The following is a 72,089-nucleotide window of genomic DNA, read 5'->3' on the forward strand; positions in this document are numbered from 1 at the left end:
CTGTAAACGTGTTTTGAAATCCAACACTACTAGAAAAGGACTATTGATACTCAGAATCAAGAGTTGAACATAATTCTTTGATAAGTTTTGAGTTTAACTTATTCGAGTCCCCAGTAAACTCGCGTAGAGTGTTTTAATGCCTAAAAATTGAATCTTTGAATGATAATATTATAATAAAGGTATTCATTATGTCACTAGAACTTTTTAATGTATAAATATTGAATCTTTGAAAGAAAATGAAAGTTTTGAGATAAACTTATTCGAATTTTCTTCGACGTCTTGAAGAGTGTTTTAATGAGTAAAGATTGAATCTTTGAATGAAAATACCTCTATCAAGGTACCTATTATGTCAATAGACCGTTTTAATGTATAAAGGTTAAATATTTGAAAGAAAAGAGAGTTTTGAGTTAAATTTATTCGAGTTCCCTTTGACGTCACGAAGAGTGTTTTAATGAATAAAAATTGAATCTTTGAATGAAATTACCTCAATCAAGGTACTTATTATGTCACTAGAAATTTCTAATATATAAAGATCGAATATTTGAAAGAAAATAAGAGTTTTGAGTTTAACTTATTCGAGTTCCCTAAGAAGCCGCGAAGAGTGCTTTAATGACTAAAGATTGAATCATTGAGTGAAAATACCTTAATCGAGGTACCTATTATGTCAGTAGACATTTTTAATGTATAAACATTGAATCTTTGAAAGAAAATGAGAGTTTTGAGTTAAACTTATTCGAATTCCCTTTAACGTCACGAACAGTGTTTTAATACGTAAAGATTAAATATTTGAATGAAATTATATCAATCAAGGCACCTATTACGTCACTAGACCTTTTTAATGTATAAAGATTAAATCTTTGAAAGAAAATAAGAGTTTTGAGTTTAACATATTCGAGTTCCTTATGAAGTCGTTAAGAGTGTTTTAATGACTAAAGATTGAATCTTTGAATGAAAATACCTCAATCAATGTACCTATTATGTCACTAGAATTTTTTAATATATAAAGAATGAATCTTTAAAAGAAAGTGAGGGTTTTGAGTTAAACTTATTCGAGTTCCCTTTGACATCTGAAGAGTGTTTTAATGAGTAAAAATTGAATCTTTGAATCAAAATATCTCAATCAATGTACTTATTATGTCACTAGACCATTTTAATGTATAGAGATTAAATCTTTGAAAGAAAATTAGAGTTTTAAGTTAAACTTATTCGAGTGTCCTATGACGTCACGATGAATGTTTTCTATAAGTAAAGATTGAATCTTTGATTGAAATTATCTCAATCAAGGTACCTATTATGTCACTGGACCTTTTTAATGTATAAAGATTGAATCTTTGAAAGAAAATGAGAGTTTTGAGTTTAACTTACTCGAGTTCCCTATGAAGTCACGAAGAGTGTTTTAATGACTAAAGATTGAATCTTTGAATGAAAATAACTCAATCAATGTACCTATTATATCACTAGACCTTTTTAATGTATAAAGATTGAATCTTTGAAAGAAAATGAGTGTTTTGAGTTAAACTTATTTAAGTTACATTTGACGTCACGAAGAGTGTTTTAATGAGTAAAGATTGAATCTTTGAATCAAAATACCTCAATCAATGTACTTATTATATCACTAGACCATTTTAATGTATAAAGATTAAATTTTTGAAAAAAAAAAAATGAGAGTTTTAAGTTAAACTTATTCGAGTTCACTTTGACGTCACGAAGAGTGTTTTAATGAGTAAAGTATAAAGTACAGGGTTCCACTTACTTATATTTTGCATACGTTGAAATATACTCTACAACTAGACTTGAAAATCATTTTTCTTAAAAAAAAAATGCATAAAAAAGAATGTCTCCACAATGGGTATTTAATTGATTGGGAGTATTTAATTGGGTTAATTTAATAAATAAATAAATAAAGCTTTAATTACTAGGTTGTAAATACTCAAAAATAGCCCCACCAAAAATCAATTTAAGTAAAAGTAATTACAAATATGTCAATTTTTACTATTTATTAATAGATGAAGACCAAATTATCACTAAGTACATTTTGAAATTTACTAAATAACCTGTACTTCTCTTTCCATCTCATATTTTTACTAGCCAATCTAAGAACCGTTATTATGGTTGTTTCACGCCGACAGCAAAGACCAAATCGGTGAAGCTACAGAGACTAGTAGTGACCTTCACGCTAGCGAAAACAAACCCAATAATGAGCTCCACTAATTCCGATGAGCTCCAACTAGCGAAGCTCCATTGATTTCGATGAGCTGTGAGCAAACAACAACCAAATTTTAGTGACCAAACCAAATGGTTTCAGCATCCTGAGTCGTGGAGTTACAACAAACAAACCGACAAAGACATACAATCATCCAACCAAATAAATGTTTTACATTACTGCAGTTATCGTTTTACTTTGTTTAAGTACAAGTTTTACATTATTCGGCAAAAATAGACCCAACAATGAGTTACATTAATACTAGTGAGCGACTGACAAAGAAGAGGAAAGAAAAAAAGGGTTATTTAGTAAATTATAGAAGGTACTTAGGGGTTATTTTGTCTTCATGTATTCTCTATGTATTCATAAACAATAAAAATTGACATATACGTAATTTCTTTTGTCTAAATTATTTTTTAATGAGTTATTTTTGAGTGCTTATATAATTAAGGATTCTTAATGTAATTTTTTTTTTATTAAATCAACCCTATTTAATAACTGTTGTGTATCCAAAGCATTTTGAAAATCATGAGTCCACGAGAGTGATAAAGTTTGTTTCCTTTACAAAATTCACCAAATGTTAGAAGCATGGAATCCCAGGAAAATATAATCATACATATCTGGAATTCTTTCATGATTGATAAGCAACTGAGATTGTCCACATCTAATCAACAGAAAGAGAGAATCTTTAATGAAGCTCCATGTGGGAAAAAAACAATAATATAATTGATTTATTGGAAAAGATAATGGAAAGTAATAATGGTTTATTAGATTAATTATTGAGGGACACGGTTTTCGTACAGACAAAGGTCCCCCACCATATCATGGTTTCCACCAAACAAGATTTTCTTTATACCAAACCTAACTCAGAAAAAAATAAAAAATATAAAAAATAAATAAAAAAAAATTAGAAAATCGGTACAAATTAAAAAATACTTTTGTCCAAAGCTAGGCTGCTTTTTTTTGGGAATGACTTTTTAAACACATAAAATGCGCGCGCGCGCGCACACACACGTGTGCAAGTTAGTTGAGTAGGATGGGCCCACCAAATTTTACATGGCTAACTCTTTGGCTATGTTTGGTGTGAATGGATGCAATCAAATAAAGGTGGAATGGAATGTTTTTGTTTTCATTCTCTTGTTTGGTGTATCATATTAAAAGTGGAATGGCCATTCCTTAGGAAATGCCCATTCCATCAAAAAGGTGGAATGCCCATTCCACCATTCCATTCTCACTAAGAATTAATAATTTAAAAAAATAATTTAAAAAAATAATTCACGTATACACACACTATATATATATATAATATGTTCTATCTCGTTTATTTTTCTCTCTATTTTCTCTTTCCCTTTTATTTTTACAAATTAATTTTTTTAGTTAATTTTTTTTACTAATAATAAAATGTAATTTAAAGAAACAATATAAATTCATTATATTCTAACTTTCTTACCAAACATAGGAATGAGAATGAGATTCCATTTTTACACATTCCATATTTACAACCAAACGGTGGAATGAGAATCATTATTTTCATTCCATTCCATTCTCATTCAATTTCCACCTCCATTCTCTTTCCATTCCAATTCATTCCACCACACCAAACATGCCCTTAAGAGAATGAATAGTTTAATGGCAAATATGAGAATTTTGAAATTTTCTTTAAGCTTCGCTTGGAAACACATGAGAGAAAAGAAAGGAAAGGATTATGAGAGAAAAGAAAATAAAAGAAAAAAAATGATAACTATAATTTATATTCATATTTAGATTGATAGAAGAGAAAATAAAGAAATTGATAATATTGTTATTTGAACAACATAAAAAAAAATAATAATAAAAAAAGGGAAAAGATAATAATGACATTACCATCTTACCCTTTTTGGTGGGGTTAATAGGGCAAAATCATTTCAGCCTTTCCAATCACCTCCATCTCTCTCTATTCTCGTTCTCACATATCTGAACTTGCCCCCTGTCTCTCTCTCTCCAACTGCAAACTACAAAATCTACAAGAATCAGAAGATCAAAACCCATATATCAAAACCCATCTGTCTGCAAGAATCAAAACATATTGCCTATATCAAAAACCATATCGGCATATCATTTCAGATTGTTCCAAAAATCAAAACCCATATCTTTCAAGCTTGCTCCTCTCTTTCTCTGCAACTGCTAACTTGTATGTATGGGTTTTATTTTAAATTTTTTTTCTAAATCAACTAATCAAGGTCTGTAATTCTTGTTTTGCAACTAATCAAGAGCAAATCATTTTAGCCTCCCCAATAGTCTCCATATCGTTCTCAGCCTCCCTCTCTCTCTCTCTCTCTACAACTGCAAACTATATATATATATATACCCCTTCCATTTTATGTATTCATCTCTCTCTCTCTCTCTCTCTCTATATATATATATATATATTCTATTTTTCAAAACCCATATACAAGAATCAGAAGTTCAAAACAAGAATCAGAAGTTCAAAACCCATATGTAATCCCTTCTCTCTTTCTCCCTTTGCAACTGCAAACTACAAAATCTACAAGAATCAGTTTGTTAAAAAAATCAATACCCATATCGGCATATCATTTCAGATTGTTAAAAAAAAAAATCAAAAAAATCAAAAAAATCACAAATCAAAAATCAAAACCCATATCTATCAATTTTCATCACCCGCTGTTCCAGCTCAGTCGCCGTTTGCCGTTCGCAAAGCTTCAGCCGACCCAATGTCGCTTAACTCTCAAGCTAGCTTGCCCCTTCTGTAATTTGCTCCATTTCTCTCCAAATCCCTCCAAATCTTATCAATTTTGGAATGATTCCAAATGAGAGATTTGGAGGGATAGCTATCCCTCCAAATCCCTCCCAATCCTTTCTTTTCTCTTTTATTTTTTCCATCCAAACATCCTAATCACTATCCTTTCCTTTCTTTTTTCTCCAAATCCCTCAATCCAAACGAAGCCTTAGAGTCACCTTTTCATAATTTTTTCAGTAATTGTCTAGTGCTTGTAAATTTGGAGGACTGCATGTGTTTATTGGTCAATTATGGAGTATTTTAAAACTTCTGTTGGAGGAAAAGAAAATGAGAGAAAATAATATAAAATAAAGAATGATAGTAATAACTTGTAAATTAAACATGAAAATAACTCTTTTTGTTTTATTTTCATTTCCTTTCCAATTCCATCAATCCAAATAAAATTTAAGAGGCCCGACACCACCTTTTAAAATTAGAAAAATAATAAGCACACTCTTACTATTTTTTCTTAAATTAAATGACGTAATTACCCCTTTTGCTTAATTCTCATTAACTTAAAGATTAATTGCACTAACCCCCCTAAAGTTTTGGTCAATTCCACTCAATGACTGGTCAACGTAATTTTGGACATTCACACCCCCTGAGCTTTCAAATGACATAAACACCCTTGAATTATTAATTGAATTTCATTCACAAAATATCAACAAAGGGAATTGATGAAAATAACACATCTGCAATTGACCTTCCCTCAGTAGCAAAAAAGATGATGGAGGAGAGAGAGCTCATCTCTTTAGACAAAGGTGTAGCCCCTACCAACCACCATTGTCCACCATAGTCCGCCCCCCTCTCTCTCTCTCACTCTCTCTCTTTCTCTCTCTCCTTACTACCCCTGCCACCACCCACCACGAGAAACCCCGAAATCAAACCCAATTGGTATGCCCTAATTTGAAACCTCGTACATACATATATATATATATATGTATGTATATGTACCCCAAATTTGTGTAATCCAACTGTAAACCCCACTGCACTTGCACTATTGGAATTCATTTGCTCAATTGTTCCCTCTCTTTTTCTATTATTCAATCCCAAACCCCACAACCATAGCCAACCAAGACACCACCACAGGTCCACAACCACTAGAAAAAGAAAAAAAAGTAAAAGAATTAGCCGTTGAGAACTTAAAACTAAAGGTGGCAATTCGTGTTCGTGGGTCACAATTGTATCATGTCAATGTAAGGGTATTATAGTAAATAGGTAAACCAAAACCCGACCCATTTAATAATCGTGTCAAGAACTCTCAACACACTAACCAAACCTATTTATTAAACGGATAAACTTGTTAACCCGTTTAATGACCTATTTATCAAAATGAGACATTTACTATTTAATCAAATAATAAATAATAATAATAATTGTCACAATTAACTCAAATATTCAAAATAAGAAGAAAAATCATAGCGTAGATAAGGTTTATGTTAAAATGACTTAACTATCTATAATAATTGGGTTTAAACAATTAATATATTAAATAGGTCATATTCATGATTATAACATGTTAAGTTAAACGGGTCATAAACGGATTACACGTGTTGAACCCCTCAACCCTAACCCGACACGGTTAATTAAATGGATTAATCGTGTCAACCCATTTATGACCCGAACCTCGTTTGAGATCAACTCAAACCCACTTATCGTGTGTCGTGTTCGAAGTCGTGTCGTAATTTGTCATCCCTACTTAAAACACCACCACAACAAATATATATATATATATATATATATATATATATATATATATATATGAATAAATTGAAGACCATCGCTTTGAGAACCAAATTAAACCCAATGTCGTCACCTTCATCGGTCGATAACATAGATTAAGCTCATAAGCGCCTGAAGGAGAAAGAGAGCTCAGCGTTGCCACCACTAACCACCATTGCCCCCACCTTCGCCACTTCCACCACCAACCGCCCCTTTCTCCATCCAATCACCACTGCGAAATCAAACCCACAACCAGCACAACCGCAATATTAACCCCACAACCACCACCATCACCCCTACTAACCACCAACAACCCCTTTCTCTCTCCAATCACCACCGCGATATCAACCCCACAACACCAACCACCATCGCCCCCACCAACTACCATCGCCACCTCTACCACCTGCCACCCTTTTTTCTTTCTAATTACCATTGCAACATCAACCCCACACGTCGTTGCTCTCAAACCCCACCGATTGTTGGGTAACTTGCTCATCTCTCTCCTCTATCAGTCGCCACTCACTCGAGTCCAAATCCAGTGAGACTCGAAGTTAAGACTTGTGGCGGTGGAAGGCAAGGTTATACTGATGATGGATGATGGCATGAAGTGGTAAATAATGGGTCAATTTGGTCCATTAAAATTAGTTAGAAAAGGGCATTTAGGTCATTTCATTATCAAAAGTAATTATTGACTAGGCAAAGGGCATTTAGGTCTTTTTATAGGCATGAAAAGGGTGTGGACGCAAGGTTTTAAAACCCCATAGGATGTCATTGTCAAAAAAAAAAAAAGTTAACTTGCATCTGAGTGGAATTGATCAAAATATCAAGAAGTGTCAATGAAAGTAACCCTTAATTTAATTAAGAAGGATAATATCGTCACTCCTTATGCTTGATTCTGGTTAATTGAATTAAAAATAATACAGTCATTTCACATTAAAATGGATTGCCTTATCATTTTACAAAAATGAAATACTATAGGATTTATTATGTATGATAGAAAATAACTAAATAGAAAAAAAAATAATAATAAAAAAGAAAAAAAAAAAAGAATTTATGTCCATATAGTCCAAGGAATGATGATGGTGATACATATGTGGTGCATACATATTTGTCCTCTAGACAGGCTTTACATAAGCAAAGCCATGACTTTTGCTTAGTTCGTCCAGTTAATTAATCGATACGATGTGAAACACAATGAATAATATAGAATATATGTGAGTGTGAGAGAATGTTTAATTTGCACATAGTGTTAATTAATGTACATGTATTCTTCTTAGTCCAAGATCACCAACAATGCCCACTAATTATTTGTTTAATTTTTGAACAAGATCAAGATTGTCATCATATTTCGTATTATATGCAAGTGGTGTTTGTGCATTTGCTTCTCACTTGTAGTTCCAAGTAATCTATGGCTTAAAATCAAATCGAATCTGTCATCCAGGGGTTATATAGTGAGGTGACCTTTATATATGTATATATATTATTATATTAGATATTTATTATTATTAATTTTAGTACCTGTGCATAATTATAGTCAACTTCATCTTAAGGCCATTAAGGAAAAAAATAGTCAATACCCATTGTGTATCACACACCAGGCTAATTTGAGTGATGTATATGTGTCAGCACAATTTAGATTAGCCTGATGCACGATGCATCAGGCACACACCGAATATAAAATCAAGGAAGCGATCCTCTAAATAAGAATTTTAATATATTTATATATATAGATATATATATATAAAGTCTTAACTTTTTTGCTTTAGACCTCAATTTATACATTTAAATTTGACAAATGTGTAGTAGTGCATTGCATATATAAAAAAAAATTGAGACGTATGAGGACTGAAATTTTGAGACGTACCAAACAAAGTCCTAAAATTCCATAAAAAGAAAGAATAAAAAAGAGGAACATGTGAAGTGGGATGAGAACAAACTTAATTAACAACTCAAAACCCAACACAACTTGCTAGCTCTACCTCTAATTCGGTACTTTGAAATGATCAAATTCAATTTAAATTTTAAATTAATTTTTTCTAATTACGTTATAGGTCCAGGTGATTTAACCTCTCTTCCCCAAAGAAGAGATAAGGATTGCAGTCCCCAAAATAAATTTTTGTGGAAGTGTAAAAATGTACTAGAGTACTTACCTAATCAAATATATATGTTTATATACATATAATACTTGAAAATACAAAATTTTACTAATGAGACCATCCACGTCCTTGAAAATAATTTTGATGATTGTGACCTTTAGTGTTAATGACATGGTGATACTGTCAAGTTCCTCTAGCAGTGGACATGGCGGCTACTGAAGTGGACAGCCCAAAGATATATATCCAAAGGATAGAGACCATCTCCATCAAAGACCTCAAAATCCAACCAATTTACCATTTTGGACAATGGTCAAACTATTTAACTTTAACCTTTATTTTAATATTTAAAAAAATATTTAACCTTTAATCTTCTCCATATTAATCATACTAAATCATGAAGTTCTTACTTACATTGCCATGATTAAGAAGGGAAATGAATTGAACTAGTTATGATGTTTTTACGTCAAATCAAATCGAGTTGAGTTTTAATAATATTTTTGGCACAAATTATTTATCATTTTTCTTGCCTATTTATTGAAAAAAAATGTTATATATATGTATAACTTATGGAATATATATAATAATAATAAAATAAAAAATTAATAGAATATAATAAAAATAATATATTTTTGTGCCATTCTAAAAGTGTTTTCCCTTTTTCATTCGTCCACCATGTCCTCTGCGATCTGTGAGTTTCACTCATGTTTTGCTCCTCCTATATTTAACTCTAGACATCTAATACAATTTTTTAATTATCTACCACTAAGCCTGCTTTATTTTTTAAATTATCTTGATGACTCTAATATAAAAAGCTGTATCCTTCTCCAATCTCTCTAACCTTCTCCTTTTCATTTTCTTTCTTGAATTTTAATTATATATATATATATTTTTTAATTAATACTCACACACACTTGTCTCTTATGAGACCCTTCTTTCCTCCTTTTCAATAAAATCCGTAAAATCAGTTACTACGTGCAATAGAAAATCAAATTAATACTAATTAACAATTTATTTAATCTAAAACAATCAAATTAATACTAATTAACAATTTATTTAATCTAAAACAGCCCGTAAACTATTTATTTTTATTTTTTTTTAACAAGGTACATTAGTTAACTAGCAAAAAGAAACTAGGAAATAAAAAGTAAATGTCAAGTCTATCTAAGCATATTATAACATATGATAAATGCTGGACATAACCAACTTAGGACACATTGCAAGAAAATTTGCAATAACTACAAGGCTTTATATATATATATATAAAGCATCTGAGATTCCAAAGTGATTGATTCTTCATTACCCAAATATATACACACACATATATGGGGACATTATGTGTAACAACCCCATAGTTTGAAATAAAACCTCAAAAAGACACCCTATCAAAAGAGAAGTGATAGGTCTTCTGACCTTAATTGGCGACTCATTCACCGAATACAACGTGATTGGGAATGAGTCGAAAAGAAAGAGATGTTTACAGAATTTTGTTTTAAGAATTCTAATGTAATCCAACCACGTTATATTCGATGAGTCGGCAATTAAAATCAGAAGACATTTTTCCATATCAAAAACTATGCAAGAGGTTGACACAGCCGAAGGGGAATGAATCCTCACATCTATCCAGAAGCTGAAATGCAATTATTGTGCATAACTAAAACTAAAATCACATCTATCTTTTTTTTCATAATTGGTACTCACACACACTTATCTCTTCTGAGACTTAAACTCCTGACCTCCTTTAAAAAGTAAGAGGCTGATACTGACCCACTGTTAAAATCATATCAATCTTTCCCATGCATACACCACTCAATTCTCTAAAGATGATAGTATGTTTCGGGATGATGATTGACTTCATCAGGCAGCCTGCAGGCTTAATTCAGACTCCGTTCAAACTTTAAATGATAAAAATATTGGATCGACATTTCTAAGAAAATTTAGCTAAACCCAACAACGCTAAATAATAATTAAATTAACTTCTCCAGAAAACCATCAAAACAAAGGAGAAATTATTGAATTATATAATTGTCATCACTGAATAAAACCATAACACAATTCTTAATACTTCACAAACGGAGCTGCAGGATCAAGAAAGGAACTTATCTCTTTCAATATCATTGGAGATGAAAATCCATACAATATTGTATTATATAAATTGTCATTCCAGTATCAAATGGCAGAAACCTGTAAGAGCAAAAGTATATAACGTCATTTGAAAATTGAAAATGATAGGACGCCGTCTTCAGACTGCTTTTTGGCACGAAACCTCTCAATACCTGCACAAAGTACATTTCGAAATTTTAGTACAGTATCGTCAACAAATAGGAAACAAAACGGCTGGTGAGAAAATGAAGAAACAACGGGAAACTGTAAGTACCCTACTTGGCATATGCGGCCAAAAGAAGGGCACATTTACATCTCTGAATGAAAGACCCTGCAGAAAAACAAGAAGAGGGAAGAAGAGCTGACCCGTGGCCCATAATAAAATTAGCCACCAACTCATATCTTTGTGTTCTTTTATATAAGACGATTCCTTAATTTTTCCTAACAGATATATGACTGGCTTCGTGGGGGCACAAAAAGTTGACATTATGATCCCAAAATGAAAGCATGTATTTCAGCCCAACTAGAAACCGTGTAAAGAACGCCTGATAGGCCCTTCCAACTAAAACTTCCTTCAGTATGTTCTTTCTGCTTCTGAACCACACCAGGGAACAACGGAACAAAAGAAACACCAAAATGACTCCCCAGTCTTCTTAGGCTTGAACTTGACCCAAGCACAATGCCTACATCTGCCTCGAGTAGACAAAGTAAGTCACCCACAGAGTCTCCGATGTAAACTGTTAGGTTCTTTCTGTCATTGCCACATTTTTGTAGGATATCACTAAAAGCTTGAACCTTGTCAATGGGGGACTCGACCTTTTTACTAATTTCTCCGGTCGATATAGATTCTTCATACGTAAATTCATTTGCATGTACATCCAAAACATGTAAACCCCCTACTCAACATAAAACAAGTAAAGAACTTGTCATTATCAGAACAATAAATACTACTACAAAAATTGCAAAGTTCATTTGAAAAAATGCAATAGTATGAAACAGTAGAAATTCTTTCAATGAACAACTCTCTTCTTTCAATAAGAGACCAAAGAAACAAGAACAGACCATTGAACATTAAGGGTTACAAGGAACAAATAAAATAGCTGGATTGCAGCTGAGATTATCCAACGATTGTCAGGCACATATACACAATCAGCTGCTTGAGAAACATCATGTCCCAGGGTTACAAGGAACCAATAAAATAAACCAACCCAATCACGAAGAAAAATAGAAAACATAGAAGGAAATATAAATTAAAGAAGAAGAAAACCGCCCACCAGCTAAAAACTCAGAACATCAGATAGAACAATTTGCTTATATACTGCAGAAATCATTATGATTGAGCAATGGCCCAAAGTAAAGTTTCTAATAATTTAATTCACTATTGGAAAACAGTTGACAGAAAATTAGTTCACTTCTCATCAGGTTTTCGATATCTTTTGACTTTTTCCTTTCATCTTGTCTTTGATCCATGTAACGTAGGAGTCTTGTGCTATGAGTCTTCAACAAGACCCATGAGCTGATATTGCCAAAAATTAATGGATTTGTTCTTTTGTTTCTCTTTTGATGGTCACAGCAACAAAAACAGAAACAAAAGTAGGAAGGGAATAAAGAAAAACAGAAAATAAGCACCATGGGAAAGAATTGTTCTCTCTTCTAGAAGGGCAAAAGAATCTAAGGACCATTGAACGGAGTTGATGGAAATGAACATTGAGCAAAAATGCAACAAGAGGCAAAATTAGACCATAACACCCCAGAAAAAAGAGTAGGAATCAAATACGACTGGCAGAACCTACCTAGCAGCCTCTCAAAACACAGATAATATGATAATAATAATCTGATAATGAGTTGCAAGATTTCAGGGATCTTGTCAACTAAAGCTGCATGTGCAACAAAATAAGCTTTTACACCCTCTCCTGACTCCAGTTCCCTCTATAAACAAATCAAACAACACAATACTAAAGTGTGAAGAAAACCCCATTACAGTACCAAACAACATTCAAAGCCCAATAACTTGAACCGCTTCCACCAATGCCACCACATCAACCAGCTCTAGAACCATATAATAATTATGACTACTCCTAAAAAGTTGAATACAACAATCTGCATCCACACAAATTACCAACTGTGGACATCAGTGCTTCCTTTTGCAGTCACTCCAAACAGCGACAGGAACTACCACCACACCACAAAGCATACAAGATTCTCAAACGAAATTATTCCCTAGCAAGATGAGAAACAACACCTCCTACACTCCTCACAAATGCAATGATGGCCATAAAAATGATATGTACCATATAGCATATAATAAAACATCAATTGATGGTCCTGGAGCTTATTAAACCATTATCAGATATCCATTGTAGAACCACGAAGCACAACAATATTAAGGGAAAAAAAGAGAGAATTTATTCCCCATTGTTCAACTTGTACCGTTCCACCTCTACTCTCTTCCAAGCCTTCCAAACTCATATTGGAGGTTAGATCTACTTATTTGGACACTATAACAACAAGGTCTATAATCTATCAACTGAGTTTATGACTATTTTCATGCTATTGTCCTTTTACTTAATACAACATGAATATTTACAAATATATAAAATTATAGTATAATCAAGAAATTGCACACCATTCTTTTTTATGGTGAAGTGAGAAAACATAAATCAATGAGATATAAATAGCTTGTTTAATTCGGTTTTGGAAACAGTTTTCAAAGAACTGCAGAAGACAGTTAATTTTTTACTCAATTTTAGAAAGCTGACAAATAAAAAATTTTGGAACCGCTTTTTAGTTCTTTGAAAAAGTAACAATAAATAAAAACTATTACAAGAAAACTGAACAAACATGTCCAAATATTTGACTATTCTTTCTTTATTGTTTTACTGTTTGACTAGCAGTTGCATTTTTAGTTTATATATATATATATATATATATATATATATATATCACGGTTGCCGTACCGGCCGATACACGACATATCGGCCGGTTCATAACCTTTTTCAAGGGTCCAATACCGCTGAACACCCCCATGAACTGGCCAATTCGGCCAGTTTACACCTGAGAGCGTGCCCGAATACAACTATACAAAATGCGAAAAGGAAAAAACATATTGTGAAGAATATCTAGGTGGCATAACAAAGAAAAAAATAAATAAACAAAAATAAAAATTTAAAACAAAAAAATTTGACAGATTGGGTTCAAAACATATATCATTGTTTTTTAGTGGTTTCTTCATAATTAAAATTTTTCACGGTTCTTCGTTCCTTTTATGTTTCCAATACTCTTAATACACATTAAAAAGCAACTGAAACACTTACGTAACCCAATACTATGATCTAAATCGTGTAGAGGACATCATATTTCCAACAATCATATATTGCCACAATCATTCACTCGATGAAGGGTCTAAGAAAAGTGTAGAATCGGCTTAGGATCAAGCAATCAGCAGATAACCCTAGAAAAATCCACCTTGAGTTCTGCAGGCTTCCCAAAGCAGAAAATGCATCACAATCGCACTCTTGAATCCTCAGAATGTCACCAAAACTACATGTTCAAAAGGGCCTGAAAACCCCATTTAGAAAGGGGGCTTCATGCCAATACCCTCTATAGGGTCAACAATAAATCATTCAAGTTTACACAGAAGAGCTATTCAAAAAATTGTCCAGTTATGAGGTTTAACTAAACATAATTCCTCATATAAAAATGGCATACTGCATGCTATTAATAAAAGGTAATTTTATATGATGATTGAAAGTGAATGACGATGGCCGACCCCATTCATATGGGACAAAGGCAAAGATGATGATGATGTGATTGAAAGCGAATGGCACATACAAGCACTAATGTAATCAAACAAATTTACAAGTCATCAAATATTGTTCTTGAAAGAAGATAATAAATTTATGTGACCCATTCAACTTGATATTAAGTATTAACAACAAAGAAATCAATATAACAAGTTGCCAACAGATTCTATTCACACGAAGAAAAGAAAGTGGTTCAACAACTACCAGTTATTTGAGCAGGTGTAAAGCAAGTAATTAAAGCCTAACATAAAGGGAAACTGCATAAACCGAACTTCCATATTTCATGGTTCTAGTAAATAAGGAATATACCTGATGAAAAGGCTGACCTAATGAGGTCACCACACCAACAATAAGAAAGCACATGGATGTTTGCATTCAGCTTTTCATTCTTTATGATGCTCTGGAAGAAACTAGTACAACCGTCTTGAAGAATTAGACGTTCTCCAGCCCGTTTTATGTCTTCAAGATTCAGACCCTTGAGCACCCCCGATTCAATCACTCTTAAGTTTGCTCTTTTCTCAAAATCTGAAAGTTGCTCAAGTGCTCTATGGAGACTTTCATAGTTGAATTTCTCAGCTGCCAAAAAAAAAAAAATCAATTTATAAATTTTTAAGCATTTAATTCATCTCGGAAACCTTAAATATTTGCTTGTTAGAACATCTTTACACTTTAAGTAGAATTAAAGTTAAGCTATCATACAAGATATGCACTCAAGTATTATACCTTTCTCATTGACCATAATGCTCTCAATGCATTGTTCATACTCTTCTGTGTATTGTCTGGAAAGAACTCCCCATGTGTTCCTCAGATCAGCTGATGACATTTTAACAAGTTGAGTTTCGGGCTGATTCTGATCAGATTTTGGTGCTGTTATTATCGCGATCTCCGCCAAAATGGCAGATGAATCAACAACAGTGCACGTCAAATCAAAATCAGAGAATATCGCAAGACGACATTCTTCAGGATTATGCACTCTTGACAGAGGAATAACAGTTTGCTGAACTAGTGGCTGCGCACAGAAGAACTCTATTTCAAGTTTCATTGCTTGATGGTACAGTTTTTCAATGATGTCAAGCTCCTCGCCTGTCAAAGAGACACTTAATTTATCCAGCAAGTCCTCGGTTTGTAGAGCTGATGCCTAAATTCAAACAATAAGATAATTGGAGTAATGTTTTCCTCCGAAACTGTTACCAGTAAAGTGTGTCAGTTTGACCACTAAAAAGAAATTGTAATGCTCAGTGCCCATACAACTGACCTGGAAACTTTCAGATGAATAACTATCAATCCACTTCTTGTAGAGGTGACTACTTCCATCAGGATCTAGAATTGCTTGGAGCTCCTTGCCAAGAAAGGCATAAAGCCTCATGCAAGGAGTCATAGCACCAAGAGTATAAGCTGCAACTTTTGTTTTCTCAAAAGGAGTTGCAAGTTTACCAGGAGCTTTTACTCCTTCAACCTTTCCCGAGGCTGTTGCCAACAAAAAGTCCGTGTACTTAACTGTTGCAGAATTACGAGTGTTCTCTTTGGCCAGGTCAGAGCCCCATTCCTGCATAACTTATGTCAGAGACTAAGCGGGTAATTGCCTTAAAACAGAAGAATCTGCTAAGATACAAGCAAATAGAAATAGGAATGACAATTTATATTGATCAAGAGCACAAAGTATGAGGAAATATGAATCCATTTGACATAAAATGTGTTTGGATTAACAAATATGTCCAATTTTGAGTTTTAAACCAAAATTCCTATGTCACATATTCAATCTCTTCTATATAATTTGGTTTAGATAGCCTATTCAATTCCCTACTACGAAGCACGGACATGCCTAAAAGGGAAAAGAGTCAGCATCAGGCACTCCAAAAGACGTATCTTGAATTTTTTTATTTGCAGACACGGCATAGACACTCCATGGGAACATTTACGACACACGTGTCACATTATTAGGGTTACTTTTAAAAAGAAAGATGGGTTAAAATGTAATACATTTCTTTGAGCAATTTTAATTATATGGCGGTCATAACATAAATAGTTAAAAATTTTGGTTTATGGAGTAGATTTAATAGTGTAGTTTCTTAAACAATAAACTAATTATTTTTATAGCTCGTTACATAATATGATTTGTGAATTATTCATTGTTAGGTTGATGAAAAATATTATTACTCTATAAATATAGGATCATATGTATATTAGTCGGTCATATCCCTACCATGTCCATATATTAATTTTTTACAATTTGTCGTATTGCCGTGTCCGTGTCACATCGTGTCCATGTCCCAAATCTGTATCCGTGCTTCTTAGATATACACGCACTTCACTACATAGTTTGTCCAAAATTCTCTGATGAATTTAGTAGGAAAAAGCAAAGCAATAATACAAATAGAGAACTAGGCTAGAGTTTAGTTGCTTTTATCTTCTTTCAAGAACTCATATGCTCTTCTTGACGTTTAAATATTATGAGTTATGAAATTTCTGTCCATAATATCATTCATATTAGCCAAGGCATTTTATTTACCTTTTTTTTTTTTTCGACCACCTGTTTCAATTGCAATAGGTTGTTTAGAGAGAAATTACCAGACTATAAACAGTTGGGTTTCATCATATGCTTAGAAAAATGTGCAAGGATCGGCAGCAGTCATCCTGCATCAAATTGTGATACCAGAGCTAACCTATCTGAAACAGTAAATTACACCTTAAAGAGGCAAAAGATGTTCATATTTAACTAAATGAGTGAAAGAATAATTCTATTTATAAAGATACTAATTACCAATACTTTTGTTCCTTATTTATGTCCATGAGACCAGCAGCTTACTAATCGACGTCTACCTTACACAAAACTCTTTTCTTTTCACCTGGAACTAGCAAGTGGGAAATAAAGATAAGCACTATATTCAAGTTGAAGAAAAGCCTAAAGAAACAAAAAAATTGGTGAAAGAAAAAGACATGATGGCCTACAACCAGACGAAGGATATGGTTTGATAATGCTAAAAATAATATTATATAATAAGAATAATAAAAGAGGAGGAGGAGAAGGAGGCAGACAGGCAACCCAAAGTGGTTAAAATTATAAGTTATTTGAGCTGACCCAAGTTGAGTTTGTTGCTCCCTCAGTCCTAGAAGTGCATAGTTTCATTAAGAAAACAAAATAAAAGCTACAAAATAAACCCACAAGTGTTTAAACCACATATATAGAATGCAAGATGTAAAAGCTCTTACAACATATTGGAGAGTTAGATGTGGAATAACTCTTGACTATATCTTAAGAATTAAGATCCACAATATGTTGCATCTAATACATTTATGCCAAAGTTGACTGTTTTGGATATGTTTTATTTGATGGGTACACGCACAATTTTGACAATTTTAAGAAATTTGATCTTGAACTTTATACCACGGGAGTTCTCTCTTCCTTCAAAAATATAAAAGAAAACAAATGCATAATTGATACTCGGGCACTAAAACTGCTTTACATTAAAGAGAGCCTAATTATTATATATTAACTTTTCACCATATTTAAACTACACAAAATTTCCATTGAAGGAAAAACAATTTAATGTTGGATTTTATGAGTTGAAATTTTTGGACTTAATTATTATATAGTTTAAGGATACATGTTTTTTTGAACTTCTACAGATGCAATTGTCCTGAAAGGAAAAAATGGAACTCTCTTATGAAAACATAGTCAGATTTTGTTCAAATGCCAGTACCAGATTCTGTCTAGATTACAAGAGTAACAAAACTGAAATATCACCTAATTTCTGCAAATGATATGTGCACATCAAATGTGGATCCCATTACTAAATGATACCATACCTAGCGATACCCAATATGCAAAATACAAAAACTGATGGTCAACTCAACACACAATTTGACGACCACTATTACAACATATCTATGGCTCTAAATACACATACAGTTCCAATCACATTATGTTAAAAAGATATTTATGCCCCATAAATTAGAAAACAATACAGTTAATTGAAAATAATCAAGGATCGTCCATGATATCTAGGACACTACTCCCAATTTGAGAAGTGTGTCAAACTCCTATTCGACACAATATTCATGTCCAGCAATTTCTCACATGTTTGGATGCTTATAACAGTTTCGACCTTCATTTATTAAAACAATATGGAGAATACAGTATTATTACTGTTTCCTTGAGTCCTATTACTACCATTTCTCTGTTACAGGAAACTAAAAACTTCTCACCAAAGAAAGGGAAAAGAAGAAAACTAGAACACAACAAAATCCCAAATGAAGAGGCACGCCGAGTCCTCCCAAGCTTCATAAGAACTCACAGGATAAAAGAGCCCACTGATAGGTAGCACAGATAATTCTCCCTCCCCAATGTGCTGGCTAGACCATCTGCCTTCTCATAGCTAATCTGAAGATCCACATTAAATCCATTCTTGCCAGATCTGACAAATCTCTAATCTCTCACAACAAGTGACCATAGTGAAATAGCCTAAACAAGTTGTTTAGTTATTTTCAGTGTATATATCCTCTTGCTGTCCAGTACTTCCATTTACTTTATCATCATCCTTGCATCCCATATGAAAGGAGTCAGCCACATTTTTTTTTATAAGTAAATATGTATTGAAAAGGGTTCAAAAGGGGAACGCATCCCACAAAACAGCAAGACCTAATAGGGCCTTTAAACTCTCAAAGAGTCGACAAAATCAACAATCTCATCCATTTATTTACAATTTCTCCCAAGAACCCAACAAAAAAGAGTACTAATAATGGAGAATTTCAGTGCGCCAATTGGGGTCTCCTTTCCTTCAGAAGATTGCCTATTTCTTTCAAGCAATAAGCACCACCAAACACATACAGGCGTGACTCTCTAGAAGTCGCGAGCTTGGGCCCCCACTATACAACCTCTCCGAGCCTCAACCAAACCTCTGGAAGACCTGGGCATAGCCCACTGAACCCCAAACAAGTCAACATCAAAGTCCAACAGTCCCAAGCAACTGGGCAATGCAAAAGAAGATGATCAACTGTTTCCTCATTTCTCAAACACATGCAACAACAATTGACCACAACATGTCTCCTCCTCTTAAGATTATCCTGGGTCAAACACATGAATTTTCCTTTTACATTCTTTGGAAGTGAGCATTTTATTTTTGTAACCTCATGAGGGTATGCCCTTGTATAATTTATTCTTTCTGTTTTTACTGAATAAAATTCACTCAATTAAGAGGGGAGAGGGGAAAGGGAAGGGAGAGGGGTGTTCCTCGTGCAATTTCCCCTCAATGGACATACCACTCATAAGGCCACCAAGACAATCTGCTATTACTGGAAGCCGCACCCAGAAGAGAGTGTAGAACTAACCTTTGATGGTAATACTCATGGTAGCCTGACTACCCTTGATATGCAGATGTGTTTTTAGTGATCATCATGGTAATGTAACGTTTTGACTTTTGAAATCAATGAGGAAGGTATATGCCACTAAAGCCGCAGTACTTGCTCTTCCAGGACTTCAAGAAGCTTCCAGTTTCGATTCTACACATATTTGATTGAGCGCAATTCTGAGGTGGTGTCATGGTAATTAGATAGCCAGAGACCCTTCCACCGAAATAAAGATGCTAGATGCTACATCACCTTGATCCACTAGCCGTCTACTATTACCTCATGTTTGGTTGACAATAATCCTCAAAACTTCTGGTCAAGCTTTTGACCTAGTTCACAAAACATTCAATTACCATGTACCACATACACGAACGCAAATGCTTTTACATGTTCATCATATACTAAAATGAGCTTAATATAAGATACCCATTTTCCCATAACACAAATTAGGGGAACCCACTAAGATAGTTGATACCTTTAGACAACCTCGTAAACTAAAAATCCAAAGGACAAAGAACCACAACATCCAAGGGTGATTGGTCTCCACCTCCATCAAAACTCCCTCACAATACAACCATGTGTCCACCCAGCTCTAGACAGCCATTATACAACTATTTTGTTTTTTTATTCACTCAACCACCCTATCGAATGTTCCCACAATGACTTGCACAAAAAAGTCTTCCGACAAGGTAAAAGCTCATTAACTCTGGTCCATTGTAGCAAATATCTGCCGACAACCAGTATATTAACAGGATTTCCAACTTCCAAAGCAATAACTTCATAGGATAAGTGGCATAAACCAAGATTGTTGACAACATTATTATTACACAGGTGGATGAGATCCGACCTTTCTTTAGTAGGCAGAATTCGACAAGAATATAAGGGGAAATTGCACATTATATGTTACAAATGCATTTTAAAGCTATGAGGGGAATTCAAAGTGGACAACATTGTTGATTATGGTGGTGAGTCCTACAATATCACACATAAAGTTCACAGACGAGGTCACACTGCATTGGTATACAATTGTTCTACAACCAGTATTCTAACTGGATCTCAATCTTAAATAGCAATAATTTCACAGAACAAGTTGTGAAAACCAAGATTTTAACAATATAAGACCCAAAATTAACCAAAGAGGTCTTGCTCCATTGGTATAAACCTGGCGTGTCCAGTGAAAGGTTAAGTCAGTTTTCCAATAAAATTATTCTCCGAAACCCAACCCCAACCTCTCAAAAACACATATATGTTTATATTGTTCCGTTCGGCAACTGTATGAAACTGCTATAAAACCTAAAAGGCAATAATTAAAGACACACACAAAGGAAAGAAATAGTGTGTCTATCATCTTACCTGGACAAATGAATCGTGCATTTTCAACTCTTCTAGGACACTCTTCCTCAACTCGCTGATCGCAACTTTTGCATCATCGTCATCCGCACACTCCTCCGCCAATTCGTACCTAAAAATTATATACACCGAGTACCAAACAATCCAAGATTCAGAATATTCTTTTATTTCCATTTCATACATTTTCTTAGCAACCAAACAGAGCCAGAAAATATATATATAAAAAGAGACTCACGCTTGGGCAAACGATTTGAGGAAATGAACATCTTGAGCGATGTAGTGGCGGAAAGTGTCGAGGTTGAGATTCCCGGAAGCCAAACAGACCACGAAGGGAGTGTACAGAGCAAGAATCGACTCTTTACGGAACTTGATCCAGAAACGCCTAGCGATTCCTGCTTCGTTCTCCGCTACTCCTCCCATGGACGAGAGCTTCGCAGTCGTCGCCATTGTAGCAGTTCTTGTCGTCAATCGTTTGTGATCAAAATTGATACAACAGGGATTGTACAGAGATTTACCAGACCACAAAGAATCGAAGCGATGAGATCGAAACAAAGAAGAAGAAGAAGAAGAAGAAAGGAAGGTCCTGATTAGATTCGAATTCAAGAATAGATGCATCAAATTGGGAAGGTTTTAGAGCGAGAGAGGGAGATTTGGGATTGTAAATTAATATCTAATATATACAGTGTGTGTATGTATATATATGTATGTATGTATGGTATGTGTGCGCATATATAGAGAGAGAAAGTAGATGATCTGAGAGAGAGGAACATGGAGTGAGTAGTGAAGGTGAGTAGGAGGACGTGGAAAGGGCAAGTATTCATAAATGGGCGGTTTCGTTTTGGACTTGGGCTTGACTTCAGGGCTTTTTTTTGGAACTAAAGAAGAGAGATATCTGTTAGAATTGTCTACTTCTAGAAAGAAAAAAAAAAAATGGTTTGGGTTGCGTTTGGTAAAATTAGTACCACTATTAGAAATCATAATTCATTGATTTTTAAGAATTAAAAAAATAAAATAAAAAGTGAATTTCTTTTGTAAATCATAATATTATTGATAATACAAAAAAAAAAATTATCTTATTTATAAATTATCAAAAACTTGTCTAGTTGCAAAACTTAATTTTTTTAAAAATTTATTTTCAAATAACTGTCTTTATCAAATAACTGTCTTTATAGTTATCTGAAAACAATTTTTAGAAAACTAAACCAAACAAGTCCTAATGTTTTCTTTTAACTTAAAACACTTTAGAAACCAAAAACCGTAACTCCAAAGGGAGAGAGAGGGTGTAGCTCTTTCGCATGGTTCGGTGGTCGCAGTATAATGGACTCAGACAAAATTAGTATAACGGATCGATATGAGTCGCGTATTGAACTTGAAAAAGGGTCGCGTATCGAACTATATGACGAACCATGTCACTCTGTATGCACTCGTCTCTCTATGAGCATTGGGAGTATCACTCTCCATCACATGTGCATCTGCAATCCAAACGACGAGGCAAAGACGGCTTTTATCGGAGTAGGTCTTGCCTCTCCCTAATTTTTTGTCACAGAAGAGAAAAATAAAACGAACAAAGTGTGAATTTATTATAATTTTAAACTATATTTTTTTTTTTTTTTTTGGGTGCTTTGTCATGTGTATAACAACATATGATGATGCATGATTTGAGTTCTCAACCCTATCCCTAGGGTTTATTCCATCAAGTTGAATAAAAAGCAAAATGAAATATCAATTGAAAATGAAATCCGACATATTCATAGGATATATGGACTAGTAAGGAATCTATGGATGTTATTACAGAGATACCTCCAAGAAAAAGGTACAACTTGGGTGGCCCAATTTCACGGGCTTAGATATGTTTTTATGTATTCAGGTTTTGCTGAAAAACCGAAGCCAACACAATTTTTAAAACCCAAATTCAAACTCGTTTTTAACTAATTTATAATTATATTAAGTTGTATAAAACAGCCTATATGCATATATCTAACTCTCTCCAAATCCCGTGAGAGTCTTAGACAAGGTTTGCCCTTTTATTTCATCGTGAAAAGCACTTTGCTTTTTCGTTACTATTCAAGAAAATGTTTTAACTAAAAGCCCTTTTAATATTTTCAAATTTTTTTTAATTGTAATGATGTGATTTTTTTGGTCCAATCTGAGTATAGCTATAAGCCTATAATAGACTCCAAATTTCAATTTAGTTTTTCCAATCTGAACATAAGTGGAGTTCAAAACTTTGTATAAATTGACTCACAATGTGTAAAAGTAAAACACTGATAACTATACAAAACAGTATAATTACAAGATCTTAGAGGGTAAAACAGTAAACTACATAATTTTGTTTTATGTCTTAAATTTCATATTTTTACAAATTCAGCACTTAAAATTTATGTCTTAAATTAATTTTATGAAACTACCTTAGTCCGAGCTAAAAAACCATTTATTAAAGTGCCCCCAAAGTGCAAATTATGAACCTTCTCTCACAATTTGGTAAAGGGTCCGTCCTGATCAATTAAAACAGATCCACTGTAATACTCAATCCTGGGCCTTTTACATTTCATTCCTGGGCTCCATAAAACCCAAGTGTAAAGCCAAGAATGCATAATTTGTTAATTAGCAATACTATATATATATATATCCCCCATGGCTTGGTGATGGTGGTAAGGTAAGGGGCGGGATCTAATATATCCGGGTTTCAAACCCCAACACTTACATTATAACCTCTTATTTAATTAGCATTGTTGTTGTGGGACTGATTGCAGCACCCTCAATTTGTAACGGTGTGTAACTTGTGATGAGTTCAAAGGGCCCTGTCCAAGGGAGTTTCGAGTTCCAAAAAAAAAAAAAAAAAAAAAAAAAAAACCCTATACATATATATATACATTCCTTATCTAATCCCATTCCGTCAATTAATGAGAATCACACTAGATATGACGACCGATATTGTCCATTTTGTGCCACCTTGACACTAAAAACGATGTGAAATGTCATAATCACCCAACTTGGGATTCAGTGTTCTTTTACAAATTAGAGCACTTTTGTGTGTGTGTGTGTGTGAGAGAGAGAGAGAGAGATTTGTGGTCATTAGACGCCATTATTCTTTCTATATACAACAAGCTTCATACTTTGGAATTAGTAGGAAACTGCATACAAAGGACAACAAATTTTTATCCACCAGCATGAGCCCTGTATGTCTCCAGCAAATGTTCAAGATTCTCAACACTATGTGCAAGCATTCTATCACTGCACAGAAATCTTGTTCTTGTTGACAGCATCAATAATTCAATGTGAACTTCAAAGCCAGCTTTTTACAGCTAAAAACACCACCATTCTAACCGAGGGCCGGTGCTTCTTCCTCCACAGCAGCGACACTGCATCTCAACCCAACCGAAGAGTCTCTCTGCTTTTTATACAATCTCCGTGAGAATTCCCCAAGACATTAGCTAAAATTTTACAGTAGTGGAAGTGTGAAACATAACAGCTTATTCTTCTCCGAAACTTGCAAAGAAGAAATGCTCCTCCACAATCTATCATTCCTAACCTTTTTACAATCAGAATTTGAATCCATAAAGAGAAATATCTCAACCAAAGAATGATATTTTAGTATTTTAATCTGATTCACCTTCTTTCATTAGGCTGTCAGGACCCTTGTGCAGTCATGGGTGGACCAGAAAGCAGGGAAGAGCATAACTGGATGAAATTTGAATGTAGCAAAGTTAGCATCTTTCATCCCACAACCAATTATCCTTCTCCTTTGGTCCTGTTGGCCCTTCCTCACCATAAATCTCAGTTGGAAACAATTCGAAAAGAGTCTCCACTGAAAACCGAACAAAAAATGGAAGATGACGGATTATCTTATCGATTTCAGATCTTGAATCGTACACAATCGTTGGACCCCAGTCCCTCATATACTGCAACCAATGCGGTTCTGTAACTACTCCGTCTCCAAGATACTCTGCAGCAATAATCTCGTACTTGGTGCTCGAATCCACAAAATAATTGCTTTTAGCAGCATCATTCCTCACTCCTATTGAGAATTTTGATGAGCCTTCAATGTAGCTCCCTGGATGTGGGAAACTTGCATGGCCATCTTTCGATGAATAAACAATTGGCCTGTTCCCCTCAATGAACTCCAAATTGTAAGTGTCCACCCACCCACCGCCACTGTGTTGTGAGAAGTAGATGCTCCAAAGCTCCCCAGTAAAGTTGCTTAAACGGAGGGTGAAATGTTCCCAGTCACTCACATGTTCGCCTATTTTGTTCATTGAGATATTCACTAACCCAGCTTTTATGGTGGCCGGCCCATTGAACGGACAAAAAACCCACATGACAATATCAGTGAAAGTCCCTCCTAAAGCTGGTTTTACATGAATGTAGAGCTCAGCACTCTCAATGTTACCACTTTTGATATTATTTCTCTCGTCATCATCGTCTGGCAAATCTATCCAAAACTCCCTATCGTTCATTCCCCCACAAGGCAAGTTTGAGCCCCTAGAATCAATAGGTTCACCCTTATCCTTGCCATTACGGTACAAAAGTGCTCCATTTTTGAAAAACCATGGCACTGATGAGGGCATATAAACCTCATCCGGATGGAAGAAAACAGTGGGTCCATAGTGTTTGATAAGCGCATGGATCTGGTCCAGATTCGGCATTGCATGTAGAGTGGAATCAAGATTTTTTAAGCACGCAATATTTAGCTCATCATCAGAACTCAAGTGGGTGCTGCAAAAGAATGTTCCAACAGAAACTCCTTGACACAAAATCCCCCTTTCGCAGGGTCTTGTGTTCCAAACTCGAAGTGCGTAATTCAAGGAACTTGAATCCATGTCGAGTATCATATCACAAGTTTCACAATCTTCCGTGAGATCAGCTCGGACACATCTACCTTCTTCCAAGTCTGGTTCATTTGGGTTGTCAGTGACCACAAAGCCCATAGCTTTATACCCCAAGGGAGGGTTTGGCAGCCAAATGTAAACACATCCGTCATGATGGGAATCTGTACTCCAAATCAATATGTAGCTAAGAGGCTTTCTGAGAGCTGGAGATTCCACTAATCGGTCATGAATATGGCCATCTTCTGGCCTGGTAGCAGCGACATCTCTGGCTACAAGAACATAGCCTCTCAGTGGCTGGTCATTGGGCTGGCAGTAGTGACCAAGACTGAAAAATCCTTCTGGGATTCCAACAGGTCTGTAAAATGAGACACCTGCTGTTTTTCCACTCAATTGAGTGCAGCTCCATATACACTCGAACTCGGTGATTTTAAGAACTTCTATTTCTCCTAAGCATATTCTCCCCATACCAAAACCTTGACCTGAGAAGGTGACATTACATCAATTGACAAAATGAGCAGATGTTACTAAACCACACAAAAGAAAGAAAATTACAGTAAAAAGGGAATTTAAGGCAGGGGAGTCTAATTCACTGAAAATAGTATACTTTCATGCACAGAACTTTTAGTTCCAGAAACAATATAATTTTTTTGTCTAAACTAAAATTCCAAAAACTCTCAACACAATTCTGCATTGAAATAATAAAAAACCGTTGTCGGGGTGCATCAATGTGTTCAATAACCAAGTAAATTTTCCATCAAAGGACACTAACAAAAGGGGAATTAAATAAAGGCCAAAGAGAGGAACCTAAAAACAATATTTCTTTTCCATTTTCTTTCCTTTTTTTTCTTATGGCAGTAAAGGAACTGAAATCATCAGTATCAGCTATACTGGCAAATGTGTTCTAAAACCTTGTTCCTAACTCAACACTACAAGGCCTTGTAAGTTGTTCTCAACTACATGGGTTCAGTTCCACATGTAGAAAAGTCTGATTTCTCCATGCTTAAAATCTTAAGAAGTGTTCCAAAAATTAGAACAGAGACGGATGAAAAAAAAAAAATTCATCTTTTTAGTGGAGGAATCAAGCATTAATAGGTTTTTGGACCAATATATATATATTCTCAAACATGAAATCTAACCTTAGGATGCATTTATATATATATATATATAAATGCATCCTAAGGTTAGATTTCACGTTTGAAAACTTTCACTTTCAAACTTTCGGGCAGATCTGACCTTCCAAGCTATTCCACATTCCCAACATCCTCAAACTTTGACCAAGTCATGAATGTCTTGAACAAAGGTTTGAATAGTTTAACAAAAATTTGTACCACTTTATAAACTTTGACCACGTTTATCAAATGGGTAAAACCAGAAAAATAAATCATGGTTTTTATTTTTTTTATTTTTATTTTTTATCAGTGACCAGATAATCTGCTCATATTAAATATTGAGCTCTCTAGTAACAAGAAAGAAAGGAAACATTTTGCATAAGACCACGGAAAATTAAAAAATATATATATAATTCCTACATGATCTACATCTAGTTGCTTATCATATACGAAAATAATCCAGAATTTTCAAGGCAAGAACCAAATTAGTATGTGCCACGAACATGAGAAAGAAAAGGGTTTGGAGGTGATGTTTGCTTCAGTTCTAGGGAGCCACAAAATCAAGTAACAAACAGCTTAATTAGGACTACTAGCAACAGAGTGGAGCTAATTTTTCATGATTTATAATGATAATAAAAAGACATACCCAGGATCAAAACCCACAAATTATTTTACAAAAAAAAAAAAAAAATCCTTTGTGAGCCAAAATGAGAGAAAAAAAAATTAAATCCATAACACCCAGAATACCCAGGATCAAAACCCACAAATTATTTTACAAAAATAATAATATCAAAACAAAAAATTGAAAAAAATATAGGGAAATTAAAATATAAAAAAATAAAAAAATAAAAAAAACATTTGTGAGCCAAAATAAGAGAAAAAAAAATTAACCCATAACAGTCTTCAATTATTGCCACCCAGAATCCCCAGATCAAAACTCAAAATTGTTTTACAAAAATAATAATAACAAAACAAAAAATTGAAAAAAGAAATAAAAATTGATGTTGAAAGACATGACATACCTTGAGGCCATGGTGGAAGCGGTGAAGGCAGAGAAAAGGGTTGTGGGTGGAGTGGGTAGAATTCAGAGACTCTGTTCCAGTAGAAACACTCACACCCAATCCCAAACATGGTATTACTACTTCTCACAACATTAAAATCCCACCAAATTTTTCTCAGGGTTTGTGAAGAATCATATACATAAACAAATTCACCTAAAGAGGGAGGGAGATAGGGAGGAAAGATAAGAGAGCAAATAAGTTTCTCTCTGTCAAATTCTCTCCCACTCGGCTCAACATCAAAGGGAGCCTACAAGAACTTTGTGATATTTTAGTTCTGGCCTTTATTTTGAGAGAGAGAGAGAGAGAAAGAGGGTTGAGTGTAGAGAGAGAAACCGAAGAGAGAGAGAGAGAGAGAGAGAGAGAGAGAGATTGCTTTTCAATAAAGTGAAGTCAGTTGGAAAATAGAAGTTAGTTCCCCCTTTGTTTTCTGTTTTTTTCTTTAGCAGACAATTATTGAAAAATAATTGGGTAAATTCTACATTTATATAATCTCATTTATATCCTCTAAGATTCTACTAGTTTATATAAAAGATTTGATACTGATGGAGACAAAATAGAATTTGTGGACAGCAAAACAGTAAAATAACATTGTATTATTATTAAGTTGAACGTCTTTACTAAATGAGATTATAAAATGTAAAAATAAATTTATGTGAAATATTGAGAAACATCAAGAAAATATGTGAAATTTATCTAAAATAATTTAGTTAAATGAGAATTGTATCACTAAATAAGAAAAAACATTACTAACTAAAAACAAAAAAAGTAAATAAATAAATAGACATGACTAACTTTTTCAATTGTTGAATAGAAATTTTATTATCCATGTTTTGAGGTATTGAATTGATGATTTGAATTTGAGAGTGAAAATTTTCGTTAATACTTTGAATCAAATTTACTTCAATTTTAAATCGAAGCAACCCCTTCCTCCTCTCCCTCTATCACCTCTATTGTGCGCCACCACTACCCATTCCTTTTCCCCATCACCTCTACTGCTACTATGACTTTTAAAGCCGCCGCCACCTTTGGGTCCTCCGGGGCTTCTTTCTCCTCCGAAGCCCCTTCCTCCTTTCCTTCCATTACATCGGCCGCCTCTGAACCCTCCACCACCACAATCTACAAATCAATCAACCAAATATAAAATAAAAATAAAAATAAAAATAAAAAAAAGGAGGAGGAAAAAAGAAAAGAATAAATTATTTAAAATGGTAATTTTACATTGCCTAATTTTTTTAATATTATTTCATTTATATTAGAGAGTGTATTAATGTTTTTTTATGTGAACATGGGATAATTGCACCAATTTGATAGTATAGAAGGGTTTTATACTAAATAAGAACTGTTTTGCATTATATCAATAGTATAGGAAGGGTTTTTTGCACTTAGAGCAAAATAGAATTTTTGAATTTATTTTATATCTTTTTTAACCAAAAAGTGGTCAGAGGGGTTTATTTGCACTTTTTTTTTCATTTTATGAACTAAAATGCACATTTTCAAAAAGTATGAATTATTTCTGCACAAATACTATATATTAGGGTTTTTTTTGTATTTAACCCTTTAAAGTAAGCTTATGTTGTGGTCGGGGACACTATGGTCTGCTTGAAATTATAATTGAAATTTAACACTCCCAAAAAATCAATTTTTAGTTTAAATAGTTATTTCAATACTCCAAACATAATATCCACTTGGATATATTTTCAATTCAATTAGTTGAAGATTAAATTTTACTTTAAAAAAAAAAAAGGCTTTTAAAATTAGCTTAGATTGTGTTCGGGGATATGATAGTATGATGAAGTCCGTGAAATTATAATTGGAATTTAACCCAAAAAATAATAATTACTATTAAGTTTAAATAGTCAATTCAGTGCTAAAAAAATAACTAGTGAATGTCCGCTATTTACTGTTTGACGAGTGTGCGTCCACCATTTTGAAGTTGTGGAAATTGCAAAGGAAGTGGAAATTAATTTTTGAAAGTTTTAAAATGTCAAAAAGTCGAAATAGAGTTACTAAGGTTCCGTTCTATCTAGTAAAAAAAATAATAATAATGAAAAATAAAAAATAAAATTAATAATGAAGTGAATGAAAAGAAATTTGATTTTCTAACATGTATTTAGTTAAAATGAAAATTTATTCAAAAAAATTGTAAGAAATTATAATTTTTTTAATTAATTTAATCTTGTAAAATACTATTTATTTCATTCGTATATAATTGAAAACAACTAAAAATGAAAGTTAAGTTAACCGAAACTCTATCAATGATAAAACTATTGTTGGATTGCAATTCTTTGAAACCTAGTTAAAAAAAGACGATAAAGTTATTGTGTAAAATAATGCAATGAGGTTGTTAGGCAAAATGGGAACACAAAATAAAAAGATATTACTTTCACGCGAATTTTCTTATATTTTATGTGGAAACGTTTTGAGGAAAATAAAGGATTATGAGAATTTTAATTTTTCAAAATTCTTCTTAAAAAGTTTTAAAATTTTTTATTTCCTCGTTTTTTTTTCCTCTTTGATTCTATCAAAGCAAACCAAGAAATTTTATCATCATTTTTAAAAATAAAAATAAAAATCACGAGAGAAAATCAAAACTCAACTGGTTAGATAAAGCAATTTGATTACACTTGCAAGTAACGATATATCAATAATTCACACGGTATAGTTGAGTAGAAGCTATTATTTGTGTCTCAGGTGTTTCTTACTGTACCATAAGATAAGAGTGACATGAGACGGTAGTCGGTGAGAGTTGGATTTTCACGCTACTTTCAAGCGCGTGGGAGACCCTTGTTAAACGGTCACCAAGATATTTTAACATAACACGTGGGTCCTACTATCACGAGAATAATCTAAATTATTTAATATTCTTCTTTAATTTTTAAAGTAAATGCAATGTATTATTAATTGTACATCGAATATTTAGGTAGGATTGCATGATTGTATTTCTTCGATATTTGAGTGATTCAACTTTGCTTTTTCTTTTTAAAAAGCATTTTAATAGGAAAAGGAAAAAATTGAATTATTATATATATATATTTGTTATTGATTCACATTATCAGCAATAATTAAGTACATCATCTGAAATATAAATATTATTAAAAATGAATCAAAAATATTATTTACATAATATTTTGATGAATATTATACATACGGTTGGTAGCTTACTACAAGAAAAGAGCATTTTGCTTAGTACAAGAAAAGAGCATTTTGGTTGAGGATTGAGATACCATGACTTAACAGCTATATATATATATATATATATATATATAAGAATTTTTTTTTATAAAACCAAATATATAAGAATTATTTTTATATTTTCAGTACTATTCAAATGACAATAAATATTATCAAACATGATTTATAATTTTGTTTCGTTACAGTACATTATCAAAAATAAAAACACACAAAATAAAAACATTAGCCAAACAGATAGCAAGCTTTTTTTTATGGTGCTTAAAAGATAAAAATGTGGTAGCAACCATAAAACAACCAAAAATAAATAAATAAATTTCACGGATAATTATTATTTAAAAGTGAAAAAGAGCCTGATAAAAAGTGTATTAAACTGGTTATGAAATGCATCTTGTTTTTAATCAATCATCTAGAGGATCATTATATGTATGGTGACAACATCCCGTTTATTATTAGACCTGTCCTTGACAACGTGTGTCGAAAGGAGGACACATCATAATTGAGTAATCTAATTGGGCATCTATTATTTAGGACCCACCCAACAAACAAAAGAGAATCCATCATCATCTGATATTGATTTGAGTCTCACCCGATTTCATCTCATTATTATTGATAGACTATTTTGGTTTTGCATTGTTTAGCCGGTTTAAGTTTTTTATTTTATTTTTTAAAAAATTCCATTATATTTTTTTTCACATTGCATTTTGATTATTTATTTGTGCCTCTAGAAAATCATTAAAAATGGGAAACCCCTTTTCAGCTAATTCAGGTGATCTTGAGTTTGGTCCTCGTCCTCCTAAAATTTAGGTCAGCATTGTGGTTAATGGTTATGCCCCCCTATAGCATTGAAAACAAGACAACAGACTCTGCACCTATATATATATATATATATATATATATATATAAACCAAATAAGTTGGTCAATTAAGTGTGGCTAATGGTGAGAGCCATCTGCCACCCACTAATAAAATGCATAAAATTTGATTATATAATATATATATATATATCAACAATCATTTTCTGCTGTCCAAACCTAACCAACCTTCAAGGCCGCCAGACATTGCATGTATTTTATTTTGACACATATGGTTATAAAATTTCCATAATTTGTGGATGAACTTGTCTCATGAAGTGGATTTTACATATTTGAATTCAAATGGGGCGGCTCTTATTTTATTTTTCAATCTGCTACACTTTAATTAAGTGACCTTCCCGGATAGGGATTGAGCCACATTCTGGAATAATCCAATTTGGTTCATGACTCATCCAATAAAAGTTCAAAACCACATGTCCCTTTCATTCATACATGATCTGCATCTTGAATTGGACCACTAGTTATTAAATTTGCTCCCCCAAAAATTAATTAATTTTGCTTACCCTCATTTTGTACCTCTGTATTCTTCACTTGTTGCTACCAAACTTTTATTATTTTTATTTATTTAAATATCACTTTTGGAGAGTAGTGAAAATTAAAATTGATCCGCGTTTGTGAATTAGCAAAATAAAATTAACATTCTGACTGCAAATAATAAGAATTAAAATATTTTCAACCAAGTTGATTTGAATTTGATTAATATTTCTTACTTAATTCAAAAAAATTTCTTAAAATTTTAAGGTCGGTTTTCACCGTCTATTCTATTTAGGTCAAAAAGTCAGTTAACAAGTTAATTTGATTGATATTTCTTACTTAGTTCTAGAATTTTTTTCAAATTGTTTAAGGTAGATTACATGAATTCGATTGCATTGAGGCCAAAACTTCAGTTGAACAATGCAATGTTATATTATTAATGTTATTCTCCTTTTCCTAATTTTATTTATTTTTTATTTTATTTATTTTATTTTTGCAGTAAGAGCTCATCTAACCTTCTCCCTAGTGTAGCTAATGGTCTTAGTTAGATGTGACCAATCCACTTTAGTCAAAATTTTCATTTTGTCACCAATTGAAACACAGTTTTAATCACCTTATTTGATTTGACAAATAATATTCCTCCTCCTCTCTAAAATTATCAAAAAGATATTGATTTGACAACAGGTACACCCCAACTATCTATTTTTTGGGTAAGTACACCAAACTATCTTTGATAAAATTTTCTGTCTCATCCACAGAAAGTTATTTAATAAAAAAAAAAAAAAACAAAAAAACAAAATAAAGGAAGAAGTGTTGTATGTTAGTCCCAAAATAAATGTCCGAATCTAAAATTTTAAGATGTTGTATTTTAATATATATATTTTTTATTATATTAGATGTAAATGAATTATGAAATTTATCTATAATTAATTCACATGATGTGATGGTTTATTTTTTATATTTTCAATGAAAGAAGTTTAAATTATTAATGTTATAAAATAATAATAATAATAATAATAAATAATACTTTAACTTTTCAATTGAGACATTTATTTTGTGACAGATAAAAATGAAAAAGTTAGACATTCATTAGGACGAAGGTGGTAAGAAGTTTATTGTTATCATTTTATTTTTTGAATTTTTCATTCCGTGTTTGTCTTATGTTTGATTTGTTTATTGTGTATGATTGGATATTTATGTGTATGAGTTTTCGCATTTATTAACGTCAAATCACTAATTGACTTGAAAGTAAAAAAATTGAATAAAATTAATACAAATGTTTGTTTGCATGTCAATTAGTGAATAGTTAGAAAGTATTCAAGTGACACAATAATTCTCAACGAGTGTCGCACTCATGCTCTGAGTGTATTCTTGCTCTCACGGTTTGAACGCACTCTTGCTTTCATTCCCACTTTGTATATCTTAATTTTATCGCTTTCACGCTCCCACTTTTAAATTCGCTCTCTCTTTTTTCACTTAGGTCGACACCAATGGTACGAGTCACGAATCATACAATAATTTATTTGCCATGAGCTTTTGGTTGTGACACCAATGGTACGAGTCACGAATCATACAATAATTTATTTGCCATGAGCTTTTGGTTGGGCATAAAATGAATGCATTTGAGATAAGCTATAATCTCCTTTCACAAATAAGACTTATTTGTTATTTGAAAAATAATCTAATCATTTTGAATAATTAAGCAATTGAATTGGATTGCTTGGATGCCCACATCAAGGAATTGAAGAAGGTGTTAGTTGGTGTTTGGTGATGCATCAATATAAAGAAAATTACAATAATAGAACAAGTGGTATTATTAGAGCATATTAAAATAAATAAATAAATAAATATTTATAGTAAAACTTAGACAACCATCTTAATGATCAAGGATAAAAGAAATAATTGAAAGGGGAGAAGAGGACGAAGGAAGGAGAGAAACATTCCTCCTGGCCCACACTTGTTTCATCCTTCAAAGATTGGACAAAAGAGAGGAAGGAGCACTAGCTCTTGATTAAATTTGTAAAATCATTACTGTTATATATATATATATATATATATAAAAATGGTCCCAGCAAATGACTATTAGACACGTAACCAACTGTATCAAAAATGTGAAAGCACATCACTCTTGTCTCCCTCTAATCTGCATCTCCCACTTTATTCCCATTGATGACGTGGCTTGGGTCCAAGTGGCCCACTTGAAATCATTCAATAAGTGGACTAAAGTGGGCCGAGTCCAAATTCTTAAGCAACCATTTCGATCCATACAATGCCAAATTCTTATGATTCATATATGTTTGGGTAAAGTGCATTAAACCTCTTTGAATTATTGGAATATGTGCAAGAAATTCCTCTGAACTATAAAAATTACAAAAAAACCCCCTAAATATATTAGAGTATGTGCAAGAAACCCTTCTGAACTATAAAAGTTGCAATAAACCCCCCTCAACTATATATTTTTTTGCAGTTTACCCCATTCGCGCGAATTGATTGACTGAAAGGTACGATGAAGCCGTGGAATTTGTGGCTGGGATCGGAGTGGTAGATGTCATCTGAGGAGTGTTTGGATAAGCCAAGGAATCTGTTGCTGGGATCGGTGGGTCTCCTGTCATAGCTCCATCATAGCCGTTGCACCACCCGCCAGATCCGTTGGCCATATATATTGCATTTCTCTGCACCATTGCGTTAGCCCATCACCGTCACCGCCTTGCCCGCCGTTCAGCTCACCTTGCTCGCCGGTCCATTCCAAGCTCGTCGGCCCATTCCGCCATCTCTATAGTCGAGCACAAAGCCAACCACAATTCACCGCCGAGGCCCCTTGAGCTCGCCGCCGCCTCCACAGTTCACAGCCGAGTCAACCGAGCTCTCATCACAGTTGAGTCCTCCGCGCACAAGCCGCCATCATCCGAGATCGAGCCATCCCGCCGACCTCGGATTTCTTTGGTCTCTTCTCTCTCTAGCTCTCAATTTTGGGTTATGTTGGGTGAAAAACATTTTTTGGCAGGAAAAAAAAAATGTAAGAAGTGTATAAGTTAAAACGACGCAGTGTGTTATAAGAGTAAACTGGTCTTTCAAAATTTTCGGTGCCGGAAGCTAATGTTATGGGGGTAAATTGCAACAAAATCATAGTTTAGGGGGGTAAATTACAACAAAATCATAGTTCAGGGGGGTTTTTTTTGTAGTTTAGGGGGGTTTCTTGCAAATGACCAATAGTTCAAGGGGGTAAATTGCAATAAAATCATAGTTTAGGGGGGTAAATTGCAACAAAATCATAGTTCAGGGGGTTTTTTTGTAGTTTAGGGGAGTTTCTTGCAAATGACTAATAGTTCAAGGGGGTAAATTGCAACAAAATCATAGTTCAGGGGGGTTTTTTGTAGTTCAGGAGGTTTTTTTGCAAATGACCAATAGTTCAAGTGGGTTTAATGCACTTTACCCTATATGTTTTTATTTATTTATTTGACGATGGTTAGCAGGATTAAGGAGTCACAAGTTAAAGGAGAGGGAAAATGATATTGGTGGGTTTTGAATACAGGTTAAAGGTTCCAAACAATACACGTCCTATCACTGGGCTAACCACCTGAGAATTTAGGAGTGACCACAGATTGGATCGAATTAGGCATCAATCATAATTTGATCCACTTCTAACGGATTAGGTAAATCTTAATCCGTTACCGATCCGATATCACATGGATTAAATAGAATAGGATCTGTGTAATAATAGATCGGATCCATATAATAATAGATCAGATTCGTGTAATAATGAATCGGATCGGATTGAATTGAGCGATTGAATTTTATCTAAATTATCCATTATTATTTTATTATTTTTATAATTAATATTATTTATTTATCTTTTGACCCCTAACCCAATAAATAAAATTTTAATTTTTTTTATATTAATTCATATATTTAAATAATTATTAACTAATACATTCTTATAATCTATTACATTATCAATAGCTAATTAAATTAAATAATATACTATTTATATATATATATATATATATATATATATATATATATATATATATATATATATATATATAATTGATCAGACTCATGGACCAGATCGAATTTTTAACAGTCCAATTCGTGAGTTACGGATTTGATTTTTTTGAATCTGCCACCGATCCGTAGGTGTAATAATCCTATCCGATCCGTATGGAGAATTCCTTTTAAACATACGACTTTTTAACAGTTCCGGACCGAATCAAATCGGATTTGCGGATTATTTGTCCACCCCTACCTAAGATATGATTCATATGAAGAATTCCTTTTAAACATACGACTTTTTATTGGTGTCGAGAAATATGCAGTGTGCTGGGCAATACCTCGTTACATTTAGCATATGTAACTAAGAGCATCTCCAATGCACCTTTCATTTGGGTTGCTAAACTCAAAATTTAAGAGAGGTGTAAAAAGTGGGCTCTCCAATGGGCTTTCATTTGGGCTCTCAAATTTTGATAATGCCAATTTTTTTCTCATATATAGGAGCTGCCAATTTTTTTGGCAAGCCTTCTCTCTCTCTCTACGACGCCGTTTGGAACGACTTTATCTCTGTCAAGCCCAACAATATACGAAAACGCTACGCCGCTGCTCATAGGAGAGCACACGAGTTCTAGAGAGAGAAACTACGGTGGAAATGGACATGGACCTGGACGGTCCGAAGCTCGCTCCGTCGCGAGCCAACAGATTTGCCCCCAAAAACTCCAAATTCAAACCAAAACCAATACCCAAACAAGAACCCTCATCAACACCTGAACCATCACCATCACAACCCCAAGAATCAGATTCCATTCATATGAAGAAAAACGAAGAATCAGATTCACTACTAGCACCATTTGTCAATTCCGCCACCGCCAAGGAAGACTCGCGTCCCTCCACCACCACCACCGCCACGGAAATAGATGTCGATGGCGAAGAACCTAAGGCGGAGCCAATTGCGGAAGATGACGTTGAAGATCAGGTTGTTCGAGAGATCGACGTCTTCTTCACTCTGGCCACTGATACCAACACACAGGTTATTTAAATATATAAGTATATATTTATATTCATGTATCTATCATTTTGTTGCCATTTCCAAAATCTGACTTCAATCTCTCTCTCTCTCTCTCTACATATATATGTATATTTGTATATCTAACTCTCAATACAAAATCTGACTTCACTCTCTCTCCCTCAATTCAATGATTCCAATTTCTCCATGGTTGAAGATGGCATTTACAGATCCGGCTTGAGAGTTAGCAGTTGCAGAGAGAAAGAGAGAGGTAGGCAAGCTTGAGAGTTGAGAGACAGTGGCTGAAGCTTGTGAACGGCAAACCCGAATTGGAACAGCGGGCGATTGAAACTGAAAGATATGGGTTTTGATTTTTTGAACAATCTGAAATGATATGCGGATATGGGTTTTGATTTTTTGAACAATCTGAAATGATATGCCGATATGGGTTTTGAACTTTTGATTCTTGCAAACAGATAGATAAACTGAAATATATGGGTTTTGAACTTCTGATTCTTGTAGATTTTGTAGTTTGCAGTTGCAGAGACAGAGAGAGAGGGCAAGTTCAGAGTCAAGAATGAGAATAAAGATGGATGCGATTAGGGAGGTTGAAATGATTTGCCCTAAAAATATTATGTGGGACATAATGAATGGTTAAGATGGGAAGGTAATTTCGAAATCAACTGTCAGAGTTAAAGTAGGATTGGAAAACTAGAAGTGGGTTGGACTTGGTTCAATAGAGGGTGAGAATTATTAAAATATAACATTTTGGATGAAATGCACTATTGAAGCCAAATTGCTAAAATATAATATTTTGATACTATAGTTTCTCTCAAAATATAAATTTGGCAGCCCGAAATGGTATTTAGCATTGGAAATGCTCTAACTATGTTCTTGGTGCATATATATATATATATATATATATAAGCTGTTGATGTTAGCGCTCCAACAAAGTACTGAAATCCTCGACTATTCTTTTTCTCTAAAATAAATTTACAAAAAGTCCAGAAACACAATGTTTTGTAGCCTTTGTTTTTACAAATTTTCACTGGTCTTCCTCCAAAAAGCTTTTCATATTCTCTCTCTCTAAAGAGACAACGATGGCACCGCCTCCGTCAATCAGTCTCTGATTCCCGAACTTTTCAGCGGGATAAAAATAGTGGATGCATCCCTCACCCAAAATCCAGGTAAGTGATATACCAATTTGAATCCGGAGTATCAAATAGAATACATATGTATATACACATGTATATCCATATATGTGTGCATGAATTGGATGTGTTTTAGAAAGAAAAAAGAGTTGAGCATTAGAGTACATCATTATAGATATATTCCAGGTATGCTTTCTAATTCTAGACATGAAACTTTATAAAAGTGGTGGTTTTCTTAATTAATAAGAAAAAATTTCACTGAAGGGAAGAAAAAGAGTTCAAAGCAGGAAATAAAATGGACATCTGGTTTTAAAAGTATGTAAGTGGAGAAAAGGTAGACTTCAAAGATATGCAAGGCACCGGGCACCAATGGCTTCTACTTGTAACACTAGTAACCCGAGCAAGAGAAAGCATCGTCTTCCGAAATTGATGTTGGAGATGTGTGACCGTGCTTGTAGCTGACTATAAAGCACCGGGCATCAATATAAATTCTAGGTGCGTTGATCTAGAACTTCTCCGGAACATTTATCAATACACTTTGACATTTCTCCTACTACTGCACACAGAATTATGAAGAATGTCAAACAATAGAATATGTGTGTTAAGGAGGAGAAAAATTTCTCCCAACCAGTATATAATGTGATATTTATTTATTTCTCTATAACGGAGTCCACTAAAATTCATTTTGCATAACAGCATTAATAAAATTTACATTGTATCAAATTCAATCAAATCTTCGAATTCAGTTATGCCATCTTGAGTACATACTAGCTCTAATAGACCAAGGCTCAGATAAAAATTTCAGATATTAAAAGTGTATATGGGGGATTTTTAACTGTGATGAGCAAAAAAAAATCTAGGATTTAGCAAGTACGTTTGGCCTCATTAATTGACACGGAAGACACAAATTTCTCTTTCAGCATGTAAAAGTTAGAACAAGAATGCAACCAAAACAAACAATGCAATTTCCCTGATACACAAAAGCTAAAACTTCTCCTAAAAATATATCACTACTTGCTGCCCAACTAGAAAAATTATAAAATTAATTTATTTTCACACTCCTGCTCCCTTTTTTTCTATTTTAAATTTGAGTGTGCAAAGATAAGATTAAACATAAAATAAAATAAAATTCATTTATTTAGGAAAAAATAAAATAAAATTCATTTGAAACTCGTGGTTCATGCATGCGAAGCTTGGTTGAGTCAACGACAAAATTATGGCAAATATATATATATATGATGAATGTGAATAAATTAATGAAAAAAAGATTACACAAACTAATTGTTAGGAAAGAAAATACTTGATCAGAAAAGAAAAGAAAAAAAAATGTATAATACCAAAATAGTAGAGTTCATCACTTGTGTCTTTGAATTTTCACGTTTCACGCACAGCGATTCAACCATACATGTTTATCTGAATCTTCCATCAGGCAAAGTTGTTATGCAACAATTGGAAAAAGATGTGAGATTCTTTTTATATGGGTGGGGTTAGTATATTTCAATACATTGTTAGTAACAAATGCCTAGTCCCAACGTTAAACACATTTCACGAAAAACTCATCTAAAACTATATTCGAACCGCTTTGCATGCGAAACATCTGTCCCAAAGCACGTCAATATGTATGTGCATGCCAAACATCTGTCTAAATCTCGTTAATTTTGGGTGTGCATGCCAAACATCAGTGCAAAATCTCGTCAATATCAGTTCCTGATGTCGCTATAAGTCCAACTATGTGCATGACAAACATCTGTCCAAAGTGTTAATTATGGATGTGCATGACAGATGATATGCAAGGTACTTTTTGGCACTACAAACGAACGTTGGGAGAAAAAAATAATAATACTTGGTAATAATTTATAGCGGTTTATATTCTGTAACTTATATTTAAATCTACTAAGCAACTCATTTTTATATGCGCTATACTGACAAAATTATATAGAAATATATATATAGTAATAATCATACTGTTTACATTGAACTTTACAGAACTCATAAAATTCTAATTCAAAATATTGGTGAAATTTAAATCCAAAATATTCCAGTAGGTTATGTAACATGTTTTTCATACTTCTGTAATTCTTGAGATCATAAACTATGTGCTTCAATATACTAGAGAATACTAGAGAGTTGGTATAGTCTCATGGATGACATAAAAGTATATATATGTAAAGTATATTATGTCAAACCCAAATAAGAGAGACACGAATTTAGATAAATTGTACAAATCAGTTTAGATAAATAATACAAATCTCATGCTGCAACCAATTCACATAAAACTAAAAATATAAAAGTGGCATTTTGAATTTTTTTTTTTCTTTTTTTTTTTTTCATAAAAAATTTCTTTACCCCACAATTAGTTATCATTATTAGTCAGGTCACTCACAATTTGTGGATGAACTTGTGGAGTTTACATATTTGAATTCAAATCTGCTACACTTTAATTAAGTAACCTTCCCGGATAGGGATTGAGCCACATATTGGAATAATCCAATTTGACAACTTGATTGGTTCATGACTCATGCAATAAAAGTTCAAAAGCGCATGTCACTTCATTGATACATGATCTGCATCATGAATTGGACCACTAATTATTAAATTTGCTCCCCAAAAATTAATTAATTAATTAATTTTGCTTACCCTCATTTTGTACCTTTATATTCTTCGCTTGTTGCTATCAAACTTTTATTTTATTTATTTATTTAAATGTCATTTTTGAAGAGTAGTGAAAACTAAAATTGAACCATGTTTGTGAATTAGTAAAACAGAATTAACATTCTGACTACAAATAATAAGGGTTAAAAGATTTTCAAGATTTGGATTTGATCAATATTCTTGAAATCAAGTTTCACCATCTATTCTATTTTATTAAGGTCAAAACTTCAGTTAAGAATTTAATTTGATCGATATTTTTACTCAATTCTAAAAATTTTCTCAAATTATTTAAGGTAGATTACATGAATTAAGTTTCACCTTCTATTATATTTAGGTCAAAACTTCAATAATATATTATTCATGTTCTTCTCCTTTTTTTTTTTTCTTTTTTCTTTTTCTTTTTTCTTTTTTTTTTTTTCCTCAGTAAGAGCTCATCTAACTTTCTCCCTAGCGTGGTTAATGGTCCTTGTTAGATGTGAGCAATCCACTTTAGTCAAAAAATTTACTATTTTGTCTCCAATTGATACACAATTTTAATCACCTTATTTGATTTGACAAATATTCCTCCTCCTCTCTAAAATTATCATAAAGATATTGATTTGACAACAAGTACACCCAACTATCTATGTTTTTTTGGGTTAGTATACCAAACTATCTTTGACAAAAATTTCTGTATCGAATTAATATTGACAGAAAGTTATTTAAAAAAACAAAAACAAAATAACCATGTCTTTTTTTGAAAATTTAACTTTTTTAAGAGGATGTGTTTTGATATATATTTTTTATTATATCAGTTGTGAATGAATTATTAAATCTATGTATAGTAAGTCCACATATTACTTTTTATAAGTTCAAAGATAAAAAAGTTTGACATTGTATAGTTTATTATTATTATTATTTTATTTTTTGAATTTTTCATTCGCGTTTGTCTTGTGTTTTTGTATGCGTGATTTTTTTTTTTTTTTTCCTTGGCAAACAACACAAACAATAGACACCTCCAAAATCACTGTAAATCAAGTTGAGCACGATGGAGTATATCAAATGGAATATGAGATAGGAGAACGTCCTCGTGGAGATGACTTCGAGAGAGTTTAGCAATCATATGGGCCACCTTGTTGCCATGTCGACGCACATGGCTAAGCCGAAACGAGGGAACTCTCTGAAGTGCATACTGTATGTCATAAATAACAGTCGCCATTTCCACTGAACAAACACTATCATCCAACACTGCCTTACAAACAAAAGGAGTCAGTCTCAAACCAACAGTGATAAAACGAAAAATGATGAGCTCACAACAGAGCTTTACGAAGGCACACAGCTTCAGCCAAAGAAGCATTATGAGCTTTGAAAGAGCAAAACACAACTGCTTACAGAATGGACCCATGAGCATCCCGAAACACAGCTCCACCACCGCTCTGAAGGGAATCAGAAGAGAAAGAGACATTCACATTACATTTGATCTCACCAACACTAGGGACGGTCCAGCCAGAGTCGAGGGGAAGAGAAGTGATAGACTCTGTGACAGAAATGAAGGAGGGAGGAAAGCCAGACTCCAAAGCGTCCAAAAATTCCTAATAAAGAGAGTAGGCAGAATTTAGAATCCGAACATCAGTCCAGCATTCATAATAAAAAATAACGTAGTTTCGAGCTTTCCAAATTTGCCAACAAAAAGTAGCAACAAGACCAAGATTTTTAAGGCCCTCTGCTGAAATACCCCATAAAGAAATTAAACTCCCCCACCACTCGTGAAAAGAAGAAGGCTGAATTAAAGAAAAATCAAACCGAAATGGCGACAATTTCCAAACACGAACAGAAGTGGGACATGAAAAAAGCAGATGAATTAAATTCTCCTCTGCAAGACCACATCGTTGACATGTAGAATCCATGGCAATTCCTCGAGAAACGAGGTTAGCTGAAACTAAAAGAGCATTTTTACAACATTTCCAGATAAAGATCTTAATTTTCTCTTTAGCTTTGCATCTCCAAATGCCACGCCACACTTTAGTGGAAGAAGTGAGTGAATGATCACCAGCATCAGATGGAGAAGACGAAAAAATACTCCCATTCAAAAACTTAGAAGCTAGATAATAAGCGGATCGAACCGAAAAAATACCTTTCGGGTTTGGGGCCCAAAATTGTCGATCTTCCAAATTAAAGAAACTAAAATAGCAATGATATATAGGATGAACAACCGAAGGAGGAAGCCATTTAACCACCTCAGGCATATTCCAAGTGATAGAAGAAAGATCAATAAGTTCAGAAACTTTCTGAGGACAATCATGGGAGGGGGGCTTTTGAAGCGTACTTGCAAAATTGGGGATCCATTTATCAGACCATATATCAATAGACTGGCCATTCCCAACGATCCAACAAGTTCCTTATTTCAAAAGGCGCTGTGTGGACCAAATGCTTCGCCATGCCCAAGATGGATTATACCTTATGGGAGCTTGGAAAAAAGAACAATGCTTAAAATATTTAGCTTTGATTAACTGGAAAGCTAACCCTTGTTTTTGCACTTGAAAATTCCACCCATGTTTAGCGAGAAGTGCCACATTATAACTTTCAAAATCACGGAAGCCCAAACCACCGACATCCTTGCTTGTACATAGATCATCCCACTTCACCCAACATAGTTTCTTAGCTGAATTCTGGGAGCCCCACCATAATCGCAGGACAATATAAGTTAAAGAAGAACAAAGCTTACGTGGAAGTTTAAAACACAATATCACATAGGTCGGGACAGCACTTAACACTGCTTGGATTAGAACCCTACCGTCCTGCTGAAGAAAGAAGACGAGATTGCCAGCTTGCTAAACGGTGAACAACTCGTTGATAAACAAAGTGATACACATCCCATTTTGATCTCCCAATGATCTCCCAGTATGCGTGATTTGTCTATTGTGTATGATTGGATATTTGTGTATGAGTTTTCGTGTTTATTAAGTCCAATCACCAATTGACACAAAAGTAAAAAATTAAATAAAACTGATACAAATATTTGCTTACGTGTCAACTAGTGAATGGTCGGAACATATCCAAGTCACATAATCTATCGCTCTCACGCTCTGAACGTTTCTCCTCGCGCGGTTTGCGAGCACTCTAGTTCCCATTCCTACTCTATGTGTCTTTAATTTTGTCGCTTTTACATTTCCGTTTTCGAATTTGCTCTTGCTCTCCTTCCACTTAGATCGGACCAATGATCCGGTCCCGAGATCATATAATACTGATCATATAATACTTTATCCTGCCAATAGAGCTTTTGAAATGCATGCATGTGAAATGAGATATTTCACAAATAAAACTTATTTGTTGGTGCATATGCATAACATACATGCTTTTAAAAAAGAATCTAATCATTTTGGATAATTAATCAATTGAATTGGATCGCTTGGATGCCCACATCAAGGAATTGAAGAGGGTGTTAGTTGGTGTTTGGTAAAACATCAATTTACAAAAAATTACAATAATAGTACAAGAGGTATAATCAGACCATATTAAAATAAATAAATAAATAAATATTTATAGTAAAACTTAGACAACATTCAATAAGTGGACTAAAGTGGGCCGTGTCCATATTCTTATGCAACCATTTCGATCCATACAATGTTAAATTCTTTTGATTCATATATATATTTTTTATTTGACAATGGTTAGTGGGGTTAGGGAGTTAGAAGTTAAAAGGAAGAGGGGAAATAATATTAGTGGATTTTGAACACAGGTCAAAGTAGGTTAATCACAGATCGGATCGGTTCGATTTTGGATAAATTTCAAACCAATTCGGTTCTCACAGACTAAATCTGAAACTGAACCGATCCATGGGAACTATCAATCCGAACTGTGAAATAACAGATTGGTTCGGTTCGGTTTCTCCGTATTGGGCTTTTTCAAATAACCCAATATAATTATATTGTAGTTATGCCCAGCCTAATATATGATTATATTTTACTATTTTAGCTATGGCTCAGCCAAACAATAAATCTGTCAAAACAGTGTTGTAACACATTTAATCTTAAAAAAAGAATAAAAAAGTGAGTGATGGAGATTTGCAAAAAAATTTCAGATGTTATGGTAATAAATCAATAATATGGTTTCTTCTGGAGATGTGGAACGAAGAGAGAAAGTCAATAGATATGCGGAGAGTCAGAGATTGGGAGTAGAAAACCTAGGGTTAAATACGCTTATGTAGAGCTAAAATTTAAAAACAAATAATGAATAAAAAATAAATAAATAGAAATAATATATTATAGTATACATATAATTATATTGTATAATATAATTCACGGATCGGATCGGTTAACGGATTGATTCGATTTTTTCAAGGTTTAATCCATTAATCGAACCGCTCATTGCGGATTGCTAATTTTTAAAACCATCACGGAACCATTAGATCAAAAAACCGAACCGAACCACACGGATCGGACTGGTTCAGATCGGTTTGATAAATTAGCTGATTATTTGAACACCCCTAGGTCAAAGGTCCCAAACAGTATACACTCTACCACTGAGTTAACACCACACCTAAGATTAGGGGTGGCCACGGATTGAATTAGGTATCAATTGTAATCCGATCCACTCCCAACGGATTAGATAAATCTTAATCCGCAATTATCCGTTATCCTACGGATCAAATCGAATCGGATCCGTATAATAACGGATCGGATTGGATTAAATCCGCGAATTGAATTTTATCTAAATTATTCATTGTTATTATTATTATTATTATTTTTATAATTAATACTATTTATTATTTGTTTGTCTTTCAAACCCTAACCCAATAAATAAAATTAAATATTTATATTAATTCATATATTTAAACAATTATTAACTAATACATCATTAGAATATATTATATTATCATTAACTAATTAAATTAAATAATATATATATATATATATATATATATATATATATATATATCTAGTTTTCACTAATAAGATCAGACTTTTAACAGCCTAATCCGTGAGTTATTGATTCGATTTTTTTGAATCTGTCATCGATCCGTAAGTGCAGTAATCTGATCCAATTCGCACGGATCGGACCGAATCAAATCGAATTTGCGGATTTACCTGAGATATGATTCATATGAAGATTTCCTTTTAAACATACAACTTTTTATTGGTGTCAAGAAATATGCAGTGTGCTGGGCAATACCTCGTCACATTGGTGTAACAACTAATGATATAAACTATTTTCTTGGTATCAAAAACATAGTTTATCTCATTGGTTGGTATCAAAAAAATGAGATTAGGAAAAAATAAATAAATAAATGAGATTTACAAAAAGTAACAACTAATTAGTTTGTGTAACAACTAATGAGATTAACTTTTTATTGGTGTAACAAACTATGTTCTTGGTATCAAATATATATATATATAGGCTGTTGATGTTAGCGTTCCAACAAAGTACTCAAATGCTCAACTATTCTTTTTCTCTAAAATAAATTTACAAAAAGTCCACAAACACAAATGTTTTATAGCCTTTGTTTTTACAAAATTTCACTGTTCTTCCTCCAAAAAGCTTTTCATATTCTCTCTCTAAAGCGACAATGATAGCACCGCCTCCGTCAATCAGTCTCTGGTTCCTGAACTTTTCAGCAGAATAAAAATAGTGGATGCATCCTCACCCAAAATCCAGATAAGTGATATACCAATTTGAATCCAGAGTATCAAATAGAATACATATGTATATACACATATACATATGTGGCGCAAAACACAATGTAGGTATGAAACTTTATAAAAGTGGTGATTTTCTTAATTAATAAAAAAAAAATTCGTTCAATGGAAGAAAAAGAGTTTAGAGCAGGAAATAAAATGGACATCTGGTTTTAAAAGCATGTAAGAGGGGAAATGGTAAACTTTAAAGGGTACATAGAAGATCGATGTAAGGCACCCAACACCAATGACTTCTACTTGTAACACTAGTACCCTGAGCAAGAGTGAGCATCTCGTCTTTCAGAATTGATGTTGAAGAAGTGTGACCGTTCTTGTATCTGGCTATAAAGCACCGGACATCAATATAAATCCTAGATGCGTTGATCTAGAACTTCTCCAGAACAATTATCAATCCAAACATCTCTCCAAGTACTGCACACAGAATTATGAAGAATATCAAACAACAGAATATATGTGTTAAGGAGACTGGGCAACAATTTAAGAATTTCACACTCTGTTCCTTCTCATTTTTCTCTTTTATCTTTTTGAGTTGGTCTCTTCGAGAAAAATTTCTCCCAACCAGTGTATAACGTGATGTATATTTATTTCTCTAGAGCGATTCCTAGAATTCATAATGCATAATTGCATTAATAACATTTACATTGTATTGAATTCAATCAAATCTTCGAATTCATATATGTCATCTTTTGTTTTTTTTTATTTATTATTATTATTTGAAAGTTAAAGCAACTAACTAATGGTGTGGGAATTCGAACATTGACCTTGGGCCACAAGCATCACAGGTATGCCATCTTGAGTAAATAGTAGCTCTAATAGACTATAGGCTAAAATAAAATTTTCATATATTACAACAGTGCGTGTGCGTTTGGCATAACATAATTGAAAAACAAATGCTTTAGAGTTTTGAAAAAATATTGTGTGTAATAATTGGCAGAGTTTTATAAATAATTTCTTTAATTTCTAATTCATATAAAGGATAAACCTTTACAAGGTAACTTCTATCAATCTGGTTTAGATCTATTTTTTACTGTGATAAGCAAAAAAAAATCTAGGATTTGGCAAGTGTGTTTGGCCTCATTAATAGACATGGAAGCACAAATTTCTCTTTCATTATGTAAAAGTTAAGAACAAGAATGCAACAAAAGCAGGCACTTGTCTGCAACCAAAAACAATGAATGTTCTCCAAAACATATCATGAATTGCTGCCCAACTACAAAAAATTATAAAATTAATTTATTTTCACACCCTGCTCCCTTTTTTCTATTTTAAATTTGAGTGTGCAAAGATAAGATTAAATATAATGTGAATAAATTAATAATAATAAAAAAAAGATTACACAAACTAATTCTTAGGAAAGAAAAAAATTAATCTGAAAAAAAAGAAAAAAAATGTATATTACCAAAATGGTGGAGTTTATCACTTGTGTATTTGAATTTCCACGCACAGCGATTTAACCATACATGTATATCTGAATCTTCCATCGTATTCTTGCCAAAACTGTTATGGAACCATGGAAAAAGATGTCGCATTCTTTTTCTAAGGGTGGTGGTCAGTATATTTCAATGCATTGATCGTACCAAACGCGTAATTCCAACGTTAAACACATCTGACGAAGAACTCTCCGAAAGATGTATTCGAGTATGCAAAACCGAAAACTGTATCCGAACCGCTTTGCATGCCAAACATCTGTCCCAAAACTATGTGCATGCCAAACATTTATCCCAAACCTCGTTAGTACATGCATGCCAAACATCTATCTAAAACTCGTTAATTATGCGTGTGCCTGCCTGTCTCGAAGTTCGTCAATATTAAGATGTGCATGCCAAACATCTGTCTAAAGCTCGTTAATTATCGTTGTGCAGATCAAAAATCTGTTCCGAAATTAATTATGGATATGCATGCCAGATGATCTGCACGGTGCTTTTTGCCACTACAAACAAATATTTGGAGAAAAAAAAAAATTAATAATAATAGTAACATCGGTTGATACGAGCAATTTATCGCGGTTTATAATGAAATTTCTGTATTACTAAATAATCATATTTATATCTACCAAGCAACTCATTTTTATATGCACTATACTGACACAGTTATATAGACATATAATATATATATATATATATATATATATATATAGTAATAATCACACTGAACTTTACAGAATTCATATCCAAAATATTGGTGAAATTTAAATCCAAAACATTCCACTAGGTTATGTAACATGTTCTCCATACTTTCTATAATTCTTGAGATCCTATAAACTGTGTCATAGGCTTCAATATACTAGAGAGTTGGTATAGTCTCATGGATGATATGAAAGTATATATATGTAAAGTATATTATGTCAAAGCCAGATAACAAAGACACGAATTTAGATAAATTGTTCAAATCAGTTTTGATTATTATCATTTTTGTTTCCGTTTTATTAATATTCATACAAAATTTCACTATTAGTCATTATTATTATTATTTTTTTATCATTATTTGTCAGGTCACTAATATCTTCTTCTTTCACTATTATATTATCTTCTAATTGACTTAGTTATTCAATTGTTGAGTTTTCACCTTTTTTATTTTTTATTATTAGTTATAACAAATTTAGCGCTAATACATGTAAACAATTTTTATAAATAAGCGCGTTTGTTTATTATGTAGGTGGTGTTTGTTAATTATATAAGTTAAACAATTACTTATTGCAGAAGGCAATAAGTAATTTTTACTTTTAAATTATTTTTATTAATGATAATTGTAACTCAAATAATCATAATGTTGATCACATTTTCCTTTCTCAATTTTCTAATGCTTCCCTATACACTTCCCTAAAAAAACACAACAAATATATTTGTTTTGCATGGGTTTCTATGATGCCTCTCTCCTTACTCGTGTTACATTTATGTTTCCTTACATTTATGTTTCCTTAGTTGTCAATTGATGAAATTTTTGTTTTTAATTTACTCCAATCCCTCACAAATTTCAACTAACATTGTTATTTTATTTTATTTTTTTATAAATAATATTCAACAAAATATAAATACAATACCGTGTGGCACACTTTGATTTTATAATGAACACTCGTACAATGTCTTCTTATGATAGAAAACTACAATCAAAAAAATTGGAATGGTTCAGAGCATGAATTCTAATCTCTTTTTTTAATAAATATTTTATATTATTTCATTTTATCTGACTATCATTTTTATCAACGCAATTTTATATTTGTATTAAATATTTTTTTTTTACGTGTAATATTAGTTGGACGAGAACATATTAAGTTTTAAACTTCCCTTTGCAAGCAAACATGTCAATATTTCAATTATATATTAAGTAATTTTATCAAAGGATTTATATTTTGTTCAACTTAATTATAAGACTTTTAACCCTTTCATCAATCCAAGCTACTCAACTTGAACCAATTCAAATAGGTTCAAAATTTAAAACTGAACCCAAAGTTATAATAATCCAAAGAAAATTAATATGACATTGGATTTCGTCAGGGTAACATAATCATTTCTATAATAAAATTCGTTTTTTTTTTATGTACCTACCTACCATCTTCACACACGTTTTGTGTTTTAATTTTAGACTTTTTATGATCAATTTTGACATTGATATTCATTGTTAATTTTTTTTTTTTTTTTTTTTTTTTTTTTTTTGTCATTGATAAGAAATTCCCACACACTACTCAAACACTAACTTTGCTCTTTTTGAAACTCGAACCAAGGACCCAAACCATTAAATGAGGGGAGCAAGAATGATATTTTTTAGTAATTTCAGGGGGTAATAGTTATATTTTAGGGGTATATAAATTACTGAAAAAGAACAATTAGTAAGGCATATTAATAATAATAATAAATTAATTGCCCCCTAAAGTGTAGACTCAAACCCACACTATCTACTTTGAGAGGTAGAGGAGATACCATTGAACCATGTACAAAGCCCTTGGTCATTTTTAAATTGATATATTTCTTTTGGTGAAATTTATTTTTTTACATATTTATTTATATTTTATATTTAGTATATTTTATAACAATATTATATGTAGAAGATATTTAAGGCAAATGTAATATATATGATATTTGAATCGATTTCAATTTTTGCATTTAAGAAACAATGTTAATGAATCTAGTACTTAAATTTAAGACGGTAACAAACAAGTTTTCAAATTAATACGTTCAACCCTTAAAATTTCAGCGCTTAAAATTCAGTACTTCAAAATTTGAGTGCTTAATTTTTAATTTTATCAAACAACACCTTAGTTTATTTATTTTTCTCTTCCTTTTAAGTTTTTCATATACAAATTCATATTTTCTAATAGACATATTCAACCAAATATATAAAAGTGGCTAACAAAAAATAATAAACTTATAAAATAATTTAAATTAAAGAATACTCTAATAGAACCTGATTTAGAATAATATGGTCCAATGCTCCAACAATTTTTTAGTGAAAAAAAAAAAAAAAAAAAAAAAAAAACAAGGTTGTAAACATAGAGGAGGAGGACGAATTAAGAAAAAAAGTGAGGAAAAACAAAAATTTAATGGGAGAATATGCTACGATTTCATCAACGCTTCATGCCATTATGGTTATCCATGGTGTTACCTACATTAAATCAATCATTTAAAATTAATGCACACCTAATATAAGTATATTGTTTAACCTCCGCCCAAAGTTCTTTTTCTTTTTATTTTTTATTTTTTTTTATTTTTTATTTTTTTATTCTGGCAAGAAAACAAGCCAAACGCCATACGACATCTACAGGCAAGAACAACATCCAAAGAAATTGAACGAATAACTACCGACAAACACAAATCCAACCAAAACAACTTGACACCCTAATAGTTAAGATCACAGACTTGACAAAATAGGAGAAGGTGTCAAAAACATCAACTCTACCAAGATACTACAACCAAGCTGGCACACAACTATATGAACTAACAAGATAAACAATCCTTAGCTGCTTAATATAAGTAGATTGTTTAACCGCTGATACGTTTCCCTTTTTGACTGCTGACGTGGTCTTCACTAATGAAGGGTGCATTCTAAATTTCGAATTGGTGACAACCTAAGTATCCTAATAAAGAACTAATTCAAAAACTTGTTTGTTACCGTCTTAAATTTAAGTACTTGATTATATTTCTTTTGGTGAAATTTATTTTTTTATATATTTATTTATATTTTATATTTAGTATATTTTATAACAATATTATATGTAGAAGATATTTAAGGCAAATGTAATATATATGATATTTGAATCGATTTCAATTTTTGCTTTTAACAAACAATGTTAATGAATCTAGTACTTAAATTTAAGACGGTAACAAACAACTTTTCAAATTAATACATTCAACCCTTAAAATTTCAGCGCTTAAAATTCACTTCAAAATTTGAGTGCTTAATTTTTAGTTTTATCAAACAACACCTTAGTTTATTTATTTTTCTCTTCTTTTTAAGTTTTTCATATACAAATTCATATTTTCAAATAGACATATTCAACCAAATATATAAAAGTGGCCACAAGGCCCACAACTCACAAACAAGCTATATAATTCATGATAACAAAAAATAATAAACTTATAAAATAATTTAAATTAAAGAATACTCTAATAGAACCTGATTTAGAAAAATATGGTCCAATGCTCCAACAATTTTTTAGTGAAAAAAAAAAAAAAAAAAACAAGGTTGTAAACATAGAGGAGGAGGACGAATTAAGAAAAAAAGTGAGGAAAAACAAAAATTTAATGGGAGAATATGCTATGATTTCATCAACGCTTCATGCCATTATAATTATACATGGTGTTACCTACATTAAATCAACCATTTAAAATTAATGCACACCTAATATAAGTATATTGTTTAACCTCTGCCCAAAGTTCTTTTTCTTTATTCTGACAAGAAAACAAGCCAAACGCCATACGACATCTACAGGCAAGAACAACATCCAAAGAAATTGAACGAACAACTACGGACAAACACAAATCTAACCAAAACAACCTGACACCCCTAATAGTTAAGATCACAGGCTTAACAAAATAGGAGAATGTGTCAAAAACATCAACTCTACCAAGATACTACAACCAAGCTGGCACACAACTATATGAACTAACAAGATAAACAATCCTTAGCTGTTTAATATAAGTAGATTGTTTAACCGCTGATCCGTTCCCCTTTTTGACCGCTGACTTGGTCTTCATTAATGAAGGGTGCATTCTAAATTTCGAATTGGTGACAACCTACGTATATATCCTGATAAAGAACTAATATGGAGTACATATTTATTAGGGTTTCACCCATAGCCAAGTAGTCAGAATACAAATGTTTAAGTAAATCTAATCACTTAAGACTCACAACGCATAGTGTGAATGAGACAAAAAAGAAATAACAATTAAGGAGTAAATGTATAATTTTGTTTGGTTTATATTAAAATGACATAATTATCTACAGTTAAATGAGTATAAATGAATTATATGAGTTGAACCCCTTAATTTAACATGACATAATTAGTTAATCGGGTTATCCTTTATAACATTAACCTGACTAAGATCAATTCAAACTCGATCATTTATCTTGTGTTGTATTGGCAGGTCGTATCGAACTTTATCACCCCTATTTTAAAAGGACAAATTGGTAATTTTTTTTTTGAAATTTACAAGTTGATAATTTTAAAAAGGGACAATGCTTTATTGGTATATTCTCTTGAAATTTCTAATATCAAAGATGGACAAGGACGAAGGGAGTATAGCATATATATATATATTGATGTCTTTAAGGACCCCAAATTATAATAGAACTGTAAAATTACAATTTCATATTTTTGAAACTTGGACCAAACCGAACCAAAAGAAAATCAAACAAAACTAACCCATTCAATCGGATATACTTTTTTTTATTCTGCATCTTTTTGTGTACCCTTACTTGGATGATTTACTAATTCTAAATGTATACAATCACTATCACTTGTAAATTACATGTATCAGTTAAACTTAAGTCACATATTGAGTGAGATTAAATATCCTCAAAATTTAATAGTGTCGGCTGTAATAAATTTGAATTGTGTCGCTAAAGATTACCAACCGTGATGCCTATGCGGTGATAAATTTGAACAGTCAAAATTAAAGCATTCATCAAAGTAGTCATTTTCTACTCTAAACAGGAAAAAGGAAAAAAAAAATTTAAATAACTGGCCAGTATCATCATCAGATAATGATTATGATAACAAATACTAAAGATAGAAATCCATAATCAAACATACATAAAAATCCATTCACCAAAACAATAGTAATACAGAAAGCCCAACCCCCTTTACTACAATAAACTTAAATTAAATGAAAAAATTATATAAACATACCCTTCTACATCCTCGGGTAAACCCTTTCTTCTCATTCCTGTTTTCAAGAACATCTGAAAACAATTGGAAGCAAAAGAGAAAATTAAATACAATTAAGGAAGATTAATAATCCTACACCCACTCCCAAACTTTACATCAATCAACGCACATCATTATTTGTACTATCTCATGTGGATCGATGTGATCATAATAATCCAATCCTCATGCACTTCTATGTGACCTACGTAGGTTCAGATCATTTGGAGGGCTAAGGGCATTCTTGTTATTACCCACTCTCTTCTTCTTATTTTTGTTGTTGTTATTGTTATTGCTATAAGGAGCCCCACACACAATGGTGAACTCAAACCCATATGCATTGCCAAAACAAGAAAACAACCCTCCTCCATCGGAATGCCTCCGGGGATGCCCGCGGTTCGATTTCGCCACGATCAAATCATGATCATCCGTCGAATGTCTCTCATTCCGCTTACTCTCATTCTTCAATTTGTACCCTTTCGCGGTCGCTTCCTCCACCGTCAAGTCCTCCACTATGGAGCTCCCCGTTTCGTCCGCCCCGGCCTTTGCCTCTGCCAGCTGCTTCTGCTGCTGCGGATACGACCCTTTCGCTATCTCCGCCGCCACAATTGACGCCGATGGCCCCACATCGGAGCTGAGCTCCGACTCATTCACCATCGAGCTGTTGCACACCGACCCGTTTACTGTTGATTCGTTGTACACCAAATCGGGTTTCACCGGAAAGTCCTCTTCCGACCCCACGCTCCGGGATCGCCATAGTTGGACCTTTTCGTTCATTTCCTCCTTTTTCTCCTCCTCCTCTTTCTTGTCATTGTCCTCTTTGACACCCTCATTATTATTTTTTTCCTCCGCTTTGTCACCAGGTTGAACAGAATCTCTATTCTTTATTTCGCAAAATCCAACGGAAGAGCACGCGAGCTTCATGTTTCTAGTATCTAAAATAGAAACCCCCAGGTATAGTATACCCTGAGGTGTGCCTGAGGGCCGGCGTATCTGAAGGCCGACGAATCTGGTGCTCGTGTTGTTTATAGACCTCGTGGAGGGTGGTATGAGGTTGTTGATGAGCACGCGGACGGTCCCAACTAGGGTGTGTCGCAACCATGAGGTGGTGTATATCTCCACCATGACTGCGGAGTTGTCCGAGGTTAGAAATTGGTCGTCTACTTTCAGCACAAACTTGTCATTCCATGTAGGGTTTGCATGGCCTTGTTGTCCGGGCCTGGTGGTGAATTTCCGGTCAGGTTCGACCCATGCCATGGCATAGGTGCGCATCGATTTGGAGACGTGTGCGAGGTCTTGGGCGGAGATGAGGGTGATTTCGAGGAGTTGGAAGGGGACTTGAAGAGATGAGGTGGTGGTGGTGGCGGTGCTGTTGGTGGTGGTGACTGTGGAAGAGGAGCTGGAGATGGTGGTGGTAGTCGTTGAGGGAGCCATTTTCGCCGTCCACGGAGGGGACGACGAGGCCGAGGCAGGCATAGACGGAGATGACAGACCAGAGAGAGAAGAACAGAGAGAGGAAGAGAGAGAGAGGGGGGGCAGAAAGGCGAGAGAGATTGTGGTGGTGTTGGTTTTTAAGGGTGGTTCCGACATGTTAGGTAATGTGGTTATAAATTGATGTTTTGAGACCGCAATTTTCTAACGTTGTATGGGGTCCTCAGGAGCTAACTTTGACTCCCTCTCATTAAGTCATAATTGGTTCTTGGATAGTATTTATTTATTTATTATTATTATTATTTTCACTACAAGTATTAAACAATTAAACATACGTAAATGTATGAATGTATGATCCTTATCATGAAATTATACGGTCACAAAAGTTTTTGAAGTTTCCACTTACATGCGATATGACCACCAATTTATGTAAATTTAAAGGAGACATATGACCACTAATTAATTTGTATCATTGAAGTGTTTGACCACATTATTTTAATGATAAAATTGAACCACTAAAACTGAAGTTAATTAATAAAAGCATTGAAATCTAAAGAAATTTAATAGAATCTTAACATATGAGGATCCTTTTCAATGTGCAGAACTAATTAAAAAATAAAAAAAAGGTAACAATGATGAACTAGTAATTAAAAAATAAAAAAAGAATTTTTTTTGATAGATGAATCATGATCTGTGGTGGAGATGTAAATTTTGATATATGAATTTCAATCCGAAGTGAAAATGTGAAAATCATTGCACATAAAGTTACTAATAGTTGTGCTTTTGTAATCTAAACACCGAAAAAAAAAAAGAAAAAAAAAAGACATATCATGTTGTTTCTAAGTTGTGCTTTCGTAATAGTATACATGTGGGACAATTATTTTTCAAAAAAAAAAATACTCAATAGTAACAAATTTTCCCCTCAAATTAGTAACTATTTTTTCCCCTAAGCTAAACTAATACAACGTTATTTTAAGAATTATTGGTGACGATTTGCTGCTGTCTACACCGTTAAAATAATATTCAATAGTAACAAATTTTCCCCTCAAATTAGTAACTATTTTTTCCCCTAAGCTAAGCTAATACAATGTTATTTTTAAGAATTATTGGTGACGATTTGCTGCTGTCTACACCGTTATATATATATATATATATCTAATCTCTTAAAATTCAAGATTTCGTAAAGCATAGTTAAAGTTTCAATCAAAAGAATGAAATGCTATTTTGTGACCCCTTGGTTAAATTTTGGAATGCTTTGACTTAACTTTAAAATGTTTCTTAATAGTTCAAATGTATTTTCTATGAATAATTTTTTTTTTTTGGGAGGTGTGGTCGATAAGGTAATTAAATTTTTAAACAAAGCTAGCTTTTGAGAGAGAAGCACCCAACATACAGGCAAGCTGCATACAAGCTGTAGAAATAATGTTTTCTTGACACTATTATACCTACTAAAGGTCAAAAAATTAGGATGAATTATCCAAACATATTTTATTGTTAGGTCATTTCTTACCTAAATGAATATTTTGCTTTTAATTTTATTTTAAAGAGTGATGTATTTTATTTACACTCCAAATATCAGTTTTTGATAATGTTAAAGTACTTTTTAAGTGTAAAATAACCATACTAACCGTTCGACTTTATATTGACTTTATTTCACATATAAAATGACTTAATTATCCAATTGACCCAACAGACCCATTTGAAATGACCAAAATGTCCTAGAATTTAATACCCAAATCACACACTGAATTTAACCATTCCAACTTTCCATCTTTGTTAGCTGCAAACCAGACAACCCTAATAGAAATATGTCACAGCCATGCCCAGACCACGGCGACTGTGGAAGAGACGAGAACTACGGCTAAAAGAGAGGTTGTGGAGATCAGACGGAGTCAATATATACCGGCGTCCTCTCTAGTGTCCATTACTTTTTCAGCCATCCGCCACCACCATTTCCGACGACCTCCAGTGTCTCCTCACCATCAAAACCTCCCTCCAAAATCCTAACACCAACGTGTTCGATTCTTGGGAATCCAACAATTCCATATTCAATTTCTAGCATGATTTGAGTTTGAAATTTGGACGTAGTCAAGTGAAAGATATATATAAATAGAAAGCTAAAGAAGGTGAGTTTGCAGAGATAACCCATAAGTTCTGGCGATTACAGTAGTGACCCAAAAATTCATTTGACATTTTGACAGTAGAGCGACTCCAAAGTTTCAGTGATTGCAAACACCCATCAATTCCGGTGAGAATACCTGAGCATAACAACCAACGGTAGTGACCAAGCCAGACGGTGAAGAAATACCAAGTTGTAACTCCATCAACGTGAAAACCAGTAGAGATGGTGAAGCGGATTGAGTCGCGTGATGACCGACGATTGATTTACCAACGGTGAGGATCTATATTTCGAGGTCGGCGGTGATGTACGACAGTGAGCTAGTGATTCAAGTGGCGGCAGCGCTACATGGCAACGATGAACTGGGAGTGAACAAATTGAAGAACATCATCTGTAAAAGTCACATGTCTATGCATCTTCTTCACCATTAAACAGTTCATTGCTCACAGGCAACAGTTTCAGTTCAACTCACTGCCGTCTTTAAGCCACTACATGTTGGGATTTATATGCCCTGGCATAGCAAATTCCTATTTGGATTATAGTGACATATGTTCCTGAAATATTTATGATTTATACAATTGGTGAATTCAATGTATTATATTTCGATTCATTATGAAATTGATAGTGTCCATTTGATTACAAGAGATATTTATATATGTATGTAATGGCGATCAATACATTAATATAAATAGTAATTATAAATTGTTTATAGTCGGTAATTATGGATGGACTCATTATTAACTAAGACTTGAACTGGATCCGCGTTAGGTTGAGATATATTGCTAGAACCGTTATATGCAATTACTCCCTATCACCGTCATGGCATTTGACTCTTAAGAATGAGAGAAATATAAACTCTTTTATTAGTTAGTAATTACTTTGATTTGTTTGGCGGAATTTTCGGAATCCTTAGACCGGCACTTTAGGTAATTATGTAATTAATAGTTAAAGGGTTATATCTTTAATATTTGCATCATTGCTACTTGTATTTATTTTGTATTGATTATGATTGATCACAAAGTAAATTCGAAGGCCTTCGTGTGGTTTTAGATAAAATGATTTATTATATATTTATTTATTTAAATTATTATTTTTGTCAAACAAATATTTTATTGTGATCGAGCCGGAAATAATCAAAGGTACCAAAATAAATATATTAATTAAGTAGTCGAATTGATGGCTTTATTTATCCGATAACTAATTATGCATAGAGGGGTCAAAGTGCAACATTGACTTAGAGGTTTGAAGATACAAGAAATTCCTCCTCCCTTTCTCTCTCTAGAATTCTTGCATTTCAACCAAAAAAAAATATCTCCCCTCTCTTTCCATTACTTCTCCTATTTATAGATATTTACAAATGTTGATGGACTGCTGGATCTAGGCCCGTTCCTCCATGAGTTCTGGTCATCTTTGATGGGCTTATTCGCGTTCGGCCCATATGGCAGTGTCTTTCTATGGGCCTGACCCATCTGTACGGACCGGATGTCGCGTTTGCAAGTCATATCCGGCCCATGTCATCTCGGGCTTCCTCAACTGCCCTCATAATTACCCCTTGTTTAATAAGGGGGTAATTATTGAAGGCGTCTCATCATGACGTTGACGGCTCGAGAAACCCACATGGGGGAACGGACAGTCAGACGCAGAATCAATGTTCCGGGGCTCGATGAATTTCTCGCCTTCCTGACGCTTCGGCCCTCGGGTCCCCCTCGCCTTTATAAGGCTCTAGAATACCACTTCATGCCTTTTTACCGTCTCCATCATCAGTCAAATCTCTCTCTTTTTAGAACAGTGCTAAGCTTCTTCCGGTGAAATCCTTCAAGAGTCATTCTTCCAGCGGTCTCGCAGTGCTCTTTGTTGCTTTCTACCTCAGAGGTTAGTTTTGTTCCTTTTTACTTTCGGCAGGCTTCTTTTTACCCTTTTAGATCCTTCAATCACTTCCACCATGGTTGTAGATCTAGATGTTCTTCGTATGAGAGTTAGACTTCCTGACAACATCCAAGTTAGGGTTTGCCCTAAGGATGTTAATATTATGACCGGTGCCGGCCTCCTTCCCGGCGAAGTTTTATTTTTAAACCTTCAACTGAATGTCGTTAGGTTCCCTCTGCACCCCTTCTTTAATTATGTCTTCAATAGACTGGGGATATCCCCCCTGCAGGTAAACCCCAATTTCTTTAGAATCATATCCGTTATGCTACTGTTGATTCGTGACAGAAGCCTGGACCTTGACCTCATAGATCTTCTTCTGTGTTATAAGGTCAGTAAGATCCGAACTAATGAGCCCTTCTACCACCTCTACCCGATCGACAAGATGTCCATATGTACGGACACAATCAAATCTGAAAAGGGTTGGAGGGATAACATTGTGGGCATTAGTGGGGCCTGGTCTTCGCCGGCTGCAGAGGATTACCCAATCCCGAGCGCCTTTGGCGTCTGTTTTGTTTCCTCATATAAGAAATTCAAATCTCATAAAAACGATTGTCCCTGCGAAACATGCGTTCCTCGCTTTTGTACTTTCTTATGTCGCTCCTTAGGCATACCTTGTGATGACTTGAGCTACAGTGTTTGCAGGGATAGGAGTAATTACTTGAAGAAATACGTTCTGAACGATATTCCTTCTTGCTCAGACCTCCTCACTTCAGACAACCTTCTAGCGCTCTTATCCCTCGGCTATACCATGAACAGGCTTCAGATTCCATCCTTTGGTAGGAGGAAAAATACTCCCCCACCCACTTCTGCTGCTGGAGCAACCTCCTCTCCTGCATCAGCCTCTTCCTCAGCCACCATCTCTGACACCATCCCGAGCACGGTGACTATTGATTTTGTTGTCAGCACCCCTGCTACCAACCCGAGCGCATCTCCACAAATCACTACTGCCCCTGCTGCCGCTGGGGACGCTCGGGACAAAGAACGAGGCAAAAGGCCTCATCCTGACGGCGGAGTCGACCCTGAGGAGGAACCTCTTATAAAAAGGACCCGGGTCTCTGGGCCGAGTGCTCTCTTGCATCGCCCAGTTAGAACTCCTGCCCCCTCCAGGCCTGTCGCAGCTGGTGCCTCTGTTTCTGCTTCAGCTTCTCCTTCTCTTCCCACTTTACCACCGTGGGCTCCTCGGTACACCCGAACGGATGGGACGTTCGTGAAGCCGAACGAGACCATGCTAAAGGATGGCCAGACCGCCATGGCGTATTATAGGAGCATGTGGACTCCGAAAGACCTTGAGGCGGCGAAAGGTCTATCCCAAAAGGACGTGTTCAGCCGCTTCCCCCAATCTGCCATGGAGGTGACTTTTATTTCCCAACTCATAAATCCTCTCATACTATTTGGTCTTACTTTCGTCCGACCAGACTATCAGTTTAACTATTATTAATGTATATCTATGCAGACTTTGTTCGGTATGATGGCTATGCAGAAGCAGGTGGAAATAGGGAACGCCAAGGCCCGTAAGATCTCTGATAGCCTGGAGGTGGCCAATAAGGAAAACGACCTTCTCGCCAGCAAGAATACCGAGGTATTGGCTCGGCTTGAAAAAACCGAACAAGAGAGAGATGTCTTGAAGAAGGAAAAAGACTCTCTTCAGGATGAGAAGGATGCACTCCAGCTTGAGAAGAGTGTCTGGCAGACTGAGCGTGATTCAATCAGAGACAAAAAGGCAGAGCTCCAGCGCCTTCTGGCTGATGAACAGTCTGCTCGGATGGCTTTTGAGAAGAGAGCTCTGGACGAGCGTACTGCTCTGATTGATACCATCAGCAGAGTGAATGGTGGGATGCTGGCTCTTCATGCTCGGTTCTCAAGAGTCGGAGCTCTTAGATATGCTCAAGGATTCCGAGAAGGTTTCTCCGACCGAGTTCCGACTGAGGGACAGACCAACTCAACTCCAGATGAGGTCGATAAGGATTTAGGGATTGACCCTCTGGGGGTCTATGTTGACCTAGAACCCACCGAAGCGGAGCACATATTTGATGAATGTCAGGACATTGCTTCCTCTAGGATCACTACAGCTCCTCCTACCACTTTGCCTCTAACCGCTCCTCAATCGTCAACTGTGGTATCTCCCATAGCCACTGCTGACGTTGGCCCCCAGCAGAATGACTCTGTTATTCATCTTGATTCCCCACCTCGTGAGGGTGAGATGGCTGATGGGACCGAGGAGGCGGATCGGCACGACCAGGAGGCTGTCGGTATTGGGGCAGCTAGCTAGGACTCCTCCGGACTCTTTGATTCCATACTTTTTTTTTGTAACAATGTGACTTGAATACTTCATTTTTTGTAAATCCAATGCTTATCATGAATGAGATGACAGAACTCTTTTTCTCTCTTTCCTTTGTGTTACGCTCTGTTCAAACCCATTTTCGATATATATATACCTTTTCTCTTCTTTTTTTTTTTTTTTTTTTTTTTTTTTTTTTTTGTATTAACTTTGTCGTGTGCTTGTTTATGGCAAGTGCTTGGCGTTTGGCTTGTGGTGCCAGCTGCCACTTATCTTGCTTAAGTGCCTGACGCTCTGCTAGAATGCCATTTGCCACTTGGCTTTTCATTTTTTTAGCAAGTGTCTGGCGTTCGGCTTATGGTGCCAGCTGCCACTTATCTTGCTTAAGTGCCTGGCGCTCGGCTAGAATGCCACTTGCCACTTGCCACTTGGCTTTTCATTTTTTTAGCAAGTGTCTGGCGTTCGGCTTATGGTGCCAGCTGCCACTTATCTTGCTTAAGTGCTTGGCGCTCGGCTAGAATGCCACTTGCCACTTGGCTTTTCATTTTTTTAGCAAATGTCTGGCGTTCGGCTTATGGTGCCAGTTGCTACTTATCTTGCTTAAGTGCCTGGCGCTCGGCTAAAATGCCACTTGCCACTTGGCTTTTCATTTTTTTTTAGCAAGTGTCTGGCGTTCGGCTTATGGTGCGAGCTGCCACTTATCTTGCTTAAGTGCCTGGTGCTCGGCTAGAATGCCACTTGCCACTTGGCTTTTCATTTTTTTAGCAAGTGTCTGGCGTTCGGCTTATGGTGCCAGCTGCCACTTATCTTGCTTAAGTGCCTGGCGCTCGGCTAGAATGCCACTTGCCACTTGGCTTTTCATTTTTTTTTAGCAAGTGTCTGGCGTTCGGCTTATGGTGCCAGCTGCCACTTATCTTGCTTAAGTGCCTGGCGCTCGGCTAGAATGCCACTTGCCACTTGGCTTTTTATTTTTTTAGCAAGCCATTGAAGAGGAAAGTTATTTTTATAAATTTCAGGAATTTGCACATTCATACGTACTTGATTGACAACAAACAACACCCAATAAAGCCGAAACTTAGCTTTTATTGGTAGTACCTCTTCAGAGACGTGGCATTCCAGGGCTTGCTGACCAACCTTCCCGTCATGGTTTCTAACGTATATGCTCCCTTGCCTATGACTTCTGCAATTCTGTATTGGCCTTCCCAGGGTGGCATCATTTTTTTGACTATCCCCACCTTTCTTTTCAGAACCAGATCGCCAGGGGCAAACTCTCTGTGTTTCACTCTTTTGTTGTGACTATTCGCCAATACTTGCTGGTATGATGCTAACCTTATTGCTGCAGCGTCCCTCCTTTCGTCTATCATATCGAGGTTCAATCTTAACATCCTGTCGTTCTGATCTCGACTCCATGCTAAGCTTCTGATAGTTGGGACCAAGTGCTCAACCGGTATAACCGCCTCGGTACCATATGCCATTGCAAACGGGCTCTCCCCAGTCGGCCGCCTTGGGGTGGTTCTGTAAGCCCACAGGACGTTCAGGAGCTCATCCAACCACTTCCCTTTATGGTCCTCCAGCTTCTTCTTAATGCAGGCGAAAATTATTCTGTTTGTAATTTCTGCTTGTCCATTGGCCTGAGGATGACTTACTGCAGCCAACTTCTGATTAATTCCATACTCCTCCAGCAACTCTCTTACTTGCTTGCTGTCGAGGTTCGTGCCATTATCCATGACTATTGACCTTGGAACACCGAAACGGCAGATAATATTGTTCCAAATAAATCGTCTCACATGAGTCTGAGTCACGCTTGGATATGGTTCTGCTTCCACCCACTTAGTGAAGTAATCCGTGGCCAGTAACACATACTTGTTCTGAGCTCTTGTCGTTGGCAGAGGACCGACCACATCCATCCCCCATTGCACGAAAGGCCATGGTGAGGCCATTACGTGCAATTCCTCAGGTGGTTGGTGGATCAATGGTCCATATCGTTGGCATTTATCGCACCTTCGAGAGAACTCTTCCACATCTCTTGACATGTTCGGCCAGAAATACCCTTGTGTCATTGCTTTATGCGCTAACGATCTTCCCCCAGAATGATTGCCACACACACCTTCATGAATAGCTCGCAATACCTGCTGCGACTCTGCGCGGGTGACACACTTCAAGTATGAGCCAGAGTAGGATCTTCTGTACAGCTGGTTATGCACGATGGCGTATTTTACAGCATTCTTTTTGAGTTTCCTAGCTTCATCCCTTTGCATAGGCAAAACACCATCTCGAATATAAGTAATGATGGGGTCAATCCAACTCGGTTCATACGGTATGACGTTGACTTGCCAAGGGTTAGAGTCCAAAGGTTCTTCGAAAATAAATGGCTGAGTCAATATTCCTATTGGAATCACCCTCGCCAATGTTTCACCAGAACTCGAAGCACTACATGCTAACCGGTCCACATCTGCGTTCGGTTCCCTCGGTAACTGTATGAATTCAATCTTTGCAAAGTCCTTGGCTTTATGCAGAACGGCAGAACGATATGCCTCCATCGTGTCATCCTTGGTCGCGTACTCACCATTTACCTGCCGAACAATCAACTGTGAGTCACTATAAACAGTCAAACTTCTGACCTGTAGCTCTCTGGCTAACTTTAACCCATTCAGCAACGCCTCGTATTCCGCTTCGTTATTGGTGGCTCGGAACTCAAGTCTGAGTGCTTGACTCAAAGAAGTACCCTCTGGGGTTTGCAGTTTAACCCCAATTCCTGCCCCCATCTGGTTAGAGGAGCCATCCACATAAAGTTTCCAAGAGCCGCACCTAAGGTCTTCTTCCGTATCTTCAGAGTCACACTCTAGTAGGAAATCGGCTACCGCTTGTCCTTTGACAGCTGTTCTCGGCTCATATGTTATGTTAAATGAACTTAACTCTATGGCCCACTTTGTCATTCTGCCCGAGAGTTCTGGCTTATGCATAAGCACTCTAATTGGAAAAGTTGTTAGAACAACTATAGGGTGGGATTCGAAATAATGCCTCAACTTTCTTTTTGCGTTTACAAGTGCAAGTATCACCCGTTCGGCCTTCGAGTATTTTCGTTCTGCCTCGGTCATTGTTTTACTGACATAAAATAGCGGGTGTTGCACGCCTTCCTTGCAACGAATCAGAACGGCACTTGTCGCAACACTAGATACTCCAAGATACAAAAATAACTTTTCTTCTGGATCTAGGGCTGACAGGACTGGTGGATTCTGCATATATTCCTTCAAATGGGTCAATGCTTGTCGTTGCTCATCTCCCCAGACCTGTCTTCCATGACTCCGAATCGTGTTAAAGAACGGCTTGCAGCGGTCTGACAATTTTGAAATGAATCGACTTAATGCAGCTATTCGTCCTGTGAGGGCTTGCACCTCTCTGATCGTCTTTGGCTCGGCATTCTTAATCAAAGCCTCTGTTTGACCGGGGCTAACTTCGATGCCTCTGCGGTTGGCCACGTGTCCCAAAAACTGACCGGAACTCACACCGAACGAGCACTTGGTTGGATTGAGCCTCATCCCATATCGCCTCAGCACATCAAATATATCTTGCAGATGTTTCAGATGATCATTCTTCTTCCTACTCTTTACCACCATATCATCAATATAGGCTTCCACAATCTTTCCTATTTGATCCTTGAAAATTTTGCTAACAAGTCTTTGATAAGTTGCTCCCGCGTTCTTTAGTCCGAAAGGCATAACTTTGTAGCAGTATGTCCCTCTCTCGGTTACAAAAGAAGTTTTTTCTTCATCTGCCAGGTCCATAGGGATCTGATTATAACCTGAATAAGCGTCCAGAAAGGTTAAACGTTCATACCCGGTGGTAGCGTCCACCATTTGATCAATCTTTGGCAGCGGGAAGCTATCCTTCGGACAGGCTTTGTTCAAATTGGTGAAATCAATGCATACTCGCCATTTCCCATTCTTCTTCTGCACGACAACGACGTTAGACAACCAATCAGGGTAGTGTACTTCTCTGATAAATCCCGAATCAAGCAGCCTATCAACTTCCTCGGCTATGATTTGGTTGCGTTCTGGAGCAAATCTTCGTTGATTCTGTTTTACTGGTTTGAAATTGGGATTGTCATTCAAGGAATGACAGGATACGGAGGGATTAATTCCAGGCATGTCTAGGTGACTCCATGCAAATACATCGGCATTGTGAGACAAGAAGTCAGCTAGCTCTTGCCACTCTTCCCTGGTCAGTCTTATTCCTACTCCGGTAGTTCGTTCTGGCCTAGACTGATCGATCTGCACATCCAGAAGGGGCTCTTCGGTCAAGTCAACTGACTCCTCCACCCTGTTCTGCTTGGGCGGAGGTTCCTGTAATTGCTATCTGGGGCTTACCAATCAGACGGGCGCCTTCCCTTTCCCAGCATACTTTAGTGTGACGGAATAACACTCTTTGGCTGCAACCTGATCCCCACGAATGTCTATCACCTTATTTCCATCGGGTCCGAGGCACCTCATGACCTGATGCAAAGTTGAGGGTACTCCTTGGACTCTGTGAATCCATCCTCTTCCCATCAGGAAATTGTACGAGGGGTGAATCTCTACAACCACAAAAGTTTCCATAAGAACTCATTCTGCAGCTTGAACTTCTACTTCCACCATTCCGACGGGCTCCACCCTCTTGCCATCGAATCCTAACAAGGGATTTCCAGTGGGCTTGAGCCTCTCTGGTTTAATCTCGAGCCGATCAAATGTGTCCCTTGGCATGACATTCGCACTGCTCCCGGGATCGATCAGAACTCTGCGCACCAGGTAGTCCGCCACTGTCAAACTGACTACCAACGGGTCTTCATGGGGGATTTGAACACGCTGCAGGTCTGTCCTGTCGAACTTTATTTGTATCGACGTGATCTGCTGGTGTAGAGTATTCACACTGCTGACCCTTTTCTTCATCTGCGCCTGCCGTAGGCGCGCTCGGAGTAGCTCATCTGAATCTTCGCTAGGCTTGAGTCGACCGTGGATAGCATTGATTATACGAACTGGTTGTGAATTGTGGGAGCTTTGTTTATGGCTCCTTTTTACTTGTTCCATCGGTCGATTCTGCTCTGTCGCCGAGCCTTGAACATAACTCGGGAACTCCCCTCTAGCTATCAATATCTCCACTTGCCTTCTTAAATTCCCGCATTCATTAGTCTGATGACCGAAATCGGAATGGAAAGCACAATGTTTAGTCTGATCCCTCTGTTCGAGGGGTTGCCTAATTGGCAGTGGTGGATGAAACTTATCTTTGTTCTCTTGATATAGCCTCGCCAGAGTGACCTTCAGCGGAGTGATCAGCTCTTCCTCCCTGGACCTCTTTTCTGCCTTCTAGGAGGTCTGACGCTGCGGCTAAGCCTGCTTCTGCCTGATCTTTGCCTTGGACTTTTCCTCGGTCGACACGAGCGACGCTGTCCGAGCATTGGCTGCCTCCTCTTCTTCTAGGCGCACAAAGCCGTCGGCTCTTTCATTGAGTTCATCCATAGTCGTCGGCGTGTTCACTACCAGACTGGTATGGAACGGAGTACCACGTGTCATGGCTAACTTGAAGGCTTGAACCGCTGTAGAAGGGTGGCATTCGATCACCATACTCTTAGTGAGATTAAACCTGGTGAGAAAAGCCTGGAGACGTTCATCTTTGTGCTGTCTCATTGTGAATAGGCTTGAGATGTCCTTTGGCGGACGCTTGTTCCCATAGTACTGGCTTATGAACCGATCGCACAGGTCTCGGAAGCTACCAATGGAGCTCCTAGGCAAATTCTTGAACCAGCTGAGCGCCGGTCCAGCTAGGCTTGTAGGGAAACATTTGCACTTAAAGCGTCGTTTTCCGTATTCAGGGCCATCTTCAACTGGATATGGTACACATGATCGATCGGATCGGTTGTTCCGTCAAACAGAATAAATACTGGCATAGCAAACTTCCTTGGATGCGGGGCATTCAGGATCTCGTCAGTGAATGGTGAATCAACCGTTCGAGCCGCGGATCAGAGTGCTTCATTCTCTCTTTGGCGCCCAGTGGTAGCTCTGTGAGCTACGGTTCTGCTCTCCGAACCGCGATGAGTGATTGTAGCCATGGAGGGCCGGTAGGACGTATCGAACAACCGTTCCTCTATGAGCTCTCTTTGCCAAGGCGACGCAACTTGGCGGCGATCAACCTCTATCACCTCCTCTCGGTTGAACCTTTCCCGATGCGGATCGAAGGTCATGGCTTCGTTCTGTCTGATCTGCTCATGTCGCGGATCAACGTGTGTCGATCCTTCGTGATCCTCAACTCGACGAGCATTTGGCGGCAAATCATCCATCATCCTTTCATCACGGTGGAGAGCTGACTGACTGTTCTCGTCCTGCTTGCCTTGATGCGCGATATTAGATTGAACACCTCCTTCACCGGCCGGAGGTGGACGCGAACCCGCGGGCATTTGCTGATGTTGCATTCCAGCTTTCAATTCTGCATTCTCTTTTTTGAGAGCCTCGATCAAGTTCATCAACTCCTCAAGCTTCGTTTGCTGGACAGCCTCCATCGGATTGGAGCTTTCACCTATCATTATTCCTGAACGGAGTAAAGGCATTAATCTCAAGTTCGTGAGTAGATCCGAGCTTCGTGAGTGGGAATTTTTCAGATCTGGTTTCGAATTCTCCGAATTATGCTCACGGTTGACGAGATCTGAATTGTCCGAATTCTAAATCCGTCAAATCCTGCCACAATCGAACAACTCGTTGTTGTGTAGATCTGAAGCCACTTCTGCCAAAGCAACAGGAACTAAAATTCATCCAGAGTAGGTCACAATCGCTCAGATCTGGATCCAACTCCCAAAGATCGAGTCTCGATCCCCCGGATTGGTCTGAATCCACGCGATATTAATCATTGATCAACCAATCTTCCACGATTCCCACAGACGGCGCCAATTGAAGATACAAGAAATTCCTCCTCCCTTTCTCTCTCTAGAATTCTTGCATTTCAACCAAAAAAAAATATCTCCCCTCTCTTTCCATTACTTCTCCTATTTATAGATATTTACAAATGTTGATGGACTGCTGGATCTAGGCCCATTCCTCCATGAGTTCTGGTCATCTTTGATGGGCTTATTCGCGTTCGGCCCATATGGCAGTGTCTTTCTATGGGCCTGACCCATCTGTACGGACCGGATGTCGCGTTTGCAAGTCATATCCGGCCCATGTCATCTCGGGCCTCCTCAACTTATTTATTATTTAATTGGAGTCCAATTAATTTCTTTTAGTGGAGTAGAAATTAATTTATGAATTAATTGAATTGAGTTCATGGATCGGGTCAATTATTAATTCCTTGTAGCCAATAAAATAATAAGCCCAAAGAATTCTCACTCATAGCCCAACTTGATATTGGAATCCTATTAGATTTGAGACATGTGAATTAGAGATTGAGAAGGATTTATTATTTCTTATTCTTATTGTTATGTTGCCTATATATACATGGTCCATGTATATTTTAGGTGAGGTGAGACTTTTGGAAGAAAAATGAATATATATTTTCTCTCTTTAGAATTTTAGGGTTTGTATTCTCATCTAATGGAGGCTCCCACAAGCCTAATTTTTCAAGGTCACTCATGGAGGCATATGAGTGATTCCTAAAGGCAAAACCATTACCGAGAAGATGGAGATCCAAGGAGAAGGCATCTAGCAAAGAGATTTATAATAAGTGAGAACATTCACTTTAGAGGAGAGATCTAAGGTTTGCTCAAACATTGATGTAAGTATTCAATCTATTAATTGAATACTTACATCAACGTTTGAATAAACCTTAGATCTCTCCTCTAAAGTTATTAATTGAATGGTACATCATATTTTATTTTTGCATAAAACTTGTCTCTATGTGATGAATCAAGATCTATGTATGAAAATCCCTCAGAAAGTTTTTAAAACTTGCACGTTTCCCAACAGTGATATCAGAGTATGGTTTGATTTATTACTAGAGATCATATTTTTTTGAAAATCATTATTCATGGATCCAAATTTATATATGCAAATGTATATTTGAATATATGATCATGATGTATGTATTTTTGTGATTGGATGATGTTGATGTATGTTTGGGCCATGGATGAAACTTATAGATTAAATAAATGTAATTTTATCTTTGGGTGAATGTAATTAATGCTTCGATTTAGCCATTTGAAAGTTCAATGATGTAATTTAATTTTTTCCATTGTATTTCAAGTGTAAATATTTTTTTAAAGCTAATATTCATCAAATGATGCTATAAAGTTTCAATAAGGTTAAAAGGGTTAAATTAGGCTTCAGCAATTTTCTGGAATTTTTCCAGAATTTTTCTAGAATTTTTCTGGAATTTTCTACAATTTCGGCGGTTTTCCAGCGACCGAAGCGATGCCAGCGGCGAGATCAGTGCCAGAATTGGGGAGTATGATCCGGTGCGGCGCGGTGCACATGCACCCGCACCGGAAACCCTTGGATGATCATCAAGCGAGGGAGAAGATCCGGTGAAGCGCGGCTGGAAGACGCTTCATGCACTACCAATGAATTGGCGCGTGAGGACCACGTGCCGAAGATCAAGTCAGCGCCACATGGTACGTGCCGGCGCGTGGAACGCGCTGGCAATTTCCCCACGAGCGTGCAGGCGAGTGGGAGCGCATGACACGCGCATCAACATCCCACCAGCGCATGCAGGCGCGTGGGAGCGCATGGCACGCGCTGGAAACCTTCCCTGGCTCGTGCAAGCACGTTAGAGGCGCGTAAGGGGGTCCAATGGTGTCCGATTGGGCATAGGGTTAGGGTATAAGCCTCTGCAGGTGTTCACAAGCCTTTGATTGACCCTCGCACAATACTTAGAGCAATTAAATGTTAAAAGTTAAATCCATTGGCCATTTAATTTGCTTTATCTGTCATTTATTTATGTATGTGATGCATTAAATAATTAATTACTAATTATTTTTGTTCATGCATTGGATCAATGATTTTTTTTTTTTTTTTTTTTTTTTTTTTTTTTTTTTTTCTAAATGACTTGATTTATATTAATTAAATTATGAAAATTAATCGAATTTGATTACTAATTAATTAGAGGGCACTGATTGGGAAACAAATTTTTTTTTTTTTTGTAAATTGTTTTTAAAGTGTGATTCAAATTAAATATTAGTGAATCATTTAAAATTCCATATATTTTCTAAATTTAATTGGATTAAAATCAAGACATTTTGCATGCATTAAATCATGAATTGAAAACCCTAATTATAAATGGGAGCGGGAATTTTTATACATTACCCCATGGCCTTCGTTATTATAACCATTGTAATTAGATCTTCAAAAATAAGGCCCCACACATGATTTGAAGAGTTTAAAAATTACAAGAATGGTTGTCTCATGAAAGTAAAAATATTGAATGTTCATTATAATTAAATCTTTAAAAATAAGGCCCTACGCATGATTTAAAGAGTCTAGATTATAATGACAAGATATTTAATGTTTTATTTTTCGTTGGAGCATTAATAACGTTACACACTCAATCTAAAATCAATAGTGTTAGCTCCCCAACGAAGTGGTCTACATTAGGTAATTTTAGAAAGGCTAAAC

General features: G+C 35.2%; 3 protein-coding genes across 4 annotated transcripts; all 3 read right to left on the reverse strand.

Moving 5' to 3' along the window:
- Positions 1–10,880: 10,880 nt before the first annotated feature.
- On the reverse strand, positions 10,881–22,195 carry LOC132311685 (bifunctional TH2 protein, mitochondrial). Of its 2 annotated transcripts, none has more exons than XM_059809720.1 (7): positions 21,632–22,195; positions 21,400–21,508; positions 15,956–16,246; positions 15,424–15,838; positions 15,010–15,276; positions 11,264–11,793; positions 10,881–11,070 (listed from the first exon to the last, which is right to left on the reverse strand). In XM_059809720.1, the coding sequence occupies exons 1-6, from the start codon at positions 22,009–22,011 to the stop codon at positions 11,384–11,386; spliced, it is 1,872 nt and encodes a 623-aa protein (XP_059665703.1). In that variant the 5' UTR covers positions 22,012–22,195; the 3' UTR covers positions 10,881–11,070; positions 11,264–11,383. The 2 variants fall into 2 exon arrangements, with proteins under 2 accessions (XP_059665703.1, XP_059665702.1); XM_059809719.1 differs by having other exon boundaries at positions 11,177–11,793.
- Positions 22,196–24,461: 2,266 nt separating this feature from the next.
- LOC132311686 (hypothetical protein At1g04090-like) lies at positions 24,462–28,753 on the reverse strand. The gene is made up of 2 exons (XM_059809722.1): positions 28,357–28,753; positions 24,462–26,704 (listed from the first exon to the last, which is right to left on the reverse strand). The coding sequence occupies exons 1-2, from the start codon at positions 28,463–28,465 to the stop codon at positions 25,104–25,106; spliced, it is 1,710 nt and encodes a 569-aa protein (XP_059665705.1). The 5' UTR covers positions 28,466–28,753; the 3' UTR covers positions 24,462–25,103.
- Positions 28,754–54,399: 25,646 nt separating this feature from the next.
- LOC132314883 (uncharacterized) lies at positions 54,400–56,440 on the reverse strand. The gene has a single exon (XM_059813661.1). It carries the CDS (start codon positions 56,354–56,356, stop codon positions 54,953–54,955), a length of 1,404 nt encoding a protein of 467 aa, XP_059669644.1. The 5' UTR covers positions 56,357–56,440; the 3' UTR covers positions 54,400–54,952.
- Positions 56,441–72,089: the final 15,649 nt, after the last annotated feature.

Source organism: Cornus florida, unplaced genomic scaffold, assembly GCF_030987335.1.
Source record: "Cornus florida cultivar Cherokee Brave unplaced genomic scaffold, ASM3098733v1 CherokeeBrave_3.0.0_Hap2_Chr06, whole genome shotgun sequence".
In the NCBI taxonomy this organism is placed as follows: domain Eukaryota; kingdom Viridiplantae; phylum Streptophyta; class Magnoliopsida; order Cornales; family Cornaceae; genus Cornus; species Cornus florida.

Bases quoted from the DNA above. Each gene is read 5' to 3' on its own strand.
- LOC132311685 (XM_059809720.1), bottom strand. From the start codon at position 22,011: ATGCATCTATTCTTGAATTCGAATCTAATCAGGACCTTCCTTTCTTCT. The intron at 16,247-21,399 runs GTAAGATGATAG...TAAGTTATGCAG, and splicing joins TGCACGATTCATTTGTCCAG to GAATGGGGCTCTGACCTGGC. The intron at 15,839-15,955 runs GTCAGTTGTATG...GTTTGAATTTAG, and splicing joins ATTCATCTGAAAGTTTCCAG to GCATCAGCTCTACAAACCGA.
- LOC132311686 (XM_059809722.1), bottom strand. From the start codon at position 28,465: ATGTTTGGGATTGGGTGTGAGTGTTTCTACTGGAACAGAGTCTCTGAA. The intron at 26,705-28,356 runs GTATGTCATGTC...TCACCTTCTCAG, and splicing joins GCTTCCACCATGGCCTCAAG to GTCAAGGTTTTGGTATGGGG.
- LOC132314883 (XM_059813661.1), bottom strand. From the start codon at position 56,356: ATGTCGGAACCACCCTTAAAAACCAACACCACCACAATCTCTCTCGCC.